Source organism: Erinaceus europaeus, chromosome 12, assembly GCF_950295315.1.
Source record: "Erinaceus europaeus chromosome 12, mEriEur2.1, whole genome shotgun sequence".
NCBI classification, from domain to species: Eukaryota; Metazoa; Chordata; class Mammalia; order Eulipotyphla; family Erinaceidae; genus Erinaceus; species Erinaceus europaeus.
The window spans coordinates 11,842,478-11,903,425 of NC_080173.1; the positions used below are offsets into that span (position 1 = coordinate 11,842,478).

General features: G+C 45.5%; 4 protein-coding genes across 7 annotated transcripts in view; 1 reads left to right on the forward strand and 3 right to left on the reverse strand.

The window, feature by feature from the left end:
- ARMC7 (armadillo repeat containing 7) overlaps nt 1-3,197 on the forward strand; it is a 9,027-nt gene extending 5,830 nt beyond the window's left edge. Inside the window, exon 3 of one of the 2 annotated variants that reach the window (XM_060202727.1) lies at nt 1-1,952. This exon is cut by the window's left edge and continues 3,574 nt beyond it. Coding sequence is in view for 1 of the 2 variants with exons in the window: in XM_007524736.3 (XP_007524798.1) it covers nt 2,430-2,791 (362 nt within the window). In the remaining variant the exon portion in view is untranslated. Of the gene's footprint in view, nt 1,953-2,429 lie in introns of those variants that run through there. The other variant, XM_007524736.3, reaches the window with a different exon arrangement.
- Nucleotides 3,198-4,744: 1,547 nt separating this feature from the next.
- Nucleotides 4,745-6,776, reverse strand: NT5C (5', 3'-nucleotidase, cytosolic). The gene is made up of 6 exons (XM_007525244.3): nt 6,690-6,776; nt 6,475-6,657; nt 5,619-5,719; nt 5,485-5,545; nt 5,221-5,335; nt 4,745-5,118 (listed from the first exon to the last, which is right to left on the reverse strand). The coding sequence occupies exons 2-6, from the start codon at nt 6,649-6,651 to the stop codon at nt 4,916-4,918; spliced, it is 657 nt and encodes a 218-aa protein (XP_007525306.1). The 5' UTR covers nt 6,652-6,657; nt 6,690-6,776; the 3' UTR covers nt 4,745-4,915.
- A 3,072-nt stretch (nt 6,777-9,848) lies between these two features.
- JPT1 (Jupiter microtubule associated homolog 1) lies at nt 9,849-26,725 on the reverse strand. Of its 2 annotated transcripts, XM_007524753.3 has the most exons (5): nt 26,545-26,720; nt 17,955-18,097; nt 14,499-14,596; nt 13,890-13,908; nt 9,849-10,112 (listed from the first exon to the last, which is right to left on the reverse strand). In XM_007524753.3, exons 1-5 carry the CDS (start codon nt 26,598-26,600, stop codon nt 9,964-9,966), a joined length of 465 nt encoding a protein of 154 aa, XP_007524815.1. In that variant the 5' UTR covers nt 26,601-26,720; the 3' UTR covers nt 9,849-9,963. The 2 variants fall into 2 exon arrangements, with proteins under 2 accessions (XP_007524815.1, XP_007524809.2); XM_007524747.3 differs by lacking the exon at nt 13,890-13,908 and having other exon boundaries at nt 26,545-26,725.
- A 16,211-nt stretch (nt 26,726-42,936) lies between these two features.
- Nucleotides 42,937-60,559, reverse strand: SUMO2 (small ubiquitin like modifier 2). 2 transcript variants are annotated; one of them, XM_060202730.1, is made up of 4 exons: nt 60,308-60,514; nt 58,431-58,562; nt 47,357-47,428; nt 42,937-44,034 (listed from the first exon to the last, which is right to left on the reverse strand). In XM_060202730.1, the coding sequence occupies exons 1-4, from the start codon at nt 60,326-60,328 to the stop codon at nt 43,972-43,974; spliced, it is 288 nt and encodes a 95-aa protein (XP_060058713.1). In that variant the 5' UTR covers nt 60,329-60,514; the 3' UTR covers nt 42,937-43,971. The 2 variants fall into 2 exon arrangements, with proteins under 2 accessions (XP_060058713.1, XP_060058714.1); XM_060202731.1 differs by lacking the exon at nt 47,357-47,428 and having other exon boundaries at nt 60,308-60,559.
- Nucleotides 60,560-60,948: the final 389 nt, after the last annotated feature.

Genomic DNA, 60,948 nt, shown 5'->3' on the forward strand with positions numbered 1-60,948 from the left:
TTTTGTTTGGTAACCGTTTTTTTTTGTTTTAACTGCAGCATGACCTCCATACAGTAAAAAATGCTTGTAATCTTAAGAGTGTGTTTGAAGTTTTAAATTCCTTAAGGTCTATGTAACCTGCATTTAAAATCAAGATACAGAATGTTTTCCTATCTCCCTGAAAAGTCTCTAGTCTCCTCCCAGCTAGATTAAATAAATAAATAAACAAACCCGCTTGACGTGGGCTAGCCAGAGAGCTTACTCAGGTAGTCTACCTGCTTTGCCACGTATGCAGCTCAGGTTTTCCCTGACCCCACCGAACTGGAAGCAGCTTTGGTGTTGTGTTTGTGGTATCTTTCTCTCCCGTCGTGTACTTTTTCTCTCTGTCTCAGGTCTACATACTGCAGTGCATGTACCTTTTCTTTTTCTCTGCTCCCTCCTCCCCCTTTATTTTGGGGAGAGAGAGAGAGAGAGAGAGACCTCAGCAGTACTGCTGCACCTCTTAAGAAGCTCCTGCCTTACAGGTGGGGACTGGAGACTTGAACCCGGGTCCTTGTGTACTGTATGTGTGTTCAGCCGGGTGTGCCATCTCTTTTTAGATGGATGAACCATACTTTAACCTGTTTGCTCTTGTTGGACATTGTTTAGGAAGAAGTCTCCAGACTCTCGCTTTTCCTCCACTTTTCCTTGGTTCTTCAGGGCAAGTTCTCAGAGGTAGATCCGGGGAAGAGCTCAGAGTAGCTGCAGCTTCAGTGTCTCCTGGGCTCTCTGGCTCCACCTTGGGTGCTCAGCCTTCTAGATCCCCAAAGCCCCCCTTTTCTTTCTTTTCTTTTCATCAGAGCACTGCTCAGCTCTGGCTTATGATAGTACTGGGGATTGAACGATAGTACTGGGGATTTAAAGTAGCACCTCTTAAGCCTCAGGAATGAGTCTTTGTGCATAACCATTATGCTTTCTTCCCTGCCCTCTTTTTTTTTTTTTTCTTCTTTACCCTTTTCATCTCTAAAAGTCACTGCCAGTGAGGGAAAGTAGCCGAGTGCCCAAGCAGCCGGTGCATTCTGGCAGATGGCTGACTCATTTCCTAGGCTTACGCACGGAGAGCAGGTGGGGCTGGCTGTCCTGCAGCTCTTCCTGTCCCTGCCCTCCAGCAGATTAGCCCCTGCTCTGAGTGCCAGCGCACCACCCTGGCACACTTGGATGTCATGGTGGTGACTCACCAGCCAGAGTGACATAGGCTTCATCTGATCTCACTTGGCACCAGAGATAAGCCCCTTCCCCTGCCATGGAGTCCACACCATGGGTAGGAGGCCGACTCAACACTCGGCTCAGGAGAGATGATGAAGCTGTGTCTTGAGAAGCGTGGAGCTGCCGGAGCCTTTTCATTTGCCCAGATCTCGCTGAGTGTGGCATCTGCCAAGGCAGGAGTACTTGTCCTTGTGACTTTTAGAGGGATACCCTTTCCCAGGAGAGTGTCAGAGGGCTCTCACCTTCTGAAACTTAGGTCAAGTTACTCAACAGCCATTGCTTTTTCCACCAATGGTGGTGGGAAGGTACTTGGTTTATTTGGTTCTATTCGCAGCATGTGTGCAGTGAGTATCCACAGTTGTAAGAACCTGGGATACTGAGCTAGACTACAGAGTAAGGCCCTGCCTGATGGTGCCCGGTGACGAGGACCTGGAGTAAGCACTGGAGGGCAGGCCTCATAGTGTGGCATAAGGCAGCACCTTGTCTCCTTGACTTGGAACTACGGGAATCCTGTCAGCCCCTGACCAGTCTCAGCCACAGTCCATGGTCCCAGGGAGCCGTTCCATCCTGCTTCTCAACCTTCTGCAGTTATCACAACCCCTTTTCCTTGATTCCTGCTATCAAACACTTCCAACAAACCCTGTATCTGGCACTGAAGATTTGGCAAGAATAAGAAAGCAGAGATCTTGCTTCAGGCTTCATATTCTGCAGTGGGCTAAATCCACAAAGATCATGCATGTCTCAGAATACTAAATAAATGAAAGTGGTCCGGGAGGTGGCGCAGTGGATAAAGCATTGGACTCTCAAGTGTGGTGTCCCAAGTTCAATCCCCAGCAGTACATGTACCAGAGTGATGTCTGGTTCTTTCTTTCCTGTCTTTCTCATGAATCAGTAAATACAATCTTTTTACAAAATGAAAGTGCAGGGGGGATATGATTCTAGAAGACTGGGCTCTAGCTGGTAGGCAGACATTTTTTTATTTCCCCTTTTGTTGCCCTTGTTTTATTGTTGTTATTGATGTCATCTTTGTTGGATCAGACAGAGAAATGGAGAGAGGAGGGGAAGACGGAGGGAGAGACAGACAGACACCTGCAGACCTGCTTCACCGCCTGTGAAGCGACTCCCCTGCAGGTGGGGAGCCGGGGGCTCGAACCGGGATCCTTATGCCAGTCCTTGTGCTCCGCGCCATGTGCCCTCTCCCGCAGGAGGCCTCTGCAACCTGTGCCTAGACCGGGCCAACAGAGAGCACATCCTGCAGACAGGGGGCGTCCCGCTCATCATCAACTGCCTGTCTAGTCCCAACGAGGAGACCGTGCTGTCCGCTGTCACCACCATCATGTACCTGAGCTCGCCAAGCTCCAGCTCCCACCCTGAGCTGACTGCCATGCCTGTGGTCCAGTGTATGCTGCGTTTCTCTCTCTCGGCCAACACGAGACTCCGGAACCTGGCCCAGATATTTCTGGAAGACTTCTGTTCCCCAAGCCAGGTGGCTGAAGCCCAAAGTTGGCAAGCTCACTCGGCTCTAGGTATCCCACTGCCACGGACTGAAGCCCCACAACAGCCCTAATCAAGGACCTCAAGGTCATGGTACCTTAGTGCCAGAGGTGAGACCAAAAGTCGCTGCAGAGGCTCAGGAAGCAAAGGTGCTTAGCTCCTACTAAGCACATGCTCCCAAATGGTGCCTTTTCGAGCCTTTTTTTTTTAGAGATGTGGTTTTTGTTTTGAATTGCCTACACCTTAATAGCAGTACTGGAGCAGGGAGTCGGGCGGTAATGCAGCGGGTTAAGCGCAGGTGGCGCAAAGGGCAAGGACCGCCGCAATGATCCCGGTTCCCCACCTGCAGGGGAGTCACTTCACAGGCGGTGAAGCAGGTCTGCAGGTGTCTTGTCTTTCTCTCCCTCTCTCTGCCTTCCCCTCCTCTCTCCATTTCTCTCTGTCCTGTCCAACAACAATGACATCAGTAACAACAACAACTACAACAATAAAACAAGGACAACAAAAGGAAATAAATATTAAAAAAGAAAATAAGTGTGGTCTGGGAGGTGGCGCAGTGGATAAAGCATCAGGCTCAAGCATGAGGTCCTGCATTCAGTCCCCGGCAGCACATGTACCAGGGTGATGCCTGGTTCTTTCTCCTCCTATGCTTCACATTAATAAATAAATCTTGAAAAAGAAAAGAAGTACTGGAATGATTTTGAAGAAGGCAATCAGAGACCTGGTTGCAGAAGTATCTTGAGCAGCCAGGGTCTTAGAGCTCTGGAAGCTGGAAGAGTGTTAGCCTGCTCTAGGGCTGCGGAGGGGAGGCTGTGCTGCTGTGCCGGGTCTCTGAGACTGGTGTTTGGGCCTGATGAACACAGGCTTGGAGAACTCTTGACTCACGGAGCCTTATCTGCCAGGCATCATCTTTGAAGATGAAACATTTGATCCCTACTTCTGAGTAACCTACACCAGTGACAGCTAACTGGCCATCAGGCATTAAAAGAAGACCATAAGGGGAAAGACGGTGGCACAGCTGGTTGGGTGCACACATTACAGTATAAGTGGGCCCTGGCTCCCAGCTGCAGCAGGGAAGCTTCACAAATGGTAAAGCAGTGCTACAGGTGTCTGTCTCTCTACTTCCCTATTTCCCCTTTCCCTCTCAATGTCTGTATAATAAAAATATTGTTTTTAAAAATCAAGACTGTAATATTGATGACACATCAGAATAATGTCTTATCTGCATCTTTGCCTCTCACCTGCCCTGGGATCCAGCTTAAAAGCCCTGGCCTTTGTCCTTTGCCCTCAGTGTGTGAAGAGGAATGGCCATCCCTGGAAGTATATTTCTAGCTCAGGAGACCTTCAAGGATACAAATAGAGAAGTGACGGGGCAGGGGTAGATAGCATAATGGTTATGCAAACAGACTCATGCCTGAGGTCCCAGGTTCAATGTACCCCGACCACCATAAGCCAGAGCTGAGCAGTACTCTGGTTAAAAAAAGAGTCGGGCGGGGGTTGGGGGTAGAGTAGCTGGTTAAGTGCACGTGGCACAAAGTTCAAGGACCATGTAAGGATCCTGGTCGAGCCCCTGGCTCCCCACCTGCAGAGGTGAAGTAGGTGTCTTTCCCCCTCTCTCCATTTCTGTCCTAACAATGACAACATCAGTAATCATAATAACTACAATAGAAAAACAAGGGCAACAAAAGGGAAAATAAATAGAAAAAAGTTACGACAATAAAAAAAGGGCAACAGGGAAAATAAATATTAAAAATAATAATAAATGGGAGTCAGGCAGTAGTGCAGCCAGTTAAGTGCATGTGGCGCAAAGCTCAAGGACCGGCATAAGGATCCCAGTTCAAGCCCCCGGGGCTCCCCACCTACAGGGGGGTCGCTTCACAGGCGGTGAAGCAGGTCTGCAGGTGTCTGTCTTTCCCCCTTTGTCTTCCCCTCTCCATACAATGACGTGGGAAAAATGGCCACCAGCAGCAGTGGATTCCTAGTGCAGGCACCAAACCCCAGCAATAACCCTGGAGGAAGGAACAAATAGCAACAAGCCAAAGCTTTATTCAAAGGGTCATGCCTGACTTTTCTCACCATGTCTCTGTGCCAACTCTCTCAGAGGTGAGGTTCTGGCAGACTAGCCCAGGGAGAGCACAGATGCCAGCTCCTGTGTCCCAGGCACACGGTGCTGAGTGTTCCCTGCAGACCTCATCTTTCAGCTACTGTCCACTGCTCTGGTCCCATTTACTCCTGCAGCAGGCCCAGGCCTCTTGGGCCCCGCCACTCCTCGCTTGCTGTCAATGATCTCCCTCCAGCTGTCACTCCAGGAAAGCAGCCGCCTCCTTGTGCTTGGCAGAGCCAGGTGCTGGTTGTGGCAGCAGGTGAACAGGACGTGTTCCCAGGTTGGAGTCTCTCGGCCTGGCATGGGAGACAGAGAATGCCACATGTAGTAAGGTGTTTTTGCTCCCCCTCATTCAGCAGGCCAGACGCCTTGTGGTTGTCAAAGAAACTGGGACCAACCTCTAATGGTGTCCTTGTCATCAATGAGCAGATCCCCCAAGATGAGAGTTTTGTCCCTTGTTAAGATGATTCGTTCCACAAACTGGGGCCCCAGGTGCTTCTCGACCCAGCGGTACTAGAGGTCAAGAGTCACAGGTCTGTTAGTGGAGCTGGTCCCAGTCCTGAAATGCCACAGCCCTCCCTCCTTAGGTGTTTCTGCTAGTCTATTTTGAAAATCGAAATTGAGGAAATTCAGTTTGCCCAAGAGGTGCTGGGGCAGCGCACCTTCTCACCCACGCAGTGGTCGTACTTGAGCAGGGGGCTGGTGCAGATGAAGACCTCTGTGCTGCAGGGAAGGGGGGAGGTTAGACTGGGGTTCCACCCACCTCTCCCCACCCTTGTTCCTGGCCCTTCCTCACTCCTGCATGGCGTTCATCTCTCGCATGGCTTCCAGGGCTCCAGGGATGGGATCCAAGTTTAGGAAAAAGCCAGCGTCTTCATAAACAGAGGCCACTTTATCCTAGAAAGAAAAGAAGGGGCAGGCGGTAGCGCACCTGGTTGAGTGCTCACATTACAGGGCACAGGGAACCAGGTTCAAACCCCTGGTCCCCACCTGCACAGGGAAAGCTTCACAAGTGGTGAATGAAGCAGGGCTGCAGGTGTCTCTCCCTCCATGTCCCCTGCCCCTTTCAACTCTGTCTCTATCTAATAAATAAAAAATTAAAAAGAAAGGAAAGAAGAGGGGGGGCCGGGTGGTGGTTCATCTGGTTGAGTGCAATGTGCAGGGACCAGGGTTCAAGCCCCCATCCCCACCCGCAGGGTGTTGAAGCAGAGTCGCAGGTGTCTGTCTCCCTCCATATCATTCCCTTCCCTCCTGATTTCTGGCAGTCTCTATCCAGTAAATAAAGATAACAAGAAATAATAAAAAGAAGAAAGTTTCCGACCTGCCTTCAGCACGATATGTAGCTCAGTTCTGACTTATGCTGGTGCAGGGGATTGGACCTGGAGCGTTGGAGCCTCAGGCATGAGTCTCTGTGCATAACCATTATGCTGTCTATCCACCCTCGTGAGGATTCTCAAAGTCTGACATGAGCTTGGGTCACCAAATCAAGACTTCCAGGGAGAGGATTTTGTTCAGGGGAGGAACACTGTAGCCACCACTTTCTGAAGTGATCATTCTGTTCGTTGTGAACAGACGGGGTGGGCCTGGGGGTCTCCGCAGCGGAGCAGAGATGGCCCCGCCTGGGGGTGGCGGTGGTCTCCGGCCCCTCTTACCGCCAGGTCCGGCCGCAGGGCCCGGTACTGCTCGCGGGCGAAGAAGCCGCGGCGCTCTCCCAGCGGAACGTGAGGCTCCCCGGGGAAGCGGCGTCGGAAGCCGCGCAGGAGGCCGGCCTCGAAGTCGGCCAGCACGCCGTCCATGTCCACCAGCACCCGCACGGGCCGCGCTGCCATGTCTGTCTCCCAGGACGCGCGGGCGGCGGCGGGGGCCACCCGGAAGCGGCGGAGGGAGGCGGCCGAGCGCGGCAGGGCTCAGCGACCGGGATCCCCGGCTTCCGGGGCGCGGCCCGAGCCGCACCCGCTCATTTGCATGATGCTCCCGGTGACCGCGGGCCTGTTCTGCCCAGCACAAACGCGCCTGCGACCCCCGTCATCGTGCACCCACCCACCGCAAACGTTTAGGAGGCCTGATTATTGATTATTTATTATTGACTAGAGACGAGAGAAACTGGGAAGGGAGGGGTTGAATAGAGAGGAGAGACCGACAAGACACCCGCAGCTCTACTTCACCACTTGTGAAGCTTTCCCCCCTGCAGGTGGGGAGCAGGGGCTCGAACTTGGTCATTGCGCACTGTAATGTGCGCTCAACCAGGTTCATCACCACCTGGCCGGCCCTGGAATTCTTTGAAATAAGTGTTTTCTTTCTCTTTCTCTCTCTCTCTTTTTTTAAGATTTATTTATGAGAAAGATAGGAGGAGAGAGAAAGAACCAGACATCACTCTGGCACATGTGCTGCCGGGGATCGAACTCGGAACTTAATGCTTGAGAGTCCAAAGTCCTATCACTGTGCCACCACCCGGACCACCAGAAAGTGTTTTCTAACAAGGAGTCAGGGATCTTCAGTAGAATGAGAAGGGGGTCACCAATCTGTCCCGAAGTCTCACCAGTCCAGAGCCCTGCCCTTCTAGGGAAAGATGGAAAATGGGCTGGGTGTGTGCATCCACCTGCTAACACCCATGTCCAGCCGAGAAGCAATTACACCTTCTGCACCCCATAATGACCCTGGACCCGTGCTTTCAGAGGGATCAAGAATACAGAAGTTTCCAATGGAGGGGATGAGACACAGAAGTCTGGTGGTGGGAACTGTATGGAATTATACCCGTTATCTTACAATATTGTTAAATCATTATTACATCACCAATTTCAGTTATATGCCTTTTAGAATAGCTAAATGTTCAAAATTTGTTGACATATTCAGAATTGAGTGGCAGACCTGCATACAATTCACAACCCAAACACTCCAGTATTTCCAAAACAATGTTTGAAAAACAAACCACTACAAAGGGGAGTCTGCTGGTTCAATCTAAAGTCTAATTTCAAAGGCTCAAGCTATAGAATCCTGTAATTCATGCCGACTTTTTACCCCTCCCTTCACTAAGCCACTACACAAACTGGATAAAATGTCCAAACTGGGGAGCCTGGTGGTAGTGCAGCGAGTAAACACACGTGGTACCATACACAAGGATTGATACACTGATCCCAGTTCAAGCCCCAGACTCCCCACCTTCCGGGGGGGGGGGGGGGGTCGCTTCACAAGCAGTGAAGCAGGTCTGCAAGTGTCTGCCTTTAATAATCATCTATCCACTTTGTAGACCCAGTTTCCTTTTAAAAGAAGAAAACTTTATTCATTTTTTTATTGTTGTAGCTGTTTTCATTGATGTCATTGTTGTTGGATAGGACAGAGAGAAATGGAGAGAGGAGGGGAAGACAGAGGGGGAGAGAAAAAAGGACACCTGTAGACCTGCTTCACCACCTGTGAAGCGACTCCCCTGCAGGTGGGGAGCCGGGGGCTCGAACCAGGGTCCTTGCGCTTCATTACTGCCCAGCCCCCCAGCGTCACCACTTCTGAAGCTTTCCCCCTGCAGGTGGGGATCAGGGTCTCACACCTGGGTCCTTGTGAATTATAAGTTGTGCACTCAACCAGATGACCTACCCACCTGGTCTCTATAAAATTTATTTTAGGGATGGCAAAATAGCTCATTTGGATCTCGAGAGCCTGTTTGGGGGTTCTCGCAGGGGAGCGCCTACTCGTATACCCTCAACCAAAGACCGGTCCATCTCTATTCGGGGAAGGCCGTCCTCTTCGACCGAGCGCAGCTTCAGGAAGCAGGTACACGGAGCGGTGACCGAGGGAGGGGACACCCACCTAGCCAGCCAGTTGAGCAGAATCAACCCTGGTGATCAATAGGGTGACAGATGTCACAGCCAGATCGCCCTCACATCCAAAATAGCTCATTTGGATAGCGTGTTACTTTGCCACGTCCTTGGCCCAAGTTCAAGGCTAGTCCCCACCTTATCAAAGGAAGCTTTGGTGTTCTGGCCTTTCACTCTACCTCTGCCTCTATCTTAAGGAGTCAAGTGATTACACACAAAGCCCAACTCATCCCCATCATGGGAGGAGCTCTACTAATTGAGCTGTTAGGAAACAAGAGTTGCAACCAGTGAACTGAGTCCGATTAGACTACTTTAAACCTGTTTTTAGAGGGGGCGAGCAGTGGCACACTGCGACAAGCGCACATAGCACGAAGCACAAAGACCCTTATCATTGGGCTGTAGGATTTATAGAAGCCAAGAAAAAAGAGCAACTAAAACAAGGTGGGTACAGTCTCAAAAAGACAACACAGGACACGTTTCAAAATTTGTACATTGTTTACTATAAGCAACAGTCCAGGATTCTGAAGCACAACACACATTTTAAGAATGAGACTTTCGTTTCATAGTCAAGCACCAGCAACATGCACTCAGCGTAAGAGCACTGGCCCTGGGGGTCCTTTCGGAAGTCAGTTCTGTGTGGCGGCTGCCCTTGCTGGCTTCGTCACTTGGGATTGGTCAGTTTGTGTCCATCAAAGCCTTCGTCTGTGAGAGCAGCAGGCTTTGCTCGCCAGCCAGTCATGTTAGGATCGGGCTTGTTAAGGTTCAAAAAGAGAAGGCAGTTTCTTTGCTTTGCAGGCAGCAAGGCATGAGGCATACATAGTCCACAATCTATTGTTCACGTGGCGCAGGAAGATGCTTTTAGCAAAGGGCACTGACAAGACAGGGCAACACCGAGGGGATGGGCATAAAGACAGCCTCGTGTTTGCTGCCTGTGGACTGCTTATAGGTCTGTCCAATCAAGGCTTGGTAAACCCAAGTAAAGCTGACTGGGGAAGGGGTTTTAAAAACCGTAGTACAAAAGATCCTAACACATTTGAAACCAAATTATTTGTTCTTAAAAACACAGTACTAAGTGTCACAAAGCTTGCCCTCCAACCTACTACAAGAAAACACTCATGCCATGGCCTACGAACCCAGAGAAGTCAGGATAGGAAAGGTAAAACCTGTTCTTAGAAAATAATAATAATAATAATAATAAGATAAAAGACAGCAATACATAAAGTGCTTCTTTTTTAATGAAACAAATCCAAAAGATGTACAGTCAGGCTCAAGTTGTGCAGTTCACAAGAATGGAGGAAACAAACAAAATGACAGACTTCAAGACAGCTGGAGCTAACCCAGGACAAGACTGGACTTGCCGCCGGGAGGGTTTCTTCTGGATGGCACTGGGGCTGGAGCCACTGGGCTGGGCACAGGGGCAGCGGGCACCGGTTTCTCTTCAGTCTGCCCCAGGTTGGCCTGCAAATCCATGTCCACATTTTCTAGGAAAACAATTTTGAAGGGTAGTGACTACTTCTGGTTAAGGGATCTAAAAATGGGGCAGGGAGTGCTGGGGAGGCAGCATAATGATTATGCCTGAGGCTCTGAGGTCCCCAGTTCAATCCCCACAGGGTTTGTTTTTGTTATTTTAAAGATTATGTTGGAGGTTTTTTCTTATATAGAGACAGAAAGAAATGGAGTAGGAGACAGAAACAGAGAGGTACCTGCAACACTGCTTCAGTGCTTGTGAAGCTTCCCCCTTGCAGATGGGGAAAAGGGCTTTGAACCTGAGTACTTGTACATGGAAGAATAAAGTAAGTTTCTTAATAGGATGGTTTGAAGCATGCCTGGAGAGGTAGTGAAAACAACACCACCAATTATGCCCCTATTAACCCATAATTAATTAATTTTTTTCCCTGCATTTGACCCTAGTCTTTTCTATGTATGTCCCTTCCTAAATAACACAAATATAAGTTTCCAAGTCCTTGACCTGTGTGTAAGGGCAGAGCTTCCTCATTTCTAAATTCTTTAAAAAAAAAAAAAAAAGAATAGAAAGAGGGGCAGGGTAAATAGCATAATAGTTATGCAAAGTGACTCTCATGCCTGAGGCTCTAAAGTCCCAGGTTCAAACCCCTGTACCACCATAAGCCAGCAGAGCTGATCAGTGTTCTGGGAAAAACAAAAACAAAAAATAAGAGAAATCAAGAGAGGGAGGCCAGATGGTGGTACACTTGGTTGAGTGCACGCTACAGTGCACATGGTTTCAAGTCCCTGGTCCCCACCTGCAGGGGGAAAGCTTTACAAGTGGTAAAGCAGTGCTGTAGGTGTCTGTCTCTTATGTATTTATTTATTATTGGATGGAGACTGAAAGAAATTTGAGATGTGAGGAGGTAGAGAGGCAAAGAGACAGAGAGACACCTGTGGCCCCGCATCACTGCCACCCCCCCACCCCACCCCCGCAGATGGGGACCAGGAACTTGAACCTAGGACCTTGTGCACTGTAATGTGTGCGCTTAACCAAGGGCGCCACTGCCTGGCTCCCTCTCTGTCTCTCCTTTCCCTCTCGATTTCTGGCTTTCTCTATCCAATAAAGAAATAAAGATAATTTTTTTAAAAAAATTAAAAATGACAAAGGATGAATTAAACAGTTGTCCATTAAATATTAATGGATACAAGAAAGGGGGGGAGAGAGAGGGATGAGGAGATAGAAAGACACCTGCATTACTGCTTCCCTACAGTACAGCTGTAGATGGGGACTTGAACCTAGGACCTTGTGCACTGTCATTTGTGCACTTAACCAAGTGCGCCACTCACTGCACGGTGCCTTCTTCCTGTCCATTAATTCTTTCTTCTTTTCTTTCTTCCTTTCATTCTTTTTTTTTTTTTTTTTTTTGCCTCCAGGGTTATTTCTGGAGCTCAGTGCCTGCACTATGAATCCACTGCTCCTGGAGGTCATTTTTTTCCCATTTTTGTTGCCTTTGTTAATTGTTGTTGTTATTAGTGTTGTCATTGCTTTTGTTGTTGGATAGGACAGAAAGAGATGGAGAAAGGAGGGGACGATAATAACTACGACAATAAAACAAGGGCAAAAAAATAAATATTTTAAAAGAACGAATATTAAATTCCCACTGCCTGCGAAGCTTGCTCAAGGCCCTGTGGTGCCTCCGTGTAGTCCAGGCGCTCCACCCTGGGACCTCACAGAAAGTAAAGGCATGTGACCTGCCAATCCCACCACAGTCACCGTCATGCATTGTCGCGCCCTTCATATTCTATGCTAGGGATCAACAGTCAGCAATCTAAAATAGGTACCAAAACTGACAACCAATAAAAAGGACGGGGGGAGCTCATCAAACTGAGCTGTTTGACGAGCTATTTGCCTGAAGATCTGTAACGACCTGCACTGGAAGGGGAGAAGTAGTCCGGTCTGCAAGGCAAATGGTGTATTTCCCCATAATTTTAGCACTCACACATTACTCTAGACCTCCCAAATTTCTAATTGGATCCACTGGCTAAAGTAAATGAATCTAGATTAGTTTAATTTCACTAAATACAGTTTGACAGTAGAGCATTTCAGAACATGAAGAGGATTACAGTGAAAAATCCTAGAGTTGCAGGGGGTAGACAGCATAATGGTTATGCAAACATTCTCATGCCTGAGGCTCCAAAGTCCCAGGTTCAATCCCCCCCACCACCACCACCATAAGCCAGGGCTGAACAGTGCTCTGGTTATAAAAAAAAATAAAATAGAATAAAAAGCTAAAAAGGGAGTCAGGTGATAGTGCAGCGGTTTAAGCGCAGGTGGCACAAAGCATAAGGACCAGTGTAAGGATCCCGGTTCGAGCCCCGGCTCCCCACCTGCAGGGGAGTCACTTCACAGGCGGTGAAGCAGGTCTGCAGGTGTCTGTCTTTCTCTCCCCTTCTCTGTCTTCCCCTCCTCTCTACATTTCTCTCTGTCCTATCCAACAATGATGACATCAACAGCAATAATAACCACAACAACAATAAAAACAAGGGCAACAAAAAGGAAATAAATATTTTTTTAAAAAATCTTTAAAAAAAAAAAAGGTGATCGGAGCAGTGGATGCGTCATGCAGGCACTGAGCCCTAGCAATAACCCTAGAGGAAAATAATAATAATAATTTGTCCCAAAAATGTACTTTTTCCCTTAAGGAAGCACCCCAGGGTTCAGCAGATTCTTCTACTTTTCCCATCAGGAAACAATGTTTGACAAGGAAGGAGCAAAATGTCTTATCTGGGGGGCCAGGCACACCTAGTTAATCACTCACATTACAGTGCACAGGACTCAGGTTTGAGCTGGTTCCCACCTGCAGGGGGACAGCTTCACGAGTGGTTAAGTAGAGCTGCAGGTGTCTGTCTCTAATAATAAAAAATATAATCAACTAAATGATTATAGCTCATTCCCACATATAATTGGTAAAAATAAATGCTACATGAAAAATTTACATCTGCTCCCTAAATCCTCATTTACAAAGCCACCTTGTACACCTCATTTACAAAGTGCACCTTGGCACAGTACCACACTTTGCAAGCTGAATGTTGTGACTTGTTTGAAATGCCAGAGCCTTTTCCTACAGTCCCCCAAGTATAACATGCACCGTGGTTGTTAATGCACAGGTCCGTTTTCTCCTTTTTCATGCATTTCATACATATATGAAATAGAGATACAAAGAAAAAAGTGAGCCAGAGACCAAAGCACTGCTAAGTTCTGGTTTATAGTAGTACGAGGGGTTGAACCTGGGACTTTTTTTTTAAGAGATTCTCTTATTATTATTATTATTAATTTTCCCTTTTGTTGCCCTTGTTGTTTTATTATTGTTGTAGCTGATGTTGTCGTTGTTGGATAGGACAGAGAGAAATGGAGAGGGGAAGGCAGAGAGGAGGAAAGACACCTGCAGACCTGCTTCACCGCCTGTGAAGCGACTCCCCTGGAGGTGGCGAGCCGGAGGCTCAAACTGTGATCCTTACGCCGATCCTTGCGCTTTGTGCCACATGCGCTTTAACCCGCTGCGATACCACTGGTCCCCCATGAAAGTCCTTTTGCATAGCCATTATGCTGTCTGCTCAGCCCTCTCATTTCTACATTTCTAGCATTATTCTTAATAGCCAGTATCACATGTGGCCGTGTTTGCTAACTTGCCAGTTTTATTCTTTCCTCGCCATATACCAGCATGAGCTTTTCACCTGTCTCCCCAAGAAATGTAAATCAAAGTTCTGTTACATTTTAAAACCACTGACAGAACATTAAGCTCAATACTCACCATGAATATCACCTTCTCCCTGCGGGAGAAAGAACAATCACTTCAGAATTTGATTTTGTAACACACAACCTAATAATCACAGTTCAGGGAAGTTACTATCTTACCTATTTGAAATAAAAAATGAGTTTCTATTTAGATGCAGTGAGGAACAGTCTCAGACATCAACCTGAGACAAAGCTATAGAAAAATGCTGCAAGACAAATTACCCCAGGACAGTAACCGCCACCAAACATACTTGCACAGAAACCTTAGTGGGGATCTAATATTGACTAGCCTTTCAGAGGACAATCCCAGTGACTATATACACGTATATACTAGAGCTCATTTAAGCTCTCTCACACATATAAACGCATTTCACAAGTTCCAAAAATTAACACTGAAGGCATGAAGGCTCGCCCTGAGGGTAGAAGAGACGTGGGATCTAGGTCAAAGTCAGAAGAAACGCACTTTGTTCCTTCATCATCTCTCTGTGAAATTCTAGAAGCGTAATGAAGCTCATGGTTTAAAAGCAGGGAGTTTAATTCTGGACTGTTTTCACTTCAGAGATGGCCCTCCTCTCCCCCCACCCGTCCCCTACCTTGGAAATACACAGAAAGTCTCCACACTGACCTTCAGATCTAAGAAGTCTCCAGAGTTTGCTTCAGAAGAGTTCCTTCTCTGGGGTCCAGATGACTCAGAATCTTCTTTGCCCCCACTAGACTTGGCGCCTGAATCAAAATATATTTTCTTGAGAAATGTAATACCCCCACCTGCAGGGGCAAAGCTTCACAAGTGGTGAAGGAGGGTTGCAGGCATCTCTCTCTGTTTCTCTTCCTATCTCCCCACCCAGTCGCCTCTCAATTTCCTTCTGTCTCTACCCAAATATAGGAATGAAGTTAGAAGAAAGGTGTTAAAAAAAAAAAAAAAAAAAGACCTAAAGCAAGACACATAAGGATTTATTTTAGGGGGGGTAGATAGCATCATGGCTCTGCGAAGAGACTCTCCTCGTAAGTCTCCAAAGTTCCAGGTTCAATTCCCCACACCACCATAAGCCAGAGCTGATCAATGCTCTGGTTAAAAAGAGACAGAGAGAGGGAGAGAAGATTTATTTTGGAGTAGTTGGGGAAACAGCTCAACTGATAGAGCATCATATTTTCATGCCCAAGGTTCCCAATTTAATCTCTGGCATAACATGTATCAGAACTGATGTTCTGGCTTCTCTTTCGTGTAAATATTTAGGGGGAAAAAAAAAAGGGTGACCAGTGAGGTGGCTTAGTGGATAAAAAGCACTGGGGAATCTTAGGCACAAGGTCTCAAGTTCTATTTCCAGCATCCCATGTGTGACAACGATTCTCTGGTTCTCTCCCTCACAAATTAATATGACCTATTTTTTTGTTTGTTTGTTAAAAGACTTTCAAAGTCTCTATTTTTTAATTTTTACTTTATTTATTTACTAGATAGAGTCACAGAAGAATTGAGGGTGGGAGACAGGGAGAGACAGAGAGATACATGCAGCCCTGCTTCACCATTCATGAAGCTCCCCCCCCCCCCCCCCCCCGCCCCGCAGGTGGGGACCAGCAGCTTGAACCTGGGTCCTTGCGCTCTGTAATGCGTGCATTTAACCAGATGCACCACCACCTAGCCCCAATTTTTTTCTTATACTCCACAGCACTGCTCATTTCTGGTTTATGGTGATGTGAGGGATTGAACCTGGGATTTTGTAGCCTCAGACATGAGAGTCTCTTCTCATAACCATTATGCTATTTACCCCCATTCACCAATTTTTTATTTATTATTATTTTTTAATTCTTTTTTTAATATTTTCTTATTTATTTATTTATTTATTTATTTTCCCCTTTGTTGCCCTTGTTGTTTTTCATTATTGTTGTAGTTGTTGTTGTCGTCATCATTATTAGATAGGACAGAGAGAAAAGGAGAGAGGAGGGAAGACAGAGAGGGGGAGAGAAAGACAGACACCTGCAGACCTGCTTCACCACTTGTGAAGCGACTCCCCTGCAGGTGGGGAGCCGGGGGCACAAACCGGGATCCTTAAGCCGGTCCTTGTGCTTTGTGCCACGTGCGCTTAACCTGCTGCGCTACCGCCCGACTCCCGATTTTATTTATTTATTAATGAGAAACATAGGAGGAGACAAAAAGCCAGACATCACTCTAGTACATGTGCTGGCGGGGACTGAACTCAGGACCTTATGCTTTAGAGTTTAGTTCCTTAGCCACTGCGCCACCTCCCGGACCACTGTTCATTTTTTCTTTTTTTAATTCTTACTTAAGTCTTTAGAAAGGAACTGGGTTGGGTCCTAGCTCACACAGTAGAGCAAGCACCTTACCATGCATGAGGACCAGTTTTGAGACCCAGCATCTCTGTACCAAAGGAAGTTAGTTTTGTTTTTTTTTAACTGTTGTTGTAGTTACTATTATTGTTGGTGTTGTCACTGTTGGATAGAACAGAGAGAAATGGAGAGAGGAGGGGAAGACAGAGAGGGGGAGAGAAAGATAGACACCTGCAGACCTGCTTCACCGCCTGTGAAGTGACTTCCCTGCAGGTGGGGAGCCAGGGCAGCTGAAAAACTTAGGTCTGAGAGGCCAGGCAGCAGTGCACCTGGTTGAGAGCACATGTTACCATGTGCACAGACTCAGGTACAAGCCCCTAGTCCCCACCTGCATGGGGATGAGTTTCAAAAGTGAAGTGGTGTTACAGGTCCCCATCTCTCTCCCCCCCCATTCCCCCCTATGTTTCTCTGTCTCTACCCACTAAATAATAAACACAAGAAAATTAAATTTAGGGAGTCGGGCTATAGTGCAGCGGATTAAGTGCAGGTGGCGCAAAGCACAAGGATCGGCATAAGGATCCTGGTTCGAGCCCCGGCTCCCCACCTGCAGGGGAGTCGCTTCACAGGTGGTGAAGCAGGTCTGCAGGGGTCTGTCTTTCTCTCCTCCTCTCTGTCTTCCCCTCCTCTCTCCATTTCTCTCTGTCCTATCCAACAACGACAACAACAATAACTACAACAATAAAACAACAAGGGCAACAAAAGGGAATAAAAAAAAAATTAAATTTAAATTTAAAAAAGGAGAGAAAGAAAAGAGGAAAAGTTGTTCTGGGGTTGGTGGAATCTTACATCCGTAAGCCACACGCTGCCCACAGCTGAATAAATCAGAGGAGTGAGGGGAACTGGACCACCACTTTGGCACAAACCAGGAGGCTCAGCTATGCAAATCCTGTGCTCTACCAGCTGAGCTAGCTCACCTGGGTGGTGAACCTTAAAAACAAAACAAAAAAGATTCATTGACTGATTTTTAAAAGACAGAGAAATCAAAGCACTGATCAGCTCAGGCTTATGGCAACGCCAGGAAATGGAACCTGAGCCACCAGGCATGCCCGTCGTCCAGTGAGCAAACCAGCATTAGAACACCGTCTCTACAGAGGAAGCCGACATGATCTAACTTCACTGTTCCTTATTCGATCTACACAGACTCAGTATTTCCCATTTCTCAATCTTTTAAGATGACTGGAGGCCAGGCAGTAGCAGCACACCTGGTTGAGCACATGTTGAAAATGCGAGCCCGGGACCCACCTGCAAGGAAGAAAGTTTCACAAGCAGTGAAGCAATGCTTCTTCTCCCTCAACTCCCCCCTTTTCAATTTCTGTCTCTACTCAATAAATAAATAAAATACTAAAATGCAGACATTTACTAATAGCATGTTTTGGGATTTTAAAAAAGTTATTAATGTATACATTGGATAGAGACAGAGAGAAACTGACTCATGCCTGAAGCTCCCAAAGTCCCAGGTTCAATGCCTGGCACCACCATAAACCAAACCTGACAGTGTTTTTTTGGGGAAAAAAAAATGTTTGGGTGGGGGCAGGTAGCACAATGGTTATGCAAAGAGAACCTGAAGCCTGAGGGTCCAAACCTCCCTAGCCACTTTAGCCTCCGTCTTTCATGTGAAGACAGACTTATCTTTGCCTTATGATTAAGAGAGATTGTGCGAGTTAGCACAAAAGCTGCTAGGCTTGTTCTTGCTGAGTTTACCCTCTGACAAGGAATCCGCAATCTAAGTAGTTAGTACCTGCTGACTTGGCCCAGGAAGGAGGATTTTCCTCCGGTGTCCCAAAGATGCTCGATGCCATTTTGTTCCTCCTTGCAGGCTGTTCTGTCGGTTCATCAAAGCCCAGTGAAAAATTGGATCCACCACCTGGAGGCCGCAAAACTCTAGAAATAATGGCAAAACATAAACTTCTTATCAGGCCTAAATATTTCTGAGCATAAATGTTTCAAAATCTTTCATTTCATATCCTTGGCCCATTTATTCCCCAACTGGGAGAAAGGAATTGACTCCATCCACATAAATTTAATACAGGATATTCAAATACAAAATGCTACTTTATATCCTGGCCTATGATAGGAGAAAAACAAATTTTTTTTAAAAAGCTACATTTTAATAGGATTATCACACCAGGAAGTTTAAAGAGCTTGAAAATCGGGTTTGAGCCCAGCTCCCACTACACTGAAGGAAACTAGATGCTATGGACTCTCGCACTCTCTCTGCCTTGCCACAAATCATGTGTGGGGTGGGGGTGTAGCATAATGGTTATGCAAAGAGACTCGTCCCAGGTTCAATCAATCCCCCACAGCACCATATGCCAGAGTTGAGCAGTGCTCTGGTAAAAAAAAGATTGTGTGTGTGTGTGGGGGGGGGGGGGGGCTGGTAAAGCGCAGATTACAATGCTCAAGCCCTCAGTCCCAGCTGTCTCTATCCATAAATAAATAAAGATAATAAAAACATAAAAAAACTAAGGTGTGGTCCAGGAGGTGGCGCACTGGATTCTCAAGCATGAGGTCCCAAGTTCAATCCCCAGCAGCACATGTACCAGAGTGATATCTGGTTCTTTCTCTCTCTCTCTCTCTCCTATATTCTATTAATAAAATCTTTTAAAAAAAAATTAAGGTGAAAATCATCACAGAAGACAGGCTTCTTGGTGTACCTTAAAAAATAGCAGATGGGGGGGGTTCAGGCGGGAGCGCAGCAGATTAAGTGCACATGGAGTGAAGCTCAAGGATCCTGGTTCGAGCCTCTGGCTCCCGACCTGCAGGGAAGTTGCTTCACAAGCGGTGAATCAGCAGGTCTGCAGGTGTCTATCTTTCTCTCCCCCTCTCTCGATTTCTCTTTCCTATCCAACAACAATGGCAACAATAACAACAAAGGCAACAAATGGGGGAAAAATAGCCTCCAGGAGCAGTGGATTTGCAGTGCAGTCACAGAGCCCCCGCAATAACCCTGGAGGCAAAAAAAAAAAAAAAAAGAGAGAGAGAGAGAGAGAGAAATAGCAGGTGGGGAGGGTCAGGCGGTGGCACACCTGGCTAAGAGCTCACATCACAGTGCTACAGGATCCAGGTTCAAGCCCCTGGTCCCCACCTGCAGGGGGAAAGTTTCATGAGTGCTGAAGCAGGGCTGCAGGTGTCTGTCTCTCTCCCTATCTTCTCCTCACCTCTCAATTCCTCTGTCTTTCTCCAATAATAAATATATTAAAATTTTCAGAAATAGCAGATTGGGAGGCCAGGAGTCGGCACACCTGGTTAAGCACTCACTGCAGTTTGCAAGGACCCAGGTACAGCCTCTGGTTCCCCACCTACAGGGAGTGGTGAAGCAGGGCTGCAGGCGTCTGTCTCTATCTCCTCCGCCTCTCTCTATTTCTCCCTGTCTCTTATCAAATAATAGTAATAATAAATAACCTAGCTAGGAAGAAATAGCAGATGGGGGTGGGGTAAATAGCATAATGGTTATGAAAAGAGACCCTCATGCCTGAGGCTCTAAAATCCCAGGATCAATCCCCAGCACCACCATAAACCAGAGCTGACCAGTGCTCTGGGGGAAAAAGAAAAGCTGGGGAGACAGTGTAATGGTATATAAAGAGACTTTCTGCCTGAGGCCCCAGGTTCAATTCCATAGCACCGCCATAAGCACAGTTGCTCTGGTCTCTCTCATTACAATAAATGAAATACTGGGAGTCGGGCGGTGGCGCAGTGGGTTAAGTGCACGTGGCACAAAGCACAAGGACCAGCGTAAGGATCCCAGTTCGCGCCCCCGGCTCCCCACCTGCAGGGGAGTCGCTTCACAGATGGTGAAGCAGGTCTGCAGGTGTCTGTCTTTCTCTCCCCCTCTGTCTTCCCATTTTCTCTGTCCTATCTAACAACAACGACAATAATAATAACTACAACAATAAAAATAACAAGGGCAATAAAAGGGAAAATTAATAAAAAATTTTAAAAAAATGAAATATTAAGGGGCCAGGTGGTAGTGAACTTGGTTGAGCGCACACGTGGTTACAATGCCAGAGGATCTAGGTTCAAACCCCGGTCCCCATCTGCACAGGGAATGCTTTGCCAGTGGCGAAGGAATGCTGCAGGTGTCTTTCTTTTTTTAATTTATTTTTCCCTTTTTGTGCCCTTGTTTTGTTTTCTATTGTTGTTGTTGTTGATGTCGTAGTTGTTAGACAGGACAGAGAGAAATGGAGAGAGGAGGGGAAGAGAGGGAGTCTGTCGGTAGCGCAGTGGATTAAGCGCACGTGGCACGAATGGTGCGAAGCCCAAGGACCAGGGTAAGGATCCAGGTTTGAGCCCCCGGCTCCCCACCTGCAGGGGAGCTGCTTCACAGGTGGTGAAGCAGGTCTGCAGGTGTCGATCTCTCCCCCTCCTCTCTTTGTCCTGTCTAACAACAATGATAATAACAACGATAATAACTACAACAATAAAGCAACAAGGGCAACCAAAGGGAATAAATAAATATTTTTTAATTATTTTATTTGATAGGATAGAGAATTTGAGAGGGAACAGGAAGTGCAGAGACAGACACCTGCAGTACTGCTTCACCATTTGCGAAGCTTTCCTCCTGAAAGTGGGAAACGGGCCTAAAGCCAAGTCCTTAACACATGCACTTAACCAGGTGCGCCACCTAGCCCCACGTGCTCTCCAATAAACATGGGGAAAGTCAGTACAAGAAAGTTAAGTTCATTTTGTGGACATCATTTATAATATTTGTTCAATATGGAATGTGCTTTCACATTTCCAAATCTTCCTGATATAGTTTGACCAATTTGTTGCTCTCCTGGAAAAAGTCAATCTAACTTGTGACCACTCAAAACATTCAGAATGGAGATGCCCGCCCCACTGCTCTGCGATTTCTGGCTGTCTCTATCCAGTAAATAAAGATTAAAAAAAAAAAAACAAACTTGGGAGTCGGGCGGTAGTGCAGTGGGTTAAATGCATGTGGCACACGAGTCCCCGGCTCCCCACCTGCAGGGGAGTCGCTCCACAGGCGGTGAAGCAGGTCTGCAGGTGTCTACCTTTCTCTCCCCCTCTGTCTTCCCCTCCTCTCTCCATTTCTCTCTGTCCTATCCAACAACGACGACGTCAATAACAACAACTACAACAACAATAAAAAAAAAAAAAAAAGGGCAGCAAAATGGAAAAAAAATAATTTTTTTAAAATTTTTTACCTTATGCCGGAGGCTATAGGTTTAGTTCTTCCCCCCTTCCCAACCACAAACACATCCCAGGCACAAGCCAAAGCTAAGTATTGCTCTGGTGAAAGGGAAAAAAGAAAATCTATTTATTAAAGAGAAAGGAGGAGAAAGAACCGACCTCATGCTTGAGAGTCCGATACTATGTCCACTGAGCCGCCTCCCAGACCACTATATACAAATATACATACTTTTCGGGGGGTGGGGGAAGACTGTCCGTGGAGTTTTCAGATCCAAAGGGAAAAATATATGCTTTGTGTTTACTGGCTGGTTATTCTGATCAAACAAAATACTTCTATCAGTTACATCAAGTATTTCCACCTCAAGATAACAAAATTAAGAGCACATATATGAATGTGATCTTGCTCCTGAAGAAAAGGACTTCCTAAACCGCGATAGACAGAAGCCATGAAAAGAAGGACAGATACAGGCGGTGTGCTGAGCTCTGATAGCAAACTCAACAGCTTTACTTTGTAGTGGTAGCAATTAAGGCCAAAACCTAGTAAGTACATGTGAAGTACTCACTCTGCTGCCAAGTCCCAGCAGTTTTACTTTATTACTTTTAAATATGTGTTTATTAATGAGAACGACCAAGACTATCACTCTACTACAAGCAATGTTGAGGACTGAACTTGGCACCTCATGCTTGAGAGTAACAAAACTTTATCCACTGTGCCACTGCCCAGGCCACCAATCTTTATATATATGTACATATATATAGTTATCTCTATTTATTGGATAGAGGCAACTAGAAATCAAGAGGGAAGGGGGAGATAGAGGGAGACAGAGACACCTGCAGCACTGCTTCACCACTCACAAAGCTTCCCCCTGCATGTGGGGTAGGGGGGGCTTGAACCTGGGTTCAGTGTAACATGTGCGTTCAACCAGGTGTACCACCACCCAGCCCCAATCTTTATCTTGTTTTTCAATACTTATTTATTGAATGGAGAAAGAGAGAAATTGAGCAGGGAGGGGATAAGGAAAGAGACAGAGAGACACACATGGAGCCCTGCTTCACCGCTCATGAAACCTTCCCCCTGCAGGTGGGGGGACCAGGGCCTTGAACCTGAGTCCTTGTGTATTGTAATGTGTGCGCTTAACCAAATGTGCCAGCACCTAGCACCCCCAATCTTTACTATAAAGAAAGCAAAATCTTGGAGTCGGGTGGTAGCGCAGAGGGTTAAATGCACATGGCACAAAGCGCAAGGACTGGCGTAAGGATCCCGGTTCGAGCCCCTGGCTCCCCACCTGCAGGGGAGTCGCTTCACAAGCAGTGAAGCAGGTCTGCAGGTGTCTGTCTTTCTCTTCCCCTCTCTGTCCTCCCCTCTTCTCTCCATTTCTCTGTCCTATCCAACAACAGCAGCAGCATCAATAACTACCAAAAAAAAAAAAGGGCAACAAAAGGAAATAAATATATTTAAAAAAAGAAAAGAAAGAAAAATCAGGTCCTGAAGAACATTAAATGTCCAATGTCAGATAACCCACAAGCTTGGTGCCAAAGCACAAATCCCTAGTACCTGTCAGGCCTGACCAGTGCTCAAGGCACTCAAATAAAGTGTGTTCACGCATATATTTTATGAAGATAATTTTAGACTTGGTTTATTGAACTGCTTAAATAATAATTAAAGGTATCCTATAAATTCTTTTTTTTAATATTTTTTTAATTTTATTTATTTATTCCATTTTGTTGCCCTTGTTGTTTTATTGTTGTAGTTATTATTGTGAAGCGACTCCCCTGCAGGTGGGGAGCCAGGGCTGGAACCAGGATCCTTATGCTGGTCCTTGTGCTTTGCGCCACCTGCGCTTAACCCGCTGCACTACAGCCCGACTCCCTTTTTTTAAATATTTTATTTATTTATTAATAAGAAAGCTAGGAGGAGAGAGAGAAAGAACCAGATATCACTTTGGTACATGTGCTGCCAGGGATTGAACTCAGGACCTCATGCTTGAGAATCCAGTGCTTTATCCATTGTGCCACCTCCCGGACCACCCTATAAATTCTTAACAGGCTTTCTCTCATGCTAAAGTTTGAAATGAGTAGAGTCTGGAGGTAGCGCAGTGGGTTAAGCCCACTTGGAACAAAGCACAAGGACCGGCATAAGGATCCCGGTTCAAGCCCCCAACTCCCCCACTTGCAGGGGAGTCGCTTCACAGGCGGTGAAGCAGGTCTGCAGGTGTCTATCTTTCTCTCCCCCTCTCTGCCTTCCCCTCCTCTATCCATTTCTCTCTTGTCCTATCTAACAACGACATCAATAACAACAAGAATAACTACAACAACAATGAAAAACAAGGGCAAAAAAAGGGAAAATAAAAATTTTTTTTAAAACTTTGAAATGACTACTTTTTTGTGTTTTTATAATCATTTTTTTAAAAAAGATTTTATTTATTTACTAATGAGAAAGACAGGAGGAAGAAGAGAAAGAACCAGGCATCACTCTGGTACATGTGCTGCCGAGGACTGAACTCAGGACCTCATGCTTGAGAGTACAGTGCTTTATTCACTGCACCACCTCCCGGACCACAATTATTTTTTTTTTAATTAAATTTTTAGTGAGAGAACAAACCTCTGTTTCTCTCCCTATCACTCCCTTCCCTTTTTATTTCTGGATTAATTATCCAATTTATTAATTATCCAATTAATAAATAAAATAATAAAAATAAAAAAGACTGTACCGCCATACGCCAGAGCTGAGCAGTCCTCTGCTACCTCCCTACATAATGGGACTTTTTAAAAAATTATTATCTTGCTTCCCTAGAGACAAGAATGATTTTCCTTACCAATCATAATTAAAAATGAGCTTGATAAAAATCTCCAAAACAACAGTAGCACCTAAACAGCTTAAAAACAAAGCCAAAGCTCTAATCAACCCAACTTTTTAAAGGTCCCCAGTTTCTCTTGGAATAGTAGTAGGTAGTACCTACTCCGATGACGTCAGTGGTTAGAGCCCATTTATAACAGCAAGGCATTCCCAAACAAAGGATTTGGATCAGAAAGAAATCATTTCAATTTTACATATTATAAAACTTCCAGTAGCCTCTCTGAACTAAACACATAACTTAAATCAGTATTATATATTTTGAGACTTACCAAAAATGTGCCCATGTAGTATGGATTACAATTTTTTTAATTAGTTTTTCTTTCTCCTTTGAAGTCCCAGAATTCCCATGATATTTGTAGACCATTCCCTACCAGACTAAATGTATCAGGTACTTATGGAGTCAGGAAAGAAGTTTACTAGAATTGGGTGAGGTTACAGAAGAAGAGATAGGAAGTTAAAAAAAAATAAAACAGTGTGATAGTAGACACAGTATTGGTGGGAAACTGATGACAAAAGAAAAATTCAAGCACTGTATTCAGTAGAGCAAAAATTATGTCACATTTCAAAGGCAAGTATCAGAAAACTAGTGTGAGGATTCTACCTAGTTACTGAAATTCTTTATGAAGCATCAGAAACTGCACTCAACTCCAGTGGATAAACGCCTCAATTTTTTTTTTCTTTTTTTACACATTAGTAATTCTGACCGCTACAGTCTGACTGGGAAATAAATTTGACCTCATAGCACAAAATAATAACCCAAGGCTCAATCTGTTCCTCTGCTCTCTGGGGAAAAAAAGAAAGAAAGAAAGGAAGGAAGGAAGGAAGGAAGGAAGGAAGGAAGGAAGGAAGGAAGGAAGGAAGGGAGGGAGGGAGGAAGAAAGGAAGAAAGGAAGAAAGGGAGAAAGGGAGAAAGAGAGAGAGAGAGAAAGAAAGAAAGAAAGAAAGAAAGAAAGAAAGAAAGAAAGAAAGAAAAGGAAATCTCACTGGAAAGATGACAACGGAAGAGGGAGTGACCAATGTTTTTGCAGATGTGTGTTCAACTTCCCCCAGCCTGCCGGTAGCCCACACTATCTCTCCAATCTTCCTCATTTTCTACAATGTGAAAGGGAAAGGGAGGCATCTAAAGGAAGATGTCATTTTCGAGGCCGCCTCCTGAGACTCTGCTTTGGCCTTTTTGTCCCCCCAAGTTCTGCAACCCCTGCGAGACACTGCTACTCCACGGCTGTCTTCTTAGCCCCACAAAATGGCTCCCTTTGTGCCACTTGCCCAGGACCCCAAGGCTGGCCAGACAAGATGCACAGGGGACCAGTGAAGAATAGATCCCCGAAAAAAAAGTAGAATCCAACCTGCCTCCAAAAGCCTTGAGCAGGATCCCCAGCCATGCCCGTCTCAGACCCGGGGCAAAGACAGTGTGCAATCAGCCGAGACAATGTGGACTCGGCTGCCACACAACCCGAGCCCTTCCGCCGAGGTAGGCAAGGGCTTCGCACAGGGTGCCAGGACGGACAGACGCCAGCGCCCACTTTGCAAACGCAGTGGGATGCGTGCGGAGAGAGGTCCGGCTTCCCAGGTGGAGGGAGACAGTGAGAAGAGACAGACAATGGATGTCCCCGGCCCCGCCCAAGAACAGGAAGCCTTCTGCCAGGCAGCCCGAGCCCGGCTCCACTCCTCCCGTCCACGTCCAGAGGGAGCGGGAGGAAGGGGCTCCGCAGCCCCGCGTCCGAAGGTTTGGGTGCGGACGACCCGCTGCGACCGAAGCGCTGCCCCTCACGATCAAGGGGGCGCGAGAGGGGAAGCGGCGATGGTCTTTCCTTTGTTAGCAGAGGAGAGGCACCTCGGAAGAGGGCTGGTGGGTGGGTGCCCGACGGGGGTGAGGGTCCTGGCGGCGAGCCCGCCCTGCTCGGGATGCCACCACCGGGCAGGCACCCGCCGGGCCGGGCCGCAGCAGGTCAGCGCGGGGCGCGGGGCGCGGAGCCGAGCGCGTGGCCCGCGGGTGGGACAATGGGGCGGGGAGCCTGCGGGCAGCCAGGGCAGCCGGGGGTGCGGACCCCAAAGCCGGGGCCAAAGTCAGCTGTCTCAGCACGTCCCCGTAACTCGGCCGCACGCTGGGGGAGAAAACGCATGGAAGCAGTGGGACTCGGGCGGGGTCCGCGCGGCACAAAGGCGGCTCCCGGCGGCTCAGTCCCGCCGCCCGGCTCGGCGCGGGCGCCGCACCCCCGCACGTTACGGCCAACGACCAGCTGCCGGCCCACGCGGTGCAGCCCCGCGGCGGCCCACCCACACCAGCCCCGCGCCGCACGGGCGCGGCCGGCCGCCTCACCGAGAACTGTTCCTGCTGTTGGGGTCCACGCCCTTGAAGGTGGTGGTGGTGGTCATGGCGCCAAAGAGCCGGGGAGCCTGTCGCCGGAGCAGAGCGCTGAAAGCGGTCAGGTCGGAGCGGCGCAGAAGAGCGGCCCCGCTCAGACACCGACAACCGCTGCCAGAATCTCAGCCGCCGCTGCGCCACCGCCCCCGCTTTTATAATGCCAGGAGGCCCCGCCCCTGCCCCGCTAGGATTGAGCGATTCAAACGCCCCCTGTGCATTCCTATTGGTTTGCGGGGGTGCCAAGCATCGTAAGACGTCACGATGGGCTGAAACTGCTCCTTCTCATCCTAGGCCCGCCCCCTTCCAGTTTGGGAAGGTCTCTGGAGGTTCCCCTCCCCCACCCCTAAATCTCGGAGATGATTGGACAAAGAACAACCTGCTCTGTACAAGTTGTGCCCGCTGTCACTTAAAGAAAAAAAAAAAGTTAGGCAATAAGGAAAAAACTAGCTCTGGCCAGTTAGATGGAGCTTACTGGTCTAGGGCAGATTTGTCATTGCCATTTATTCTGTGGGACACTACAGACTGTCTCTCTCTTTTTTTTTTTAGTCTTTTTATTTTATTCCCTTTTGTTGCCCTTGTTGTTTTATTGTTGTAGTTATTATTGTTGTTGTTATTGATGTCGTCGTTGTTGGATAGGACAGAGAAATGGAGAGAGGAGGAGAAGACAGAGACGGGGAGAGAAAGACAGACAGACACCTGCAGACCTGCTTCACCGCCTGTGAAGCGACTCCCCTGCAGGTGGGGAGCCGGGGGCTCGAACCGGGATCTTTAAGCCGGTCCTTGCGCTTTGCGTCACCTGCGCTTAACCCTCAGTGCTACCAATACAAGTTGACACTGAAAACCTACTGTGGGGCAGGGTAGATAGCATAATAACTATGCAAAGAGACTTTCTTTTCTTTTTTAAATTTTATTGTCTATTTATTTATTGGATAGAGATAGTCAGAAATTGAGAGGGTGGAGAAACAGAGGCAGTGAGACACCTGCAACACTGCTTCACCACTTGCAAAGCTTTCTCCCTGCAGGTGGGGACCGGGGGCTTGGCAAAGAGACTTTCATGCCTGAAGCTCCAAAGTCCCAGGTTCAGTCCCCTGCACCACCGTAAAACAGAGCTGAGCAGTGCTCTGGCAAAAAAAAAAAAAAAGAGGGGAGGAGAGGGAAGAAAAGGAAGAAAGAAGAAAAAAGAAATTCTACAGTGTATCCCATTTAGAAACAGAACCACAGCACAGCACTTGAGTCAGTATCAGAAAGCACGCCAAGATGATCCCTTTTTAAAGGGCTGCAAATTCTTTACATTTTAATGTTACTATTTAGCTATAATGGGAGGTGCATGCATTCACTAGCCCAAAATTACAGTTGTTCTGCTTTGAAAGCCTGTTCTAAAGCTGTTTAATTCCCTGCGAAGAATAGCCACATCCCCTGCTACCACAGCCATCTAAGAAGTCCAGGCTTATGCAGCTGTTTATAACCCTTAAGTCATAACTCTTCCATTTGTCCAAGTAAATCTATCCTTGTAACAAATGCACACACATTTGGAGGGCTCTGGGATGACACGTTAGAAGACCATACAGAAAAATCTGGGTGAAACAGAACCGGAAGCCTTCTCATACAATGTAAGTTTCCTCAAGACAGATCTTTTGCAGTATTTCCCAAAAATGAATAAATGATAATCCTCTTCCAATGGATTTCTCTTTCCAAATCTTTCTACAAATAAGTTTGTATTCTTGGTTAACCAATCCCCCGGGCTTCGGTGAAAAGCTAGTAATGCATTTCCTTTTAGAAGGCATACACCGTGTCTTTAGGTACTGACCAGAATCTTTCTTTTTAACCTTGTATTATTATTGATTTATTTTTCATGAGAAAGAAAGAGACGAGAGCACTACTCAGCTCTGGCTTTTTGGTGGGCTGGGAATTGAATCTGGGATCTTAGAGCCTCAGGCATGAGAGTCTATTGCAGAACCAGTATGCTGTCTTCCCAGCCCAGAATTCAGAACCCTCCATCCTTTTTGGGGGGAGGGGTAATGGGCAGGGGGAGGAAGAGCATCACCAACTATCCTGGGTATTGTACTGTCAGGAAGTATTCACTTATCAGACTTGAGTGCTCTCATACAAATACTGGATGCAGGGGTCTGGCAGTGGTGCACCTGGTTAAGAGCTCATATATTGGGAGTTGGGCGGTAGCGGGTTAAGCACACATGTTGCAATGCACAAGGACTGGCATAAGAATCCCAGTTCGAGCCCCCGGCTCCCCACCTGCAGGGGAGTCCCTTCACAAGTGGTGAAGCAGATCTGCAGGTGATTATCTTCCCCTCCACTCTCCATTTCTCTCTGTCCTATCCAACAACAACGACAATATCAACAACTACTACAATAATACTAATTTAAAAACAAGGGCAACAAAAGGGAATAAAATAAAATTTAAAAAAAAAAGAGCTCATATACCACCGTGCCCTAGAACTGTGGTTTGAGCCCCCACTCCCCACATACAGAGGGAGATGCTTCAGGAACAGTGAAGCAGGTCTGCAGGTGTCTTATCTTTCTCGCTACCTCTTTATCTCCCTTCCCCACTCCCTTCTCTGTCTTTTTTTATGTTTTATTTATTTATTATTAGAGACAGAGAGAAATTGAGAGGGAATGGAGAGACAGAGAGGGAGAGAGACAGAGAAACTTGCAGCCCTGCTTCACCACTTGGGAAGCTTTCCCCCTACAGGTGGGGACCAGGGACTTGAACCCGGATCCTTGTACATCATAAGGTGTGGGCTTAACTAGGTGCACCACCACCTGGCCCCTTCACTTCTCTGTCTTCTCAAGTATAAATGGAGGGGGGGGTGGGAATGACTGCAGGAGCAATGGATTTGTAGTGCAGCACCCAATACAAGCAATAACCCTGGTGGCAGAAAAATACTGGGTGTTATCTCCCTAGTCCTAGGACCTTTCCATTCTCCAAGACACTGAGGCGCTCACATTACTGTGCGCAAGGACCCAGGATCAAAGGCATGGTCCCCATCTGCAGGGGGAAAACTTCATAAGTGGTGGAACAGTGCTACAAGGTGTCTCTCTCCCTCTCTATCTCCCCTACCCCTCTCAATCTCTTGGTTTTATCCAATAATAAATACATTTTTTTAAAAGGACTGAGCCTAAATTTACAAAACCTTTTAAGAAGGATCCCCCAGACCAGTCTAAGCATCAAGTATGCATGCTTTCCTTAGAAATGATATAATTACTCCCCACACCTATGGGCATCTAATCTTTGACAAAGGGGCTCAAATGGGGAAAGCAGAGTCTCTTCAACAAATGGTGTTGGAAACAATGGGTTGAAACATGCAGAAGAATGAAACTGAATCACTGTATTTCACCAAATACAAAAGTAAATTCCAAGTGGATCAAGAACTTGGATGTTAGACCACAAATTATTAGATACTTAGAAGAAAATATTGGCAGAACTCTTTTCCGAATAAATTTTAAAGACATCTTCAATGAAACGAATCCAATTACAAAGAAGAAACCACTATCCAAACCAAGAGACCCCTCACAGAATGGGAGAAGATCTTTACATGCCATACATCAGACAAGAGTTTAATAACCAACATATATAAAGAGCTTGCCAAACTCAACAATAAGACAACAAATAACCCCATCCAAAAATGGGGGGAGGACATGGACAGAATATTCACCACAGAAGAGATCCAAAAGGCTGAGAAACACATGAAAAAATGCTCCAAGTCTCTGATTGTCAGAGAAATGCAAATCAAGACAACAATGAGATATCACTTCACTCCTGTGAGAATGTCATACATCAGAAAAGGTAACAGCAGCAAATGCTGGAGAGGGTGTGGGGTCAAAGGAACCCTCCTACACTGCTGGTGGGAATGTCAATTGGTCCAACCTCTGTGGAGAACAGTCTGGAGAACTCTCAGAAGGCTAGAAATGGACCTACCCTATGACCCTGCAATTCCTCTCCTGGGGATATATCCTAAGGAACCCAACATATCCATGCAAAAAGATCTGAGTACACATATGTTCTTGGCAGCACAATTTGTAATAGCCAAAACCTGGAAGCAACCCAGGTGTCCAACAACAGATGAGTGGCTGAGCAAGTTGTGGTCTATATACACAATGGAATACTACTCAGCTGTAAAAAATGGTGACTTCACCGTTTTCAGTCGATCTTGGATGGACCTTGAAAAATTCATGTTGAGTGAAATAAGTCAGAAACAGACGGATGAATATGGGATGATCTCACTCTCAGGCCAAAGTTGAAAAACAAGATCAGAAAAGAAAACACAAGTAGCACCTGAAATGGAATTGGCGTATCGCACCAAAGTAAAAGACTCTGGGGTGGGTGGGTGGGGAGAATACAGGTCCAAGAAGGATTCAGAGGACCTAGTGGGGGTTGTATTGTTATATGGGAAACTGGGGAATTTTTTGCATGTACAAACTATTATACTTACTGTCAAATGTAAAACATTAATTCCCCAATAAAAATAAATAAATAAATAAATAAATAGAAATGATATAATTACATGGTACATGGTCGGGGGTCCGGCGTAGTGGATACAGTGTTGGGCTCATGAGCATGAAGTTCCCAGTTTGATTTCTGACAGCACATACATGTACCAGAGTGATATTCTGGTTGTCTTTCTCTCTCTTCTCCTATGGCTTTCATTACAAAAAAAATCTTAAAAAAAATGTTTTTAAGGGAGTGCAGCAGGTTAAGCACACGTGGCACAAAGCACAAGGACCTGAGTAAGGATCCCGATTCAAGCCCGCGGCTCCCCACCTGCAGGGGAGTCGCTTCACAGGCAGTGAAGCAGGTCTATAGGTGTCTATCTTTCTCTCCCCTCTCTGTCTTCCCCTCCTCACTCCATTTCTCTCCAACAACGACGGCATCAATAACAACAACAATAATAACTACAACAATAAAACAACAAGGGCAATAAAAAATATTAAATAAAATAAATATTAAAATAAATAAATATTTTAAAAATATTTTTTGAAAAAGTAATTATAGAGGGCTGGGCGGAAGCGCAGTGGGTTAAGCCACATGGTGCGAAGTGCAAGGACCTGCGTAAGGATTCTGGGTAGAGCCCCCTGCGGCTCCCCACCTGTGGGGGGGGGCCCCCCCGCTTCGCAAGAGACTAGTAAAAAAAAAAAGAAAAATACTTGCAGTACTGCCTCACCTCTTGTGAATCGAACCCTCCCACCAGGGCCTTAAACTTAGGTTCTTTGCTGTAATGTCTGCCACCAGCTGGGCCCTAGGCTAAATCTAAAATAAACAAATAAAAGAATTCCTCAAGAAAGGAGCATCACTGTTCCATGATATTCCAGGAACAGCAGGCAGACAATTCTGATGTTCAACTAGTTGAACTATTTTCCTGCCCGTTGGCTTACATTTTTGTTTCTAAATTGCCTTATTTCCTCCACCCCCTGCAGTCTTGCAGAAAACTGGATGATGTGGGACTACTGACAACAGAAGATTAGAAAAAGGAACTGGGTTTAATGTTACTTCCTTCCCAACATAGACACTTTTAAGTCATTTATGCCCATTAACCAATTTTTTATCTATAAAGATAGAAGTAACATTATTTTGTTGAGAGAATGAGATTATACTTGGTCAACAAAAGCTTTCTATTGGAGGTGCTCCACCCAGATTGCACAGAGAACTGAAAAATGGAATTTGTCGAGATAGCTAACCTGGCAAGGTCCCTGTTTTACTGTGCCTGAGAAGCAGGTTTGAACCCCGGAAGAGTACTACTACACTAAAGGAAGTTTATGTGCTATGTTCTCTCTCCCTTGGTCTCTGTCCCTTAAAAATATATATACAGCCTCCCTTCAGAGGATGGAACATTCTCTACCGTTGTTGATCCAAGTTGAGGGCAAGGTCCTATGGGGGCGCACAAAGGGGTCTGTTTTGTTGTTCCTAATAGAGATGACTCTATGTTCCACCTGAGGAAGATGGGTCCTGATATTGGGGCAGCTTGGAACGTTCCTACTCATGACCACAGAATGTGAGCTCACATCTACAGGGATGCAGAGGTCACTTGGGCTCCTGAGCTGAATATGGGCCCCAGATCACATCAAATCGATGGGGTTTACAGTCAACAATATTTATACACCTTCCCCATATTTGGGAGCTACTCTCTGCCTTTCTAGTCCTGTTTCCAGTTGTGACATCATCTCCCCAGACAATAACTTGGATCCACCTGTATATCAGATTTCAGGCTCAGGGAAAAAAAGAAAAACAACAAAGAAAAAACTAGTATAGTCACAGGCCCTTTGGAATATAACTAAAATATGCCTACTAGCTATCTACAAAATGGAGACCCTCACAACTCTTCATCTGCACTACTCCAGCCTTTAGGTTCATGACTAGTCAACAACTTGTTTGGCTTTATATGTTAACTCTCTTTTCAGCCACCAGGTTCCAGATGCTAGGCATGATGCCAACCAGATTTCTCTCTGGACAGACAACCCCACCAATGTGTCCTGGAGCTCCGATTCCCCAGAATCCCATCCCACTAGGGAAAGAGAGAGGCAAGTTGGGAGTATGGACTGACCTGTCAACACCCATGTTCAGCGGGGAAGCAATTACAGAAGCCAGACCTTCCACCTTCTGAACCCGATAATGACCCTGGGTCCATGCTCGCAGAGGGTTAAAGAATAGGACAGCTGTAGTCTGGGAGGTGGCACAGTGATAAGGCTTTGGACTCTCAAGCATGAGGTCCTGAGTTCTATCCCCGGCAGCACATGTGCCAGAGTGATATCTGGTTCTTTCTCTCTGTCCTCCTATCTTTCTCATTAATAAATAAATAAAATCTTTAAAAAAAAAAAAGAATAGGAAAGCTGGGAGTCAGGGAGTAGCATAGTGGCTTAAGCACATGTGGTGCAAAGCGCAAGGACTGGCGTAAGGATTCCGGTTCGAGCCCCAGGCTCCCCACCTGCAGGGGGGTCGCTTCACATTGAAGCAGGTCTGCAGGTGTCTGTCTTTCTCTCCCCCTCTCTGTCTTCCCCTCCTCTCTCCATTTCTCTCTGTCCTACCCAACAACGATGACATTAATAACAACAACAATAAAACACCAAGGGCAACAAAAGGGAATAAATTAATAAGAAAAAAGATTAAAAAAAAAAGAATGGGAAAGCTATCAGGGGAGAGGATGGTATGTGGAGCTCTGGTGGTGGGAGTCCTGTGGAGTTGTGCCCCTTTTGTCCTATGGTTTCGTCAGTGTTTCCTTTTTATAAATAATATGTATATTATTTATTATATTTTTATTATATTTACTTATTGAATATAGACAGTCAGAAATTGAGAGGGAAGGGAGGGATAGAGAGAGTGAGAGACAGAGAGACACCTGCAGCACTGCTTCACCATTTGTGAAGCTTTCCCCCTGCAAATGGGGACTGGGGGCTTGAACCTGGGTCCTTGCGCATCGTAACATTAGTGCCACCATCCGGCCCTATATATATATATATGTATATGTATGTATATGTGTATGTATATGTATGTATGTATGTATATGTACACACACAGTGGGACAGCAGGGCAGTGGCACACTGGGTTCAGCATACATACTATGAAGCACAAGGACTGGTGCAAGGATCTAAGTTCGAGCCCCCCGGCTCCCCACCTGCAGGGGACTCACTTCACAGGTGGTGAAGCAGGTCTGCAGGTGTCTTTCTCTCCCCCTCTATCTTCCCCTCCTCTCTCAATTTCTCTCTATTCTATCCAATAAAAATTGAAAAAAAAATGGCCTCCAGGAGCAGTGGATTTGTAGTATAGGCACATATCCCCAGAAATAACCCAAGAGGCAAACACACACACACACACACACACACACACACACACACACACACACACACACAGAGTGTGAGGTCTAGGAGGTGGTGCACTGGGTTAAGTGCTCATGTTACAATGCACAAGGATCCATATTTGAGCTCCCACTCCCTACGTGCAGGGAGGAAGCATCACAAGTTGTGAATAGATGCTGTGTGTCTTTCCATCTCTCTTTCTCTTATTATATTTATTTATTTTGGATAGAGACAGAAATTGAGGAGAGAGCGATTAACAAAAAGGACTCAGCTGTCTGGGGAGAGAGCACAGTGGTTCTGCACAAAGACTGGTCTAGGGCTCCAAAACTCAACCAGTAACACAGTGGGACTTTCATGTCTGAGCTTCCTGGTTTAATATCTGCATTGCATCTATTAGAGAGGTGTTGTTTTGTCTCACTCTGCCTCATGGGAAAAATGTATCTGATAAATTAAGTAAATCTTTAAAAAATAAATAAATAAATAAATAAATATAGGGAGTCAAGCGACTCCCTATATTTATTTATTTATTTTTACCAGAGCACTGATCAACTGACTTATGGTGGTGTGGAGAATGAACCGGGACTTTGGAGCCTCAGACTTGAGAGTCCCTCTGCATAACCATTATGCTATCTACCCCCGCCCTTCATCAGCATCTTTCACTGGTTCCAACCAAAAGAAACTGCAGGAGGGAGTCTGGCGGTAGCGCAGCGGTTTAAGTACAGGTGGCACAAAGCACAAGCACTGACATAAGGATCCTGGTTCGAGCCCTGGGCTCCCCACCTGCAGGGGAGTCGCTTCACAGGCGGTGAAGCAGGTCTGCAGGTGTCTATCTTTCTCTCCTCCTCTCTGTCTTCCCCTCCTCTCTCCATTTCTCTCTGTCTTATCCAACAATAACAATAACTACAACAATAAAACAACTAGGGCTACAAAAGGGAATAAATAAAATGAATGAAAAAAAAAGAGGGGAGTCTGGCGGTAGCGCTGCAGATTCAGCACACGTGGCGCCAAGTGCTAAGACCGGTGTAAGGATCCCCACCTGTAAGGTAGTCCCTTCACAGGCAGAGAAACAGGCCTGCAGGTGTCTATCTTTCCCTCCCCCTCCTCTCTCCATTTCTCTCTGTCCTGTACAATAACAACAATAATAACTATAACAACAATGAAAAACAAGGGCAACAAAAGGGAAAATAAATAAATATATTTTTAAAAAAAGAGTTCTGTTTAAACTGTAGGTATGGTTTGAAGTGCAAGGAGCAGCGTAAGGATCCCGGTTTGAGCCCCTGCTCAGCTCCTCACCTACAGGGCGGTTGCTTCACTGGTCTGCAGGTGTCTGTCTTTCTCTCCCCCTCCGTCTTCCCCTCCTCTCTCCATTTCTCTCTGTCCTATCCAATAACAACGACAGCAACAACAATAACAACAACGATAAACAAGGGCAATAAAAGGAAAAAAATCAGCCTCTAGGAACAGGCACAGAGCCCCAGTGACAACTCTGGAGGTAAACAAACAAACAAACAAAACTGCAGGTATTTGATGAGCTTTGAAGCATAAGAATAGCAATGACGTGGTCCAGGAGGTGACACAGTGATAAAGCTTTGGATTCTGAAGCAGCAGGTCCTGAGTTCGATCCCCGGCAGCACATATGCCAGAGTGATGTCTGGTTCTTCATCTCTCCTATCTTTCTCATTAGTAAATAAATAAAACCTTAAAAAAAATAGCAGTAGCGGCACCTGGTTGAGAGCACACCTTACTATGTGCAAGAACCTGGGTTCAGGGAGTCGGGCAGTGGCGCAGGGAGTTAAGCGCACATGGCATGAAAGGTTCCCCACCGTGGCTTCATGCGGTGAAGCAGGTCTGTAGGTGTCTTTCTCTTCCCCTCCTCTCTCCATTTCTCTCTGTCCTATCCAACAACAATAATAACTACAACAATAAAACAAGGGCAACAAAAGGGAATAAATAAATATTTAAAAAAATAAAAATAAGAAAAAACCTGGGTTCAAACCCCTGGTCCCCATTTGCTCAGGGTGGGGAGGAAGCGTCATGAGCTGTGAAGCAGTGCCACAGTTGCCTCCCTCCTTTCCTCTCCATTTATCCCTAAAATAAATACAATATTAAAAAAGAAAACATAGCAGTGGTTTGTTTAACCATAATTTTAAAATGTGGGGCCAACCAGGGTGCACCTGGCTAAGGGCACACACACCCCAGAGTTCCATGCCCTGGTCTCCACCTGCAGGGGGGAAGCTTCCGGAGTGAAGCAGAGCTGCAGGTGTCTCCCTCTATCTCTGCTGCCCTCCCTCCCAGGTGCAATTTGTCACTATGCAATAATATTTTTAAAAAAGTAAAAATGCTATTTTTTCTATTCCTCCCCCCCATTTTTTTGCCACTAGGATTATCTTGGGCTCAGTACAGGCACTAGCAATCCACTATTCCCAGCAAGGATAATTTTTCGTTTGATAGAAAAGAAATTGAGGGCAGGGGTAGATAGCATAATAGTTATGCAAAAAGACTCTCATGCCTGAGGCTCCAAAGTCCCAGGTTCAATCGCCTGCACCTCAATAAACCAGAGCTAAGCAGTGCTCTGGAAAAAAGGAAAAGAGAAAAAAAGAAGTGAAATGAAATGAAATTGAGAGGGGAGGAAGTGATAAGGAGAGAGAACCTTGGAGCATCACTTAACCACTGGTGAGGCTCTCCCCTGCAGGCAGGAACAGGAGATCGAACTTGAGTCCTTGCACATGGGAAACTACCGAGCCTCTATTTTCTATTAAGTAATGAATGAGTGGCCCGTCTACAAATATTTCAATATGCTTTTTCAAACCCAAGATTGCATGGTGACCCAGTCACTTAAGCCAAATTTAGTATGCATCTGTCTGTTCTTTTCTTGGCTGGTGACACACACACAGACACACCACTACCACTAAGACACACCCCAAGGACTTTATTTTTTCTTAAAATCCATTTGCCTGTGCCAGAGTGATGCTCTAATTTTCTTGCTCATTAATGTGGTTTTTTAAAATATTTTTAAATATTTATTCCCTTTTGCTGCCCTTTTTATTGTGGTAGTTATTGTTATTTGATGTCCTCATTGTTGGATAGGACAGAGAGAAATGGAGAGAGGAGGGGAAGACAGAGAGGGGGAAAGACAGACACCTGCAGACCTGCTTCACTGCCTGTGAAGCAACTCCCCTGCAGGTGGAGAGTCGGGGGCTCAAACAAGGATCCTTAGCCGGTCCTTGCGCTTTGCGCCACGTGTGCTTAACCCGCTGCGCTACCGCCCCGCCCGACTCCCTAATGTGTTTCTTTTTTAATTTTATTTATTAATTCATGAGAAATTATAGGAAAGAAAGAACCAAATATCACTCTGGTACATGTGCTGCTGGGGATTGAATTTAAGACCTCCTGCTTGAGAGTCCAATGCCTTATCTACTGTGCCAAGTCCCAGACCACTAGGATGTGTTTAAACAAGTAATTTGCAATAGATCAAATAAACTGAGAGCTTCAAATACATACATGCAATGGTTTTGATCCTGCTTTCCCTTTATTCAAAATTAAAGTGGTCCATATACTGTAAATTAAAGTGGTCCACTGTAGGAGTATGAGTACCATACTGTCAGTACAATCCTCTCAGAAGTTATTTTTATTTCCATTCTATCAATTATTTAATGGGGCTGGGTGATGGCGCACCTGGCTGAGCACAAGTGTTGTAACATGCAAGCACCTGGGTTTGAGCCCCCATTCTTACCTGCAGGGGGGAAGCAGCGCTGCAGTGGTCTCTCTCTATCTCCCCCTTCCCTCTCAATTTCTGCCTGGGAGATTTCTGTCTGGGAGATGGCTCAGTAGATGAAGCACTGGATTCTCAAGCAGGAGGTCGAGTTCAATCCCTGACAGCACGTGTACCAGAGTAGTGTCTGGTTCTTTCTCTCATTTCTCATTAATAAAACACTAAATAAAAAAAGATTGAGGTCACTTAACTGCTGGACAAATCCACTCTTGGTAGCCATTTTTTATAAGAATTTGAGAGGAGATGGGGAGACAGAGATACCTGAAGCGCTGCTTCACCGTTCTGAAAGCCCCCACCCCCAGCATATGGGGGCATGGTGCTTGAACCTGAGTATGTGTGCACCACCACCCAGCCCCTCACGTTCTTCTGAGTTCATTCTATAGATGGAGCGTCACTGAGCTAGGTGGCCAGGTTCAAGCCTCCCTGCAGGGGGAAAGCTTCACAAATGAAACAGGGCTGCAGATGTCTCAATTTTTTTTTTTTTTCTAAATCAGAGCACTGATCAGCTTGGGTTTATGGTGGTGCAAGGGATGAATTTAGGATTTACGAGCCTCAGGCATGAGTCTCTGTGTAACTATTGTTATCTCCTCCTCATCTCTCAGTATCTGTCTCTATCCAATAATATTAAGGGAGAGAGACACAGACGGAGTATCATTCACGTCCCCATTAATCTTCTCCTCAGACTAAAAGCTGTGTAAGACTATGTGATTTAAGAATGGCCTCCTTTCCCTACTCTCTACTATTCAATGCACCGTATCTCCCAAGACATTCAACAGGTCTCTCTCATTCTCTTTCAAATATTTATGGTAGAAAGTGTCACAGGTGGTCTGGGAGGTGGCGCAGTGGGTAAAGCGTTGGACTCTCAAGCATGAGGTCTTGAGTTCAATCCCCAGCAGCACATGTGCCAGAGTGATGTCTGGTTCTTTCTCTCCTACCTTCTCATTAATAAATAAAATCTTTAAAAATAAAAAAAGTGTTAACAAATGAAGAGAAAAAGGGGGGAAGATGGCTGCCAGAGCAGTGGATGCATTATGCAGGCACCAAGTCCCAGAGGTAACACTGGCGGCAGCATGTTTTTACCAGAGCACTGTTCAGTGCTGGCTGATGGTGCAGGTTGAACCTGGGTCTGGAAGCAGGGTACTTGCACAAGGTAACATGTGCACTCTACTGGGCGTGCCACTGTCTTGCCCTTCTCATAAGACTTCAAACTTGGGGGCAAGGCGGTAGGTAGCTCAACGGGTTAAGCACACGTGGCGCAAAGCGCAAGGACTGGCAGAAGGATCCCTGTTTGAGCACCCCACTCCCTACCTACAGGGGGGTCACTTCACAGGCAGTAAAACATATCTGCAGGTCTTTCTCTTCCCGTCTTTCCCTCTTCTCCCGATTTCTCTATCCTATCCAACAACAATTATAACAATAACAACCACAACAAGGTAACAAGGGCAACAAAATGGGAAAAATAGCCTCCAGGAGCAGTGGATTTGTAGTGCTGGCACCGAGTGCTAGTTGATAACACTGGAAGCAAAAAAAAAAAAGGTCTATGTTCCTAGACAAAAGTTAAAGCAAGTAAGGTGTGCATCTAAAATGCAAAGGCACTACTCAGAATAGGGAGGCCGATACAACTTGCTCTGATGTGCTGTTTTGCCATCTTCCAATAGGTATTGTGGTCACAGATCACCCTCTCCCTCCCCTCTTCTCTAGGTGACCCACCATGATCTGAAAGTTGACCTAAAGCAAGAACAATGTTTAGCTAAGCTATTCAATCAACTTAACAGTATGACTTCCATCATTAAACTTCACTCCTGAGGACTAAGCACATAGTGTAATGGTTATAGCAAACAAAAGACTTTCTTTCATGCCAAGGTCTGAGGTTCAATATCCAAGACCACCAGAAACCAAAGCTGAGTAATGCTTTGGTTATTAAAAATAATTAAAAAAAGAACTCGTGGTGAGTTGGGCGGTAGCGCAGCGGGTTAAGCGCAGGTGGCACAAAGCACAATGACCAGCATAAGGATCCTGGTTCGAGCCCCCAGCTCCCCACCTGCAGGGGAGTTGTTTCAAAAGCGGTGAAGCAGGTCTGCAGGTGTCTTCCTCTTCCCCTCCTCTCTCCATTTCTCTCTGTCCTATCCAACAATGATGACATCAATAACAACAACAATAAAACAAGGGCAACAAAAGGGAATAAATATTTGAGAAAAAAAAATTGTGGTCCAGGAGGTGGTGCAGTAGATAGACCTCTCAAGCATGAGGTCCTGAGTTCAATCCCCGGCAGCACATGTACCAGTGATGTCTGGTTCTTTCTCTCTCCTATCTTTCTCATTAGTTGAGGCTCCAAAGTCCCAGGTTCAATCCCCTGTACCACCATAAACCAGAGCTGAAAGTACTGGTTTAAAAAGAATCTCACCAATATATCCTGGAGGCCAATTCTCAACCCACTAAGGAAAGACAGGACAGGCTGGGAGTATGGATCAACCTGCCAACATCCATGTTCAGTGGAGAAGCAATTAGAGAAGCCAGACCTTCCACATTCTGCAACTCATAATGACCCTGGGGGAAACAACTGTGGCTGAGGACTCAGGTCAGTCCTTGTGAATGTGAGCTCTACTGGGTGAGATCGCTATCTTCCAGCCCCTCTAAATCATTATCTTACCACAATATAGTGAAAGTTCAGACATGACATTACTTAGAAAAATCTACTATGGGAGTCGGGCAGTAGCACAGCAGGTTAAACACAGGTGGCAAGTACCAGCATAAGGATCCCAGTTTGAGACCCCAGCTCCCTATATGCAGGGGAGTCGCTTCACAAGCGGTGAAGCAAGTGTCTTATAGTTCTCTCCCCCTCTGTCTTCCCCATCTCTCTATCAATAACAATAACTACAATAATTAAAAAGAGCAACAAAAGGGAATAAATAAGTTTTTTTTTTAAATTCTACTATACAGTAGCTAGAGCAAAAACCAAGAAACAGATGATGACCCGGTCCTTTCTAAGACTCTAGACTTTCCAGTCTTTTACTACACAAACTTTAAAATTTTCGCTCCAGTGGAACAATTGGTTAGCATGGAGGTACTTCTAAGAAACAGGAAAATCAAGTTGAACTGATACAAAACTATCTTATATACACTGAGCCAAAAATCTACAGAACTTGTGCTGTGGCTCATTCACTACAGAAATTAGTGTATAACTTTTTTTTTTTCCCCACTATAGTTATTGCTAATGATAGGTGCCAGCAAGAGGAATCCACCAACACCTGGTAGGCATTTTTCCTTTTTTCCTTCCTGTTTTATTTGATAGAACAGAGAAAAATGGAGAGGGACATTGAGCGAGAAAGAAACCTGCAGGCTAGTAGGGCACCAAAGTAAAACCCTGAGGTGAGGGGTAGACATGCAGCTTCCTGGGCCAGTGGGGGGTGGGAGTGGGCGGGAGGGATGGGTCACAGTCCTTTGGTGGTGGGAATGGTGTTTATGTACACTCCTAGCAAAATGTAGACATATAAATCAGTAGTTAATATGAGAGGGGGAAATCAATTGTATGTCTCAAAGTTTCCCAAAAGACAAACTGAATCTTTTTAATATATAGGCTATGTATTTGATATGCGGACTCTCTCAAAAGCCTAGACCAAGTAGATTAGAAGCATCCAATAGCACAGGTATATACAAGATACTGGATACTGTACAGCAAACCATAACAAAGGGACTTTTCAAAGTTAACCCAATTAACAAATAATGTGATGATAATATTAACTATCGATTGTCTTTTTGAACCCTAAGACAGCAGGAACCTCACATCTTCACTATAGAGCCCCTACTTCCCCCAGTCCTGGAACTCTTGGATAGGGCCTACTTTCCCGTATGCATCTCCCAATCCATACCAAATAATATTGCATCCGCCGATCACAACCTAACCAAAGCAACGATTGCCACCTCAACATGCTTCACCTCAGACTGTATCCAGAGACTTCACGTGTGGAATGACAACCCTTCAGCTTCATTACTCGGGTGAGACCTTTCCTTTTATAGTACACTCTAATTTCATCTCAGGTAGTTCACTTTCTAACAAAGTCCCATAACCTAGATATACACCAGTTTCTGTGAGAGAGCTTATGTGCACACGTATCCATAAACTACTGCAAAATATATACCTGAAAGCAGAAGTACACTAGAGTTTGCAGTGAGTACCTCCCTAACACTTCCTCTCCACTATTCCAAGCTTTGGGTCCATGATTGCTCAACAAATTGTTTGGCTTCATATGTTAACTTTCTTTTCAATCACCAGGTTCCAGATGCCACCAGGATGCTGGCTAGGCTTCCCTGGATTGAAGACCCCACCAATGTGTCCTGGAGCTCAGCTTCCCCAGAGACACACCTTACTAGGGAAAGAGAGAGGCAGACTGGGAGTATGGACCGACCAGTCAACACCCATGTTCAGCGGGGAAGCAATTACAGAAGCCAGACCTTCTACCTTCTGCAACCCTCAACGACCCTGGGTCCATGCTCCCAGAGGGATAGAGAATGGGAAAGCTACCATGGGAGGGGTGGGTTATGGGGATTGGGTGGTGGGAATTGTGTGGAGTTGTACCCCTTCTACCTTATGTTTTTGTTCATTAATCCTTTCTTAAATAAAAAATTGAAAAAAATCTTACATTATCAGCCAGAATTCTGGCCCTGTTTCCTCATGCCTTTCCAGTGTGCACAATCCATCGATGCTGTATTATTTCACTCACATTTTTTAATTTTAGTATGCTAATGAACCCTTCAACTTAAAGGCATTGAAATAAACACATAAATGATCAATTTTTATTTTTTTCCCTTAGCATCCACAAACAAGAAACATAAACTCTAGGCCAAATATTACCAAAGTGAGGACTAGAACAGTTGAATTAATTTAAAAGCAAAATGGCAAAATTGGGACTTTTTTCTAGTCACATGAACTCTGCCTCAGGTAACCATTACAGATGTAAGAATTCAGTAGATCCATAACATTATGACCCAGTTTCTTTTGCTAGTGAAACTGAGTATTTGGAACTGCTAAAGCTTTTTGAACAATGAGGCTGAAACATGTTACCAGTCAGTATTCTTCTTTTTTGTTTCTCAGTCCACTAGATATGGAAAATAGTATCATTTCACCCTTGAAATATTGTAGGTTTATTCATGTCACCCTCCCGCTCCGCCCAGCTACAACTTTCAACTTTTATAGCTCTCAGAATAAAGAAAACAGCTCATTTTAAACAAGAAGTTTATTTAAACAACAAGACGCTTGACTTGAAGGGAAAACTATCTAGGATTCATTTCTTTTAGAGTAATTTACCCCTACTTAAAGACAGATTGCCCTACATGTAACAGCTACGTACAAAAAAGTTATAAAATTGTCCTTGGTTTTACAATGATAAATGAAAAACATTAAGATTCTCCAATCAAACAAGGTATGCAAGAATTTTTATGTTGTTCTTTTTGTTAAACATTGAGAGCAAAATAACTTACTGGAATATAAAGATAAGAGCTGAATGAGCATGCCACTAATGGAGAAAGGGGGTATTTTCACAGAACCAATATTTTCCCCATCCCATCTCCATTTGATGTCAATCAAAACATACCATTGGCCATTGAGTTAAAAAAATGCAATATGCTTGTGCACATACACCAGTTACTTTATGTACAATAAAGGAATGGGGAAGGGGAAAATGAAAGAATAGAGAAAAACTATACTGTAGTAGTCAGGATGTGGTGGAACCAAATTGCGGTTTTCTAATTGAGAATGTCTTCTTGGTCTGGAGGAACAGAGTTCTGGAGTAAAGAAGCAGGCTCCCTTTTTAGTAGACACCTCCTGTCTGCTGCTGGAACACATCAATTGTATCTTCATCCTCCATTTCCAACTAACATAAAAATGAAAAGAAAAAAATCAAGTCCAGTTACACACAGATAACAATAGCTAAACAGCTTTTAAAAAATGCATGTTGGGCAGGGGAGGTAGCAGAACGGTTGTACAAATTGTTTCATGCCTGAGGCTTCAAGGTCCCAGGTTCAATCCCTGCACCATCATAAACCAGAGCTGAGAAGCGCTTGTCTCTCAGTGCCTTTCTCTTTCATTAAAACACATTTTGAAAAGACATGTTTTTACCCACTTTAGTATTTATATTATTTTACATGCCCTGTGCAGCACCAGACTTGGATTTAAACAATCTTTCATGAAGATACTCTGGTTCTGTTGTCCTCATAAATATGTAAATAAGTTTTTTTTCCCTCCAGGGTTATTGCTGGGCTCGGTGCCTGCACCATGAATCCACCGCTCCTGGAGGCCATTTTTTCCCCTTTTTGTTGCCCTAGTTGTTGCAGCCTCGTTGCGCTTATTATTGCCATTGTTGACGTTGCTTTGTTGTTGGATAGGACAGAGAGAAATGGAGAGAGGAGGGGAAGACAGAGAGGGAGGGGGAGAGAAAGATAGACACCTGCAGACCTGCTTCACCACCCGTGAAGCGACTCCCCTGCAGGTGGGGAGCCGGGGGCTCAAACCGGGATCCTTACGCCGGTCCCTGCACTTTGCGCCACGTGCGCTTAACCCACTGCGCCACCGCCCGACCCCGTAAATAAGTTTTAAATCTGGATTTTTATTCTTTCACGAGCAGCAAAGTAGTGCTGTAGGTGTCTATCCTATGCCTATTTCTCACATTATAGTAAAGGAAAAAAAAAGTCACTAGAAACTGTAGTTATCATGCAGGTACAAACTCAAATGATAAACGTGTTAGAAAAAAAGAAATCATGTTATGCACGTACAAACTATTGTATTTACTGTCAAATGTGAAACATTAATTCCCCAATAAAGAAATTAAAAAAAAAGAAAGAAAGAAAAAAAAAATCGTCATCCAGGAGGTGGCACAGTGGCTAAGGTACTAGACTCTCAAGCATGAGGTCCTGAGTTTGATCCCTGGCAGCATATGTACCAGAGTGATGGATGGCTCTTTCTGTCCTCCTATCTTTCTCATAAATAAATAAATTCTTTAAAAAAAAATGTTGTCCAGGAGGTGGCGCAGTGATAAAGCTTTGGACTCAAGCATCAAGTCCTGAGTTCAATCCCCGGCGGCACATATGCCAGAGTGATGTCTGGTTCTTTCTCCTATCTTTCTCATTAATAAATAAAAAAATCTTAAAAAAGAAAGAAAGAAAGAAAGAAAGAAAGAAAGAAAGAAAGAAAGAAAGAAAGAAAGAAAGAAAGAAATCAGCTCCACCTTGTGGGTTACTGGGATGGAAACAAAGTAAAAAGAAACAGAACTTCTACTGCTGGACAAAAAGTAATCTACACTTTTAACTTTTTTTAAATGAAATTCGTGGTGAGACAGAGAACCACAGCATAACTCTGGCACATGGAACACTAGAAATCAAACTCAGGACCTTAAGTTTGAGAATCCAATACTATCCACTGCACCACCTCCCAGGCTGCCCTTCTGATTTCTTACAAAGTGAGAGAACAACTTACAGCCTGTGAAGTAACACCGTCAACAGTGCTGGGACTCTTGAGACCCTGAGTTCAATCCTCAGCATTACTTTTATCAGTCATGTTCTAGTTCTCACATAAATAGGAGTCCAGGAGATCCACCACAAGATTTGCATATATGAGGTTCCTAGTTTGACCCCAGCAACTTCGATGCCGTGGTACGAGAGATGTTCTCTCTCACTAACAGGAGACAACATCATGGATATGCAAAAAGACAACTTTCCTGCCTCAAAAGAGGCAGCAAAAGTCTTAGTTTATTATTTTATTTCTTTTGCATAAATGGGGTAGAGTATTATAGTCCAGTGGCTGGTGAAACAGTAAACTGGTAAAGCAAAGTTTTATCCCTGCGGTTCCTAATTTGATCCTCAGCACTCATGTATTGAAGTGGTGCTCTGGTATGTCTGTCCTCTCTGCTTTCTGTGAAACTCTCATATGTAAAAATATGATGTTGTGGTGTGGGAGGTGGCGCAGTGGATAAAGCACTGGACTCTCAAGCATGAGGTCCTGAGTCCCATCCCTGGCAGCACATGTGCCAGAGTGATGTCTGATTCCCTCTCTCTCTCCTCCTATCTTTCTCATTAATATATAAAATCTTTAAAAATTAATAAAAATATGTTGTAAAAAAGTCATCATGACTTTCCCAACTACCCAATATACAATGTTTTTAAAAAGCACTATATTCAGTGGTCCAGGAGGTGGCGCAGTGGCTAGGGCACTAGACTCTCAAGCATGAGGTCCTGAGTTCAATCCCTGGCAGCACATGTACCAGAGTGATGTCTGGTTCTTTCTCTCTCTCCCCTATCTTTCTCATAAACAAATAAACAAAATCTTTAAAAAAAAAAAAAAAAAAAAAAAAAGCACTATATTCCAATGTCTAACCATCCACAAATCCATCAACAAAAACCCAAACTTCTGTCACTGAGAAAACCACACGAGGAGGTAGCACAGCTGGTGGAATGCAGGATCCGCATATGCCTATTTGACACCAAGCTCAGTACCTCTTCGCTCTTCAAGATCCCTATTTGATAACAAGCAAGGTCTTCTCACTGTCATAATTTTTTTTTTAAACTAAGAGCATTTTCTTTTTTAAAAAAATATATTTATTTATTCCCTTTTGTCACCCTTGTTTTATTGTTGTTATTGATGTCGTCGTTGCTGGATAGGACAGAGAGAAATGGAGAGGAGGGGAAGACAGAGAGGAGGAGAGAAAGATAGACACCTGCAGACCTGCTTCACCACCTGTGAAGCGACTCCCCTGCAGGTGGGGAGCAGGGTCTCGAACCGGGATCCTTCTGCTGGTCCTTGTGCTTTGCGCCACGTGCGCTTAACCTGCTGCGCTACCGCCCGACTCCCATGATTTTTTTTAAATTAAGATTTACCAGACCGGAAAGATAGCATAATGGTTATACAAAATGAATTTTATGCATGAGGCATTAAAGGTTCCAGGTACAATCCCCAGCACCATCTTTAGTCAGAAAGGAGGGCTGGTGGGTCAGAAGAAATGGGATGGGGGTTCCGTCCGTATTAGTGAGCCACCAGACATCACTCTGGCAAATGTGACTCCACAGACTGAACTCAGGACCTCATGCTTGAGCAACCAATACCTTATTTAGTAGAGCACTCCCCAGGCATATCTCATACAATTTAAATAAGATAAACCTTAAAATAGAATAAGTTATTTTTCCAGTTAACATAGAGGTTCTTACCTGTGCAGGTGTATCTGTTTCATTGATTGGCTGCCCGTCAAATCGGAATCTGATCTGCCTCATTGACAATCCCTGGAGAGTTCAAAAGCAGTAAGTACAGGAAGAAACACTAAAATCTACAGCCACTATTTAATCACTAATGAACCATTTTTGGTGATTTCCCACTTGCTATAAACTTACGTTGTTATGTTTATATAGTGGTTCATGTGAGGTAGATCTCAATAAAACCAAAAGGGGGGGGTTAGCACATTTTATAGGTGAAAAGATACCCTTGGGCAGTAAGAACATCTACCAACAGAACCCAAAGCAGTGTTTTGAAACCGTAATGCCACAATTCATACCCATCAAATTCCTAGAGTGTGGCAAAAGCAACACCTGCCTTTCAACTTCCTTCTTGCAATTATTTTTTTTTCCCAACAGGAATACCACTGGAACTCAGTGACTGCACTATGAACTCACTGCTCCTAGCAGCCACTTTTTTATTTGAAAGGAAAGAAATCAAGAGAGACAACTACAGGCCTACTGCACCACTCGTGAAGCTTTTCCCCTGTAGGTAGGATGTCAGAGGCTCAAACCTGGCCTTTCTACATAGAAACTAGGTACACCACCACCCAGGCCCCTATTCTCAACTTCTTGCTAGAAAATAAATTCCATATAACATGGATATAAAAGCAACCATATATCTAATCATGCTTCTTTATTTTCACTATAAAAAATTCATTCTGGGGGGCCGGGCGGTAGCACAGTGGATTAAGTGCAGATGGCGCTTAGTGCAGGTGCAGGGAGCCAGTTGAGGAGCCTAGTTTGAGCCCATGGCTCCCCACCTGCAGGTGTCTTTCTCTTCCCCTCTCTGCCTCCCCAACTTATCTGTCCCATCAAAAAAAAAAAAAATTCAGTCTAGGGAGAGCCAAGTGGTAGTGCAGCAGGTTAAGCACAGGTGGCACAAAGTGCCAAGGACCGGAGTAAGGATCCTGGTTCGAGTCCCCAGCTCCCCACCTGAGGGGGAGCTGCTTCACAAGCAGTGAAGCAGGTCTGCAGTTGTCTATCTCTCCCCCGCCACTCCATTTCTCTGTTCTATCCAACAACAACGTCATCAATAACAATAACTACAACAATAAAACAAGGGCAACAAAAGGAAATAAATATTTTTAAAGTCATTGTAGGGTGAAAACAGCACAATGATTATGCAAACCAACTCTCATGACTAAGTCTCCCAGGTTCAATCCCCCAGACCACCGTAAGCCAGAATTGAGTAGTACTCTGACAAAAATAAATAAAATTAAAAAGTTAGTCTAGAGCAGTGAGGGTCAAATGACAGGGAAAAAGTTGAAAGTAAAAAAAAAAAAAAAAAAAGTGGTCTGGGAGGTGGCACAATAGATAAAGCACTGGACTCTCAAGCATGAGGTTGAGTTCAATCCTCAGCAGCGCATGTACCAGAATGATGTATGGGTCTCTCTCTCTCTCCTTTCTCATGAATGAATAATTGAATGAATGAATAAATAAATAAATTCTTTGGAAAAAAAAAAAAAAAAGCTGAAAAGTTGGGTATGCTTGTTTTGCCTCTTGGGTAATTTCTAAGGCTCAGTGCTTGCTCAACTGCTCCACGCAGCTTTTTTTTTTTTTAATTTTTTTATTAGTGATTTAATAATGATTAACAAGATTTATGTAAGACAACAACAGGAATACAATTCCATACAGTTCCCACCAGAAGTGTTCTGTGTGCCATCCATCCACTAGAAGCTCCCCTATTGTTTTTCCCTTTATGGGACTATGGACCACAAAGGTTTTTTTTTTTGCTTCCAGGGTTATTGCCAGGTCTCAGGGTTGCATTGGATCGACCTTCTCGTGGTGCATCCCATGAGTTCCCATTCATTGGGGAAACTGACGATCCTTCCGATCCTTCCTAGCCGACTGAATCCACATGGATCCCAGTCACTTTCAAAGCCAGCAACAAGCAGCTCCTGACAGCTTTGCTTTGACTGGCTACGGAAGAAGTGCCTGCACCATGAATCCACTGCTCCCGGAGACCATCTTTTCCCCTTTTGTTGCCTTTGTTGTGGTTATTATTATTGGTTGTTGTTGGATAGGACAGAGAGAAATGGAGAGGAGGGGAAGACAGAGAGGGGGAGAGAAAGACAGACACCTGCAGACCTGCTTCACCACAGGTGAAGTAACTCCCCTGCAGGTGGGGAGCCGGGGGTTCAAACTGGGATCCTTACCCCGGTCCTTGTGTTTCGCACCACATGCGCTTAACCCACTGTGCTACTGCCCGACTTCCTGGACCAAAGTTCTTTATAGGGTACAGAAGGTGGCAGGTAGCTTTTCTTTTTCTCCCTTCTTTGATAAAGGGAGGCAAGGGAGAGGTGTGCAAAGATGGAGACAACAACTGTAGCACTACTCTACTACCTACTCATGAAGCTTCTCCCTTTCAACTGTGGCCTTGATCCTGGGTCCTTAAACATGATTAAGTGTGCTTTACTGATTGTGCCAACAGAAAGCCCCTGGCCAGCTTTGTTGTTAAAAATGAAAAATTGGGAGTCGGGCTGTAGCGCAGCGGGTTAAGCGCAGGTGGCGCAAAGCACAAGGACCGGAATAAGGATCCCGGTTCGAACCCCGGCTCCCCACCTGCAGGGGGAAAGCTTCGAGAGTGGTGAAGAAGGGCTGCAGCTAGCTCTCTCCCTCTATCTCCCCCCCTCAATTTCTCTCCATCTCTAATAAATAAAAAGATAAAAAAGAGAAAGAAACCCAGCATAACAAGAGGTGGCAAAAAATAAAGGAAAAAAAAGACCAAAGTAGAAATGTCAGTCACTAGTCAAAAGACAGTTAAGAAAGTAAGTGAAGGAAGTCGGGCTGTAGCGCAGCGGGCTAAGCGCAGGTGGTGCAAAGCACAAGGACTGGTATAAGGATCCCGGTTCGAGCCCCGGCTCCCCACCTGCAGGGGGAAAGCTTCACAGGCGGTGAAGCAGGTCTGTAGGTGTCTATCTCTCTGTCTCCCCCTCCTCTCTCTATTTCTCTCTGTCCTGTCCAACAACGACAACAATAAAACAACAAGGGCAACAAAAGGGAATAAATAAAATAAATATTAAAAAAAAAATAAATCTATACACTGTTGAACCTCCGCTACCACAGTAGCACAAGCTTCAGTGTTATGGGTTCTGTTTCCTCATTTCACAAGAATGAATTGAAACAAGGCAGAAGAGGCTCAACTGAATCCACATTATGGGCAAAGACTTGGGTTCAAGTCCTAGGTTACTCATTACATGGTAGAGTCTGCAGGGGCAAGTTTCAGCAGTGGTAAGAAGCACCTCAGTGTCTCAGTCTCTCACCCTCTATCAAAAAAAAAAAAAAGATAAAATCAATGCTCTCTGAAACCAACTGATACTCTGCTAGGTAACATTATGAGAATAGCATGCATACATACTCAGTTAATTGAGAGATGTGGCTCACACAAAACAGGTGGACTTCAATTCCAAATGTAAATTAAAATTTACTTATAGTGCCTTGAGAAGTGGTGCAAAGGATAGAGTTAAATTGTTTGGTGGAGGAGACAGCATAATGGTTATGCAAAGACTGATGCCTGAGGCTCCCAGATCTTAGGTTCAATCCCCTGTGCCACCATAAACAAGAGTTGAGCAGAGGTTCACTGGTATTAATAAAAAAATACAAGGTCTCGAGTTCAAATCCCAACAATGCATATGGCACACTGATTGCTCTGGCTCTCTCATACCCTACCCCCACAAAAAAGGAAGTAGAGGCCTCAGAGTTAACTGAGTGGCTATGGGGGTGGGGGAGATAACAACAGCATGTTTTTAAGATTTTGTTAATGAGAAATATAGGAGAGAGAACAACATGACTGGTATTTGTGCTGTCAGGGACTGAACTCGGCACCTCATACTTGAGATGTCAATGACTTATCCATTGTGCCACCTCCTGGACCACACATAATGGTTTTGCAAAAAGACTCATGCCCGAGGCTCCAAAGGCTCAGATTCAATCCCCTGCACCACCATAAACCAGAGCTGAGCAGTGCTCTAGTTAAGAAAAAAAAAAAAAAAAATGGCTATGACTGGACTTGAGAGTGATGCTCTGGTTCACCTCATGTTAATAAGAAAAACATCGAAGTTTTTTTTTTTTTAACTAATGGGGGAGGACTAGGACATCACTGGCATATATATACAGATACATATATATATATATATATTTTTTTTTTTTTTTTTTTAACAAGAGTACTGCTCAGCTCTGGCTTAAAGTGATGCAGGGGATTGAACCTGGAACTCTGGAGCCTCAGGAAACCTTTGCATAACCATTATGCTATCTACCCATACCCACTCTGGCATATTTAAAGCCAGGAATCAAACTGTAGACCTAATACTTAAGAAACCAGTGTCTAGGCGAGGGGGAAGGAGGAGAGAGAAAAACAGTGTCTCAGCAAGGCAGTGGCAAACCTTGCAGAACACAAATGTTACAAGGACCAGTGTTCAAGCCTCTGGTCCTCACTTGCAAGAGTGCAGCGAGACAAGTTTTTCTCAATTTCTCTGACTCTATCCAAAAAAGAAAATAATCCCATGTCATACTTACTATACCACACAGTGGAATGTGTTTTTCCCCCACTGCCATCCCTTTTTTTAAACCAGAAGCACCACTCATCTGTAGTTTATGATGGTGCTGGGGATTGAATTTGGAAACTTGAAGCTTCAGGCTTAAAATTACTATAAAGCTGTTAACTCCCTTGTCCAAAATAAGATATATACACACACAAAATTAATTTTATCCAGTGCACTGCTCAACTCAGATTTATAGTGGTGCAGGGGACTGAATTTGGGACTTTGGAGAGTCGGGCACAAGTCTCTTTGCATAACCATTGCTGTTACCATGCCCAAGTTTACTTTATTATTTATTGGATACAGAAGAAACTGAGAGGGGGAGATAGTGGGTGAGAGAGAGACACCTGCAGTCCTAATTTACCACTTGTGAAGCTTATCCCCATAGGTGGGACTGGGGTTCAAACCTGCATCCTTACACACTTGTATGTAATGTGTAGGCTTAACCAGTTGCACTGTCACGGCCCCCACCAAGTTTACCTTTTGTTTTTTCGTAAAGATTATTTATTTACTTATTAGAAAGGTAGGAGGAGAAAGAACCAGACATCACTCAGGACCTCATGCCTGATAGTCTCAACTACCCAAGTTTACTTTTCATGCTGAGTTTTTCACAGCCTAGTGAATATGCTGCACTTTATGGCACATCTCAACCTGAATCAGTCTCACCTCAAGCAATAAATATTTACACATAACTTGTAGCTACTACACTGGACAACAGTGTCCCCACCCTCAATTTCACCACTCTGGGCTGCCTTCTCATTCCAGAGACAAATACCACAGCACCAAAGCTCCCTCCAATGAACAAACACAGGGCTCACACATTGCAAGACATACCCTACCTGGTGTCTTGCTTGACCCCTGGACGACAGTTTGTTTTGCTTTAAGCCAGACCACTGCTTAGCACTGACTTGTGGTGCTGGAAATTGAACCTGGGTCCTCAAAGCCTTAGGCATAGAAGTCATTTGTATAACCACTATTGTACCTGCTCAGCCTTAGACAAAAGTTTTAAAAAGAGAGCAAAATATACTGTCTTATTTTTTCACATCATTAAGACTACTCCTAGCTGAGGGGACAACATAATGGTTGTGCAAAGACTTACACGATGACTGAATGTAACTTAACAGTCCCAGGTTCAATTCCCAGAACCACTAGAACCCAGATCTGAGCAGTGCTGTTAAGGGAAAAAAAAAAAAGACCCTGAAGTTTGAGCTCACCATGGATATAGAATGCTACATGTTGAGTAGACAGCAGAGTTTTAGGACATCCAGTCCCATTCCTGCAGAAATAGTCTTCTGGGTTAAATCAGAAAATAAACATGGGGCTGCCGGTGGTGCACTGGGTTAAGTACACACAGAGCGAAGTTCAAGGATCCTAGTTTGATCCCCTGGCTCTCCACCTACAGGGGGCTGCCTCACAAGCGTGAAGCAGGACTGCAGATGTCTTATCTTTCTCCCTCTCAATTTCACTAACCAACAAGAATGAAAAAATGGCCTCCTGGAGCAGTGGGTCCTCGGTGATAATCCCGGAGGCAAAGAGAAGAATAAAGAGGGGCTGGGTGGAAACACACCTGGTTGGGCACTCGCCACAAAGGCCACAGACCACGCTTCAAGCCCCTCAAGATGCTTGCCTCTCTATCTCCTATGACTCACAAGTGCTGAGTCTACAGGTGTTTTTCTCTCCCTTTCTACCCCCCCCCCCCATTCAATTCCTCTGTCCTGTCAAAATACAAAAGGAAAAAAAAATTGTGAGGTTTCTAAAGGATTCGATCAGCAGCCAGTTACGAGCGCAGAACTTGAATGCCTGGTCAGGTAACTGAGTTCAATACCCAGTACCACACATTCCAGAGCCATCCTCTTGATTCTCTCGTTAAATCTAAAATCTTGAAAATATGTAACCTTTTTGAGCTGAAAGGTGAACAGACTTCACTGTTTCAGGTGGTGGTAGATAGCATAATGGTTATTATATAAGGAGACTCATGCCTGATGCTCCAGTGTCCTAGTTTCAATCCCTCACACCTCCATCCATGAACCTGAGCTGTGTGGTGCTCTGGTTTTAAAAAAAAAAGTCCAGGGGTGGGGAGATAGCATAATGTTTATTCAAATACTCTTCTGCCTGAAGCTCCATGGTTTCAGGTTCAATCCCTGTACCACCATATGCCAGAGCTGAATGCACTCTGGTAAAATCAATCCAGGTGCAGTAGAATAGCACATGTACAAGGCCTGGAGACCTGCCCCTAATACAATGTGATCATTTTATCCTTTTTTGTGTGTTCTGGTTTTTGCTTCCAGGGTTATTGCTGGGGCTCAGTGCTGGCAGTATGAATTCACTGCTCCCGTGGCCATTTTCCCCCCATTTTACTGGATAGGACAGAGAAGTAGTAAGAGAGGAGGAAAAGGTAGTCCAGTGGATAAAGAGTTTTGACTCTCAAGTGTGAAATCCTGAGTTCAGTCCCTGGCAGCACGTGTACCAGAGTTGATGTCTGGTTCTTTCTCCCTCTCTCCCTATCTTTCGCATTAATAAATAAAATCTTTAAAAGAGAGGTAGGGAAATAAATATTGACATCTGCAGACCTGCTTTACTGATTGTGCTGGGGGGAGGGCTCAAACTGGGATCCTTGTGCTTTGTACTATGTGCATTTAATCCTACCCCAACCCCTTTTATTCTTTTAAATATTTTTCAGATTTATTTACCTAGGAGAGGAAGAGAAAGCAGCAAGCATCACTCTGGTATGTACACTGCCAGGGATTGAACTTCGGAACTCATGCACCCTGAGTGTCCAACATTACATACACTGCACCAACTTCGGGACGGTAACCATTTATTTACTTACTTATGGAGAGTGAGTAGAACCAGAGAAGGGAGAGAACCATTAATCTGGCACATTCAATGCCAGGGACGCAACTCAGGACCCTCATGCTTGAGGCTCCAAGCAGTGTGACCTCCTAGCCACACTTTTGTGAGACCAGAGACACAATCACATCTAAAGCCTCATGCATGCAAGTCTGGAGCACTAACTGCACATTTCCAGCCCAATAAGCTCCTTAAAAAATGTAGTAAGGACTAGAGAAAATGTCAATATACCAACTAATAGGAAACTACATTTAAAAAACCAAGTCTAGCAAGCCAGGAGATGGTACAGCATATGAAGTCTTAGATTATTTAGCAGGTCCCACAGTTTTGAACTAAAGGCATTACACGTCCCAGCATGATACTCTGGTTCCCTCTCCTCAGTTCGTAGTAGTAAGAGCCAAATGTTTCTATTTTGTATGAAGTTTTGCTACATTCACCACTACAATGATTACCTTTTAAACCCCCTGTAACTGGCTGGTAAAACTGCTGACCCGACTCAAGTTCAGCCCTTGAAAGGAAGGCTGGGCTGACCTGAAGGACGCTTTGATGCTCTGGTCTCTTTTCACACGCCCTGTCTCTATCTGAAAACAGATGAAAACCTCTGTAACCTGGAGGGGCACCAGTGTTCAGATATGGGAAACAGAAGTGCAAAAATTCTTTGCCAACGTTAAGTACATATTCACTGCTGGTTAGGGCCCCTCACCAAAAAAATTTAAATGACTATATATAGCATCTTTGAGTTTCTTTTCAAAAGTCCTATGTCTAGTGTTGGAAACCAAGTATCAACTCCGAGTTTTGACTGGTGGTCTGATAAAAAAGAGAAGATTAGATTTCTTTACTTTTAGTGGAGTCAAGGTCTTTCCCATACCAAATACCACTGCTTCCAGGCCAACTTTTTCATCCTTATTTCAGAGACAGCACCAGAGCTTTCCCTGATCTCTGGCACTTCTATGGAGTGATGAACATGGGCTGTAAACAAGGAAAGGCTTGCATCCTCCCCCATGAGTGGACTTTTGATTTCTTCTTTGAGAAAGAGGCCAGAGCACAGATCAGTCCTGATATCCAGGACTCAATGCCTAGTATCTAGAGCCTCAGACAACTTCTGCTTCTGTCTGACAGGCTGAGCTACCTCTCCAGACGAAGATGTCTCTGCATTGCTACAGACCAAATATTGCCAACAGAAGCTCCTTCGTCTTCCATGCTTGCATTCACCTCCACATCTGCTCATTCTTACTTCCTCTTCTTAATGTCTAGTCACTATTTTCTGAGTAAAATGCCAATGTCCTTATAGTATAGGAAATCTTTGACTCAATGAGCTCAAAGTATTCAAGGGCCCAGGTGGTGGCTCACCCAGCAGAGCACATACATTATCATGTGAGATGACTAGGTTACAAACCCCTGGTCCCTACCTGCAAAAGGAAACAGGTATGGGAGAGGGGGACATGCTTCCTAAGTGATGGAATAGTGATGCAGGTCAAAAAAAAAGAAAAGATAGCCACTGGAACAGTGGAGCCATGTAGAGATCAAGCCACAGCAATGAACCCTGGTGGCAAAAAAAATAGTACAATTTTGTATGCTTCAAACAAACTGCAATGTCCTTGAACCCCTATTAAACTTCATTTCCAAATTGGCTAAAATACTCAAAAGTTATGTTTTGGGCTGAAAAGATTCAAACAATGGCACCACCAAATGCCAAGGCTAAGCAGTGCTCTGGTTTCTACCCCCAAGAATATAAATGCTTTGACAGCATAGTAATCGTGTTATGTAAAAAGACTTGCAGGCGTGGTCCAGAAGGTGGAGCAGTGGCTAAGGCATTGCACTCTCAACCATGAGGTCCTGAGTTCAACTCCCAGCAGCACATGTACCAGAGTGATGTCTGGTTCTTTCATCTTTCTCATAAATAATTAAAAAAAAAAAAAAAAAAAGACTTGCAGGTTAGTGGTCTGGGAAATGGCAAAGTGGATAAAGCACTGGACTTTCATGCACAAGGTCCTGAGTTGGATCCCAGGGCAGCAGCACATGTATCAATGATATTTGGTTCTTTTTTGTCTCTTCCTATCCCTCACCAATTTAAAAGAAGAAAAAAAAAAAGGGGGGGGGAGTCAGACGAGGCAGTAGCACAGCGGGTTAAGCACAGGTGGCGCAAAGCACAAGGACCGGTGTAAGGATCTGGGTTCAAGCCCCCAGCTTCCCACCTGCAAGGGAGTTGCTTCACAGGCGGTGAAGCAGGTCTGCAGGTGTCTTGCTCTCCCCGTCTTCACCTCCTCTCTTCATTTCTCTCTGCCCTATCCAACAATAATAACTACAACAATAAAAAAAAAAAGGGCAAAAAAAGGGAATATAAAAAAACTTAAAAAAAAAAAAGACAAACCAGACTGTGGAGACAACATAGTATTTATGGAAAAGACGTTCAGGCCTGAGACTGAGGTCTCATGTTCAATCCCCAGAGCCACAGTAAGCCACAGCTGAGCAGTGCTCTGGTGTTTCTCTCTGCAGCTTTCTCACTAAAAGTTAGTAAGATGGGAGTTGGGGGGTAGCGCAGAGGGTTACTCGCACATGGAGCAAAGCCCAAGGGCCCGTTCGAGACCCGAGCTCCCCACCTGCAGGGGTCGCTTCACAAGTAGTGAAGCAGGTCTGCAGGTGTCTATCTTTCTTTCATCTTCCCCTCCTCTCTCCATTTCTCTGTCACACCCAACAATGACATCAATAACAATTACTACAAAAAAAGGGCAACAAAAGGGAATAGATATTTTAAACATGAATAAAATATTAAAATAAAACAAAACAAAACAAAAGGCTTGCAGGCCTGAGGCTCTGGGGTCCCAAGTTCAATCCTTGGTAGCATCATAAGCCAGAGCTAAGTAGTGCTCTGGGTGGGAAATTATATATTTATTCAGGTTAAAAAAGAAACTGACAAGACAATCTAAGAAGTTAACTCTCATTTTCTTTAGGAAAATTACAGGGCCAGGCAACGGCGCACCAGGTTAAGTGCATAGCTACCATGTGCAAGGGCTCAGGTTTGAGCCCTCAACTCCCATCTGTGGACTGGTGGGGGTGGAGCACTTGATGACTGCTTAAGCGGTCAGCAGGTCTATTCTCTATCCCTCCTCACCCCCTTCTCAATTTCTCTCTCCAATTTAAAATCATAAAAATTTAAAAAGTGGGAGCCAGGCAGTGGCTCAGTGGGTTAAGCACACATGGCCTGAAGCACAATGACCCGCTGAAGGATCCTAGTTCCCGGCTCCCCACCTGCATGGGGTTCACTTCACAGGCGGTGAAGCAGGTCTGCAGGAGTCTTTCTCTCCCCCTCTCTCGATTTCTCTCTGTCCTATCCAACAACGAGGATGACAGCAATCATAACAGTAAACAAGGGCAACAAAAGGTGAAAAAAATTGCAAGTATTGTAAATTTGATATATTCCTGACTTCAGAGGACCAAGGGTTTTTAATAAAGCATCAATATACCAAATGTATAAGAAAGCTGATATGCCAAGGATCAAAGTGTATATTAAATGTACTCAAAGTAGAGCCACTATACATAGTGCTCGTCTGATTTCTATTCTGGGAAAAATGAGGTTTTTCTTAAAAAGTTTTATTCAGTGGAAACCCCCGTCAGTTCCTCACCTGTCGTTCACAATAGGCTTTCATTAGTTTACTAAGTGGTGTATGCCTCTTAATCTTAAACTGCACCACCGAACCATCCTGACCCGCCACCTTCAGATTAATATGGTCGTTGTTCTCAGTCTTGACTCCTTCCTGTTGAAAGAAAAATAAAGTGTAATTTGGAAAATATGAAAAACACTTTCAGATATCAACAGGTTTCTCACTCTGTAGCATCCAGAATATTTTCAGTTGCTGAAATCAATTTAAAGGATGTGAAAGCCCACAGTAACACATGAAGCAGGCGTCACAGAGAAGTCCACATGCAATACCTGACAAGTAGCAATGACTGACTTTGTAGAGATGGGTCCCAAACTTACTCCAGGGCACTACTGAATACACACTTCCTAAAATGGTATCTAAAAAAAAAAAAAAAAAAAAAAAAAAATCAACCTACCCCTAGATTAAGTGTCCTCTTTTCAAAATACAACGTACAAGATAAAAAGTTGAGCTTTCTAATAGTTATGCAAAAAGCTTAACTGATGTCTGAAGCTCCTAGGTCCCAGCAGAGGGGAGCACTGCTCTGGCATCTTTCTCTGCGTATCCCCCCTTTCATCGACAAATACTATATAAAATATGTTTGTAAAAAGTTCTTTCCGGGCAGGGGCAGGGGTAGATAGCATAATAATTATGCAAAGAGACTCTCATGCCTGAGGATCCAAAGTCCCAGGCTCAATCCCCCTGCACCACCATCAAAGCTGCGCAGTGCTCTGGTATAAAAAACAAAAAAGAAAGAAAAAGAAAAAACGTCGCGCCTTCAATTCAAAACCGTTACGTTTCTTGTTGAAGTTATCAAAATTCAGTTTTAGTAACTAAATCTCCAGCAACGTTATAATGACCAGGAGTGGGGCCTCTCTGGAAGTGCTGCAGTAATTAAAAATCACGCTTCACCTTCCCTGTCTCAACACCTTCACTTTTGTTTGTTTTTCTCTAGGAGTTCTCCCTTTCCCCTCCCATGTGTTGTCATGGGTCAAAGCCAAATTTATCTCCAAGTATTCGCCGTCGGTCTCCACCCAATCAGAAGTTCTCCACAATCAAGTGTGAAACCCATTCTGGGATCCCTACAACCACTCCATCGAAATGGGGCGAGCGGAGTGTCACCCAACAGACCCAGAGTCTTCGGAGCCAGGAAAAAGCGTCCGAGGCCTCTGGGCAAAAAAAATAAATAAACAAGAAGGAAAAGAAAAGGGGAAAAAGTCTCTGGGAGTCGCGGAAGCCGCGTGAAAAAGTTAAGCCCGCGAAGTCAGCGGCGGCGGCTGTGCGGCAGGTTAGCCGCCGGCCTCCGGGAAGCGCCCTGCCCATCCCCCGCGGCTCCGGGGCCGGGAAGGTGGGAGCGACCCCGGGCAGCCCCGGCCCGCCGCCCGCGCCGGGCAGGCCGAGCATCCGGCCCGCGTCCTCGCAGCCCATTGATTCGCCCGGCCCCGGGCAGGGGTCCCCGGGCGGCCGCGACCCCCGCCCCGACGAGGGAGACCCGGCAGGGTGCGCGGAGGGTGGGCAGCCCGCGCGCCCTAACGCCCCTCCGCACGCGCGCCCGCCGGCCGGGCCCGAGGACTCCGCTCGCCGCCGGTGGGCCCGCAGGCGCCCGCGATCCGCCCGCCCAACTCGCGCCCCGCGCGCACTCCGAGGCGGCCGGGGGCGGGGGAGGACGGCGGGGCCTCCTCCGGCGCGGGAGGGAGGAAGAGGGGAGGGAGGAAAATGGCGCGGACCGCCCGGCCCTGAGTCGAGGCCGGCCCCGTGGGGGGCCCGCGAAGGCGCGGGGAGTCAGTGGCGGACTCGGGCCGGACCCCGGCCCGCGCCGTGACCCCGACCGCGCGGCGAAGCGGCTGGGGCCCCCAGCTCACCTTGGGCTTTTCGTCGGCCATGGCGAACGCCGGGGTCTCCTCACTTGCCGCTTCACAAAAGAGGTACCAGGTCCGCACCAAACCAGCACACAAGCAGCACCAGGAGCGGCAGAAGAAGGAGGCAGCGGCGGTGGAGGAGGGAGAGGGCGCGCGCACGTCGTGCGCTCCCTCCCCCCACCCTGCGTGCGCGAGCACGAGCCGCCGGGGTTTCTCATTGGTTGCCGCCTCGCGGGAGCGCGCAACGCTTACATAACCACCCCCATCCCCCGCCCCGCGTGTCCCTGGCCAGAGCCCGGCGCCCGCCTGGCCGGCGGGAAGAGACGCGGACACGCGCACCCGTCCCGCCGCGGGGGCGCGCCTGGCTCTGGGCGGGGCTGTATTGTCCTCCTTCTCTGGTGGAGCTTAATCAAAATGGCTTCCAGCTGGTCCTCGCTGAGAACTCAGAGGCACAAGGCCTGGACGTGAGACCCAGGCCCAGGGAAGGCAGACTGACAGGACAAGAAAAGGGGAGCCAGAATCAAAGTCCCAACGTGAGGCTGGGGGGAAAAAAGCTGTTGGGTGGCTCAAATGCAGCTCTCTGTGGTTAGGGAAACATCACACTTCCTCATCAGTCTCTCTCCTTTGAATTCTAAAGGTTCAGA

What these genes read in the sequence shown, in the direction of transcription:
- NT5C (XM_007525244.3), bottom strand. Translation starts at nt 6,651, where the DNA reads ATGGCAGCGCGGCCCGTGCGGGTGCTGGTGGACATGGACGGCGTGCTG. An exon ending in CCCTGCGGCCGGACCTGGCG is followed by an intron (nt 5,720 to 6,474) that starts GTAAGAGGGGCC and finishes TTTTCTTTCTAG; the next exon opens with GATAAAGTGGCCTCTGTTTA. An exon ending in TGACAAGGACACCATTAGAG is followed by an intron (nt 5,119 to 5,220) that starts GTTGGTCCCAGT and finishes CTCCCATGCCAG; the next exon opens with GCCGAGAGACTCCAACCTGG.
- JPT1 (XM_007524747.3), bottom strand. Translation starts at nt 26,600, where the DNA reads ATGACCACCACCACCACCTTCAAGGGCGTGGACCCCAACAGCAGGAAC. An exon ending in TTCCTGGGCCAAGTCAGCAG is followed by an intron (nt 14,597 to 17,954) that starts GTACTAACTACT and finishes ATTTTGATTCAG; the next exon opens with GCGCCAAGTCTAGTGGGGGC. An exon ending in GAGACTTCTTAGATCTGAAG is followed by an intron (nt 10,113 to 14,498) that starts GTCAGTGTGGAG and finishes TTGTTTTCCTAG; the next exon opens with AAAATGTGGACATGGATTTG.
- SUMO2 (XM_060202730.1), bottom strand. Translation starts at nt 60,328, where the DNA reads ATGGCCGACGAAAAGCCCAAG. An exon ending in AAGCCTATTGTGAACGACAG is followed by an intron (nt 47,429 to 58,430) that starts GTGAGGAACTGA and finishes TGAACTCTCCAG; the next exon opens with GGATTGTCAATGAGGCAGAT. An exon ending in AAACAGATACACCTGCACAG is followed by an intron (nt 44,035 to 47,356) that starts GTAAGAACCTCT and finishes TTTTTATGTTAG; the next exon opens with TTGGAAATGGAGGATGAAGA.